The 72,089-nt window shown below is 45.8% G+C and overlaps 1 protein-coding gene and 1 long non-coding RNA gene across 4 annotated transcripts; one reads left to right on the top strand and one right to left on the bottom strand.

Annotated features, from left to right (window-relative positions):
• The first annotated feature begins 28,689 nt into the window (after window positions 1-28,689).
• LOC309642477 (neuropeptide Y receptor type 4-2) lies at window positions 28,690-49,910 on the top strand. 3 transcript variants are annotated; one of them, XM_082424071.1, is made up of 2 exons: window positions 28,690-33,503; window positions 38,655-49,910. In XM_082424071.1, the coding sequence occupies exon 2, from the start codon at window positions 38,695-38,697 to the stop codon at window positions 39,826-39,828; it is 1,134 nt and encodes a 377-aa protein (XP_082280197.1). In that variant the 5' UTR covers window positions 28,690-33,503; window positions 38,655-38,694; the 3' UTR covers window positions 39,829-49,910. The 3 variants fall into 3 exon arrangements, with proteins under 3 accessions (XP_082280197.1, XP_082280196.1, XP_082280198.1); XM_082424070.1 differs by lacking the exon at window positions 28,690-33,503 and adding an exon at window positions 33,514-33,765; XM_082424072.1 differs by lacking the exon at window positions 28,690-33,503 and adding an exon at window positions 33,776-34,007.
• A 6,133-nt stretch (window positions 49,911-56,043) lies between these two features.
• LOC309642483 lies at window positions 56,044-68,138 on the bottom strand. Its single transcript, XR_014253225.1, has 2 exons — window positions 66,749-68,138; window positions 56,044-61,309 (listed from the first exon to the last, which is right to left on the bottom strand). It is a non-coding gene; the product is annotated as an uncharacterized lncRNA (long non-coding RNA).
• Window positions 68,139-72,089: the final 3,951 nt, after the last annotated feature.

Raw genomic sequence — 72,089 nt, 5'->3', positions numbered from 1 at the left:
TAGATTTCTCCCAGTATGAAAGTTCAAGACAAGTAAGGCAGACTTTACAAAATGTCTTCAAAACTAAATGATGATACAATCTACATTCAATTAGTTTATGCATACCCTACTGTAGACAGGGTTTGTTAGGGTTTGCAGAGCCCAGCAACTGCATTAAACAAACTTATCTGCAGAGGTTCAAGTCCTCTTCCTAAGAATATGTTCATAAATCAACGTTCTTTCACTAATCACCCAATTTTACTCACTATGGCGTTCCTTACATTAACTGAATGGAAAATCCTAGGCTGTATACAAATCCAGAAAGGGCCAAGTAGAGACAATTTGAAACATTTACCAACCATCATGCTAATTGGACTTGCCCTATCATCATTGCGAATCCTTTACGTGATACATGAAATCAATAACTCTTCCCTAACAGTGAAAACTACGGGTCAGCAATGATACCGAAGCTACTAATACACAGATTATGAAGATTTAAATTTTGACTCCCCTATAATCCCCACATCAGATCAGGGTTACTGATCACTCAGCAGAACATGGAGCAGCGCCCCTTCCAGGTTGTCCGTCCTCACATGAACACAACAAGATACACAGAAGAAAAGGGACCACAGGTTAATCATGGCAAAACCCTCAATTCAGATGTTGGAAATCTCAGAGGGGACAAGACACACTGCAGGCAACAAGCAGATATGGCGTCTCCCCCTACATGTGATCCTGACCCATGCAGATGGGGTGAGACCACACAATCCCCAGACCCTGCACCTGGGGTCACACATCCACACTCACCAGGGGGACCCCACCTCCCCAGATCCTGTACCTGGGGTCACACATCCACCTTGGTCAGGACACCGTGGCTGTGCTGCGTGGGCTCCCAACGTGTGGACAAGCCGGGTCCCTGGGACCTCCTAGGACTGTAGAAAGCAGTGTAGGTTCCACCTCCACTCCTGGCACTTGTCCCAGAAGAGTCAGTCCCTTCCTGTTTCACTTTGGTTCTGTGTTATTTTAATTGTTCTTAAAGCTTTCAGGCCAAAGTTGAATACAGTACCTTGGTTCTGGCAGGCTCGGCCCTTTCCTTGCTCACCGAGGTGTGGAGAAAACTCACGCAGCAGCAGGGCTGAAAGAGGAGCGGCACGACCGGACTCTGCTGAGTGGGGATGGCCGACCGGAAGGCGAGCACAGTAGCAACCTCACCTGCTGCCCATCAGCCTTAAGCCCAGATCCACGTGCCCAGCAATCAATTCACCAGGTACACCTGCCTCCCTCCACGCCCTCTGCGTGCTGGTGAATTGGAATAATTACCAGGTAGCCCACCTGAGGAGTCTCCACCAGCCCCAGGGAAGGTGAACCTCAGAGGGGTAAGGACTAAGGCCCCTACGACAGCACTGACCCTGGGAGGGCCAGGTAACCACGCTCGGAGCAGAGCGCTGTTACCCAGACAAGCCCACCTCAGCTCCAGACCCCAGACATCTGAGCACTGGCATTCAGACAGAAGCACAGAGCTTCCCAGTACTGAGGCCAGCCTGGGTCTCTACCCTGGTCTCCACATCGCCCCTGAAGCTCCAGGACTGAGGCCAGGTCTCTACCCAGGTACCCACATCCCCTTGGACTATTGCTATAAAACTCCTCATCAAATCCCCCCGGGTTGGGGGACACACAGTTTTTCGGGGCAGGAGCCCGATGTGTCCCCCTTTGCCTGGCAAAGCAATAAAGCTATTCTTTTCTATTTCACCCTAAACTCTGTCTCCGAAATTAGATCCGGCACCGGTGCACAGAGGCCAAGCTTTCAGCATCAGGCCCTTGATGACTTGTCTAAAAATAGGGGGGATTCCTTACAAGGACTCTGTACGTCCCTGGACTCACTAGCAGATGTCGTTCTCGACAATAGGCTATCCCTTGACTACCTCCTGGCTGAGCAAGGGGCAGTGTATGCGCAGTTACGAAGAAAACCTGCTACAGTTTTGGCAGTAATTCTGGTCGGACTGAGGTAAACATTAAAGAGATATATGAGCAAGCTCAAAGGCTGCACAGATACAACACACAAGGTCCAGATCCACGCTGCACTGGAATATGGTCAAACAGAGCCTCTCCGGTTTAACCTGGTCTCTTCCACCTCTCGGCCCACTGACTGCTGTTCTCCTCCTGCTCATCTTGGGGCCTTGCCTCCTTAACTGCCTTGTCAACTTCGTTAGTGAATGGATTGAAGCCATCAAACTTCAGATGATACTAACACAAGGGTACGAGCAACTGGGACTGCAGCCTGGTGACCAGCAGACATATTTTAGGCTACTTAGGAACAGTTCTGCTCCTCTAATCCAGGGAAAAACTGCACCCATATTCAGCGAGAAGTGGCTTCAGAAGGCAGAACTTTGACCTTCAGCGCCCCTCAAGCATGAGGAACAGTAACAAGGAAAGGAGGGATTTTGCTGCCAGAGCTGTGCCAGGTCTTTACCCAAAACCCAGCAACCAGCCCCCGTTGAATAGGAATGAACGTGTATCTTTAAGTCACAGGATCTGGAGACAATAGGAGGAAGCTATACAGAGAGACAAAAACAAAAAAAAACAAAAAACAGATAGAACCAGCTGGAACCAAGGTGGCAACGAATCTGACCTCCAACAGACCCTCAGTCTCATCACACGCTGATTTTACCACATCAGCTACTGGATGACACACGTAGTGGTGGCCATGACTGGCAGATGGGGACCAAAAAAGGATAGAAAGGGGGTGGCACCCCATTTCCAGGAAAACCCTGCCCCTTCCCCAGTAGACTAATTCATCTCTCTCCCCGTCATCAGCCTCACTCCTCCTCCCTTTAGTCTTCACTCTTTAAAATCGAATCCCTCTCACCCTGTGGGTGAGAAGTTGATCTGTGAACTCAGGTCTCGCTTCTCCATTCCTTGGCCACAGAATAAAACTTGGGCTGCGTCGGTCTCAGCTTTGGTTTCCTTTTTTGGATGCACAAACCCGAACTAGCATCTATTGTACACCTTCTTTTTATTTTTGTCCTTATACTAATAACAAGCATTATTGAAAATAATCTCCTAAAAAGAAAAGTCTCTGCAGTATATTTATTACCCTGGTTTTGTAAATCGGAAAAGCACAACATATCTCCCTGAGACTCAAGAAAGAAGCTCCACTTCCACCTTCAGCTCCCAAAGCTGAAATTCTGCTTAAAGAATTCCCTGAACAATTTACTTATGGGAAATTAACACTATTGTTAAGTACTACGTTAAGTATTAAAATATGACATCATGAAAACTGACATTACTATGGACTTTGTACGTTGCATGCCCTTCTATATATATATAAGTAGAATACCTATGCTTTATCATTATACATAATCATATAATCATGTATTAATTATCTACTCCGTGTGTATAAGCATGTACATCAGCCGATTGATATTACAATTCAATCCACTTTAGATTCCAGGCCCTACAAAATATTCACAGGGGTAATTGGAGTGATTGATTTTATACAGAACATATGTTTATTAATTGTACATACCACATTATTTCCGACCATTTCCCGTCAACATGCTTATCATAACCGATAACCAGAAAGCCTCGATAAACCATCAACCCGCCCACAAACGGGCCTCTCTCCTCGTTCTGGGCCACGAACTATGGGGATTTCTATAAAGGAACTATATTAGGCATCTGGTTCTTACTTCAGGGCCATCTCACCTAAAATTGCCCACTCTTTCCCCTTCAATAAGACACCTCGATGGACTATCCAAGCAGCCTATGCTCACACATAACTGGTGTCGTGCATTTGGTATTTTTTAATTTTGTGGGATGCTGTGACTCAGCTATGGCCATCACAGGACTTAACACAGTCAAGCAACTTGCAGCTGAGCTTAAGTGGAATATTATTTACCAACATAATCAACCATAACGTGTTCCTGAGTCGACGATCACCAGGCATAGAGCATTTACACACATACATACCTATGCACGTGTTTATCAGGTAAACAGCTTCCTTAATCAAACCCTCCTACCTAACACTAAATCGCATGTTTTGTAGGCCATCGTGGCCCTGCCGAACCCCCCCAAACAAGGCGAAGCACATAACTACGTAAGAGTCAGGTAACTCATCTAACCAACAGCCTGCCCTTACTTCACCAATCCAAAGTTAGTATAACTACAAACTAGCCTCCTAATAATACCAATCAATTGCTTCCAGAAGGCTTATATAGAAAGACATCCCCCTAGATCTGCCATGTACCTGAAAGAAAATAAAAAGTGAAGTACATTTTAATAATCCCCAAAAGAAAAAATATTTAATATTTCAATACCCATTTAAACACAACCCAAATTGTGACAATGAATTACCAATATATCACACATAAGTAGTAGTTGAAGTGAGCCTCTGTAAATGTCTAGTTGATTTTGCCAACTTTATAAACACACAGCCTACTAATTTTTAACTAAAATTACACATGCAAGTATCTGCATCCCATTAAGAATGCCCTCTAAATCATAAAGGATTAAAAGGAGCAGGCATAGCTCATAATGCCTTGCTTAACTTCTGCCCCATGGGAAGTGAGTGATAAACATTAAGCCATAAAAGGAAGCTTGAGTAAGTTATATGAACTAATTAGGGTTGGTAAATTTCGTATCAGCCACCTTGGTCATAAGATGAACTCACATTAATAGAAACCCAGTGTAAAGGATGTTAAAGATTACCCCCAAATAAAGTTAAGTCCTAGCTAAGCTGTAACAAGCCACAGCTAAAATAAAAATAAGCTAGCAAAGTGACTAACATTTCTGATTACATGACAGCTAAGATCCACACTAGGATTAGATGTTCCACTATGCTTGGCCCTAAATCCAAATAATTGTAACAACAGAATCATTCACCGGAATACTACTAGCATCAGCCTGAAAGTCCAAGAACTTGGTGGTGCTTCACACCCTTCCAGAGGAGCCTATTCTGTAAGCGATAAACTCTGACAAACCTCACCAGCCATGTGTACCGCCCCCCTCAGGAGACCCTGGTAAAGAACAACTCTAAGCACAATTATCAGACATAACAATGTCAGGTCAAAGGGTAACCTATGGGAGGGGAACAAGCGGGCTCCATTTGCTACCTCAAGAACATAAAACAATTTATACGAAAGTTCTTATGAAATTAAAAAAACAGAGGAGGATTTCCTAGTAAATTAGTAGAGTGCTTCCTTGAATCAGGCCATGAAGCAGGGGCACATTGCCTATCACCCTCCTTAATATAGGTAACTTTTCATAACCTATGAACAAGTACCAAACATAAAAGAGGAGACAAGTTGTGATGAGGTGAACCGATTGGAAAGTGTGCTTGGATGAATCAAAGTGTAGCTTAAAGAAAAGCACGTAGTTTACACTCAGGACATTTCATACTGCATGAACACTCTGTACTAAAAGTAGCCCAAACTTCCCACCAAATTCAACTGGCATAAGTAAATTAAACATTCAGTCAACATCTAATGTATAGAAGATAGAAATCTAAATCTGGTGCTATAGATAAAGTATCATAAGGGAATGATGAAAGAAGCATGAAACGTACGAAAAAAAACTGACTACCACTTTTACCTTTTGAATAATGATTTAACTAGAAAACTTTGAGAAAGAGAACTTAAGTTGAATACCCTGAAACCAGATGAGCTTCTTATGAACACTTTACAAGTACAAACTCATCTAAATGGCAAACTAGTGAGAAGAGTGTGAGTAGAGGTTACAAGCCTAACAAGCCTGCTGACAGCTGGTTGTCCAGAAAGGAATTTTAGTTCAACTTATATATTACTTTAAAAAATCATAGCAATCAGAGGAGAAAAACAAATAAAAGGAATCCAAATCAGAAAAGAAGTAAAGCTGTCACTATTTGCAGATGACATGATACTATACATAGAGAATCCTAAAGATGCTACAAGAAAACTACTAGAGCTAATCAATGAATTTGGTAAAGTAGCAGGATACAAAATTAATGCACAGAAATCTCTTGCATTCCTATACACTAATGATGAAAAATCTGAAAGTGAAATTAAGAAAACACTCCCTAAGATGGCAGAGTAGAAGGACTTGCTCTCACTCCGTCTGGCGAGAACACCAGAATCACAACTAGCTGGTGGACAATCATCGACAGGAAGACACTGGAACTCACCAAAAAAGATACCCCACATCCAAAGACAAAGGAGAAGCCACAATGACACAGTAGGAGGGGCGCAATCAGAGTAAAATCAAATCCCATAACTGGTGGGTGGGTGACTCACAGACTGGTCAACACTTATACCACAGAAGTCCACCCACTGTAGTGAAGGTTCTGAGCCCCACGTCAGGCTTCCCAACCTGGGGGTCCGGCAATGGGAGAAGGAATTCATAGAGAATCAGACTTTGAAGCCTAGTGGGAATTGACTGCAGGACTTTGACAGGACTGGGGGAAACAGAGACCCCACTCTTGGAGGGCGCACACAAAGTAGTGTGTGCATCGGGACCCAGGGGAAGGAACAGTGACCCTGGGGGAGACTGAATCAGACCTACCTGCTAGTGTTGGAAGGTCTCCTGCAGAGGCGGGGGGGGGGGTGGCTCTGTTTCACTGTGGGGACAAGGACACTGGCAGCAGAAGTTCTGGGAAGTACTCCTCGGCGTGAGCCCTCCCAGAGTCTCTCATTAGCCCCACCAAAGAGCCCAGGTAGACTCCAGTGTTGGGTTGCCTCAGGCAAAACAACCAACAGGTAGGGAACCCAGCCCCACCCATCAACAGTCAAGTGGATTAAAGTTTTACTGAGCTCTGACCACCACAGCAACAGTCAGCTCTACCCACCACCAGAGCCTTCCATAAAGCCTCTTAGATAGCCGCATCCACCAGAGGGCCGACAGCAGAAGCAAGAAGAACTACAATCCTGCAGCCTGTGGAACAAAAACCACGTTCACAGAAAGATAGACAGGATGAAAAGGCAGAGGGCTATATACCAGATGAAGGAACAAGATAAAACCCCAGAAAAACAACTAAATGAAGTGGAGATAGGCAACCTTCCAGAAAAAGGATTCAGAATAATGATAGTGAAGATGATCCAGGACCTTGGAAAAACAATGGAGACAAAGATCGAGAAGATGCAAGAAATGTTTAACAAAGACCTAGAAGAATTAAAGAACAAACAAACAGAGATGACCAATACAATAACTGAAATGAAAACTACACTAGAAGGAATCAATAGCAGAATAACTGAGGCAGAAGAACGGATAAGTGACCTGGAAGACAGAATGGTGGAATTCACTGGAACAGACTAAAGAAAAAAGAATGAAAAGAAATGAAGACAGCCTAAGAGACCTCTGGGACAACATTAAACGCAACAACATTCGCATTACAGGGGTCCCAGAAGGAGAAGAGAGAGAGAAAGGATCAGCGAAAATATTTGAAGAGATTATAGTCGAAAACTTCTGTAACATGGGAAAGGAAATAGCCACCCAAGTCCAGGAAACGCAGCGAGTCCCATACAGGATAAACCCAAGGAGAAACACGCCGAGACATATAGTAATCAAATTGGCAAAAATTAAAGACAAAGAAAAATTATTGAAAGCAGCAAGGGAAAAACGACAAATAACATACAAGGGGACTCCCATAAGGTTAACAGCTGATTTCTCAGCAGAAACTCTACAAGCCAGAAGGGAGTGGCATGATATACTTAAAGTGATGAAAGGGAAGAACCTACAACCAAGATTACTCTACCCAGCAACGATCTCATTCAGGTTCGATGGAGAAATCAAAAGCTTTACAGACAAGCAAAAGCTAAGAGAATTCAGCACCACCAAACCAGCTCTACAACAAATGATAGAGGAACTTCTCTAAGTGGGAAACACAAGAGAAGAAAAGGACCTATAGAAACAAACCCAAAACAATTAAGAAAATGGTAATATGAACATACATATCAATAATTACCTAAAAGTGAATGGATTAAATGCTCTAACCAAAAGACACAGGCTTGCTGAATAGATACAAAAACAAAACCCATATATATGCTGTCCACAAGAGACCCACTTCAGACCTAGGGACACATACAGACTGAAAGTGAGGGGATGGAAAAAGATATTCCATGCAAATGGAAATCAAAAGAAAGCTGAAGTAGCAATACTTACATCAGATAAAATAGACTTTAAAATAAAGAATGTTACAAGAGACAAGGAAGGACACTACATAATGATCAAGGGATCAATCCAAGAAGATGTAACAGTTATACATGCACCCAATATAGGAACACCTCAATACAACTGCTAACAGCTATAAAAGGAGAAATCGACAGTAACACAATAACAGTGGGGGACTTTTAACACCTCACTTACACCAATGGACAGATCATCTAAACAGAAAATTAATAAGGAAACACAAGCTTTAAATGACACAATAGACCAGATAGATTTAACTGATATTTACAGGACATTCCATCCAAAAACAGCTGATTACAATTTCTTCTCAAGTACTCATAGAACATTCTCCAGGATAGATCACATCTTGGGTCACAAATCAAGCCTCAGTAAATTTAAGAAAATTGAAATCATATCAAGCATCTTTTCTGACCACAATGCTATGAGATTACAAATCAATTACAGGGAAAAAACAAGAAAAAACCCAAACACATGGAGGCTAAACAATACGTTACTAAATGACCAAGAGATCACTGAAGAAATCAAAGAGGAAATCAAAAGATACCTGGAGACAAATGACAATGAAAACACGATGATCCAAAACCTATGGGATGCAGCAAAAGCAGTTCTAAGAGGGAAGTTTATAGCTATACAAGCCTACCTTAAGAAATAAGAAAAATCTCAAATAAACAATCTAAACGTACACCTAAAGGAACTAGAGAAAGAACAAACAAAACCCAAAGTTAGTAGAAGGAAAGAAATCATAAAGATCAGAGCAGAAATAAATGAAATAGAAACAAAGAATACAATAGCAAAGATCAATAAAACTAAAAGTTGGTTCTTTGAGAAGATAAACAAAATTGATAAACCATTAGTCAGACTCATCAAGAAAAAGAGGGAGAGGACTCAAATCAATAAAATTAGAAATGAAAAAGGAGAAGTTATAACAGACACCGCAGAAATACAAAGCATCCTAAGAGACTACTACAAGCAACTCTATGCCAATAAAATGGACAACCTGGAAGAAATGGACAAATTCTTAGAAAGGTATAACGTTCCAAGACTGAACCAGGAAGAAATAGAAAATATGAACAGACAAATCGCAAGTAATGAAATTGAAACTGTGATCTAAAATCTTCCAACAAACAAAAGTCCAGGACTGGATGGCTTCACATGTAAATTCTATCAAACATTTAGAGAAGAGCTAACACCCATCCTTCTCAAACTCTTTCAAAAAAATTGCAGAGGAAAGAACACTCCCAAACTCATTCTATGAGGCCACCACCACCCTGATACCAAAACCAGACAAAGATACTACAAATAAAGAAAATTACAGACAAATATCACTGAGGAATATAGATGCAAAAATCCTCAACAAAATACTAGCAAACAGAATCCAACAACACATTAAAAGGATCATACACCATGACCAATTGGGATTTATCCCAGGGATGCAAGGATTCTTCAATATACGCATATCAATCAATGTGATACACCATATTAACACATTAAAGAATAAAAACCATATGATCCTCTCAATAGATGCAGAAAAAGCTTTTGACAAAATTCAACACCCATTTATGATAAAAACGCTCCAGAAAGTGGGCATAGAGGGAGCCTACCTCAACATAATAAAGGACATATATGACAAACCCATAGCAAACATCATTCTCAATGGTGAAAAACTGAAAGCATTTCCTCTAAGATCAGGAACAAGACAAGGAAGTCCACTCTCACCACTATTATTCAACATAGGTTTGGAAGTCCTAGCCATGGCAATCAGAGAAGAAAAAGAAATAAAAGGAATACAAATTGGAAAAGAGGAAGTAAAACTGTCACTGTTTGCAGATGACATGATACTATACATAGAGAATCCTAGAGATGTCACCAGAAAACTACTAGAGCTAATCAATGAATTTGGTAAAGTTGCAGGATACAAAATTAATGCACAGAAATCTCTTGCATTCCTATACACTAATGATGATAAATCTGAAAGAGAAATTAAGGAAACACTCCCATTTACCACTGCAACAGAAAGAATAAAATACCTAGGAATAAACCTACCAAGGGAGACAAAAGACCTGTATGCAGAAAACTATAAGACACTGATGAAAGAAATTAAAAATGATACCAACAGATGGAGAGATATACCATGTTCTTGGATTGGAAGAATCAATACTGTGAAAATGACTATACTACCCAAAGCAATCTACACATTCAATGCAATCCCTATCAAATTACCAATGGCATGTTTTACTGAACTAGAACAAAAAATCTTAAAATTTGTATGGAGACACAAAAGACCCCGAGTAGCCAAAGCGGTCTTGAGGGAAAAAAACAGAGCTGGAGGAATCAGACTCCCTGACTTGAGACTATACTACAAAGCTAGAGTAATCAAGACAACATGGTACTGGCACACAAACAGAAATATAGATCAATGGAACAGGATACAAAGCCCAGAGATAAACCTATGCACCTATGGTCAACTAATCTATGACAAAGGAGGCAAGGATATACAGTGGAGGAAAGACAGTCTCTTCAAGAAGTGGTGCTGGGAAAACTGGACAGCTACATGTAAAAGAATGAAATTAGAACACTCCCTAACACCATACACAAAAAGCAACTCAAAATGGATTAGAGACCTAAATGTAAGACCGGACACTATAAAACTCTTAGAGGAAAACATAAGAAGAACACTCTTTGACATAAATCACAGCAAGATCTTTTGTGATCCACCTCCTAGAGGAATAGAAATAAAAACAAAAATAAACAAATGGGACCTAATGAAACTTAAAAGCCTTTGCAAAGCAAAGGAAACTACAAACAAGAGGAAAAGACAACCCTCAGAATGGGAGAAAATATTTGCAAATGAATCATCAGACAAAGGATTAATCTCCAAAATATATAAACAGCTCATTCAGCTCAATATTAAAGAAACAAACAACCCAATCCAAAAATGGGCAGAAGACCTAAATAGACATTTCTCTAAAGAGGACATACAGATAGCCAAGAAGCACATGAAAAGCTGCTCAGCATCACTAATTATTAGAGAAATGCAAATCAAAACCACAATGAGGTATCACCTCACACCAGTTAGAATGGGCATCATCAGAAAATCTACAAACAACAAATGCTGGAGAGGGTGTGGAGAAAAGGGAACCCTCTTGCACTGTTGGTGGGAATGTAAACCGATAACAGCCACTATGGAGAACAGTATGGAGGTTCCTTAAAAAACTAAAACTAGAATTACCATATGACCCAGCAATCCCACTACTGGGCACATACCCAGAGAAAACCGTAATTCAAAAAGACACATGCACTCTAATGTTCATTGCAGCACTATTTACAATAGCCAGGTCATGGAAGCAACCTAAATGTCCATCGACAGACGAATGCATAAAGAAGATGTGGTACATATATACAATGGAATATTACTCAGCCATAAAAAGGAACAAAATTGGGTCATTTCTAGAGACGTGAATGAATCTAGAGACTGTCATACAGAGTGAAGTAAGTCAGAAAGAGAAAAACAAATATCACATATTAACGCATATATGTGGAACCTAGAAAAATGGTATGGATGAACCGGTTTGCAGGGCATAAATTGAGACACAGATATAGAGAACAAACGTATGGACACCAAGGGGGGAAAGCAGCAGTGGGTGGTGGTGGTGGTGGTGGTGGTGGTGGTGGTGTGATGGGAGATTGGGATTGACATGTATAAACTGATGTGTATAAAATGGATGACTAATAAGAACCTGCTGTATAAAAACATAAAATTTAAAAATTCAAAAAAAGAATAAACACAATGTACTATAGTTATTTTCACATAAGTACTCCATTAGTGGCAAAAGTATTCTCAGCTGTGATTTAAGAGGTTTAATTATTAGCACATGGGATTTTCTGTGAAGTTAGAGCCCCTCTGGGTGGAATTTTTAGCCCCTTTAATCTTCCCCCATTGTCCTGTTGTCGTGGTACCCTTTCAGCAGGGGGGAGGTGACACATATAAAGCACGGAACCCTGTGATAGGCACATAGTAGGTGCTTTAGAAATGTTGGTTGACCAGGACTTTCCCATCTTTGGGGAGAGGACTGCCCTTGTGGAGGGGATGGAGGCTTTGGCTTACCACAGCTCCAAGACCACCCATGATTCCATTTCTCATGTACATCCATTAATACACTGATTTTCTGATTTTTATTTTTAAAAATATCACTTCTCCTTGACACTCTCTCCTTCTGACCACACAACCTGAAGTCTTCCTCCCAGGCAGTCCTAGTGTCATACACCTGGAAGACAGGGGCCATGTATATTAATACTACTCAACTCTGCCTTCGTAACACAAAAGCAGCTGTAGGCAATATATCAATTCATGGGTGTGGCTGTGTCCCAATAAAGCTTTATTTATAAAGACCGGTGGCAGGCCAGATTGGGTTCCCTGGCCACAGTTTGCCAACCTCTGCTCGAGGTGGTGTTAGGCATGAAGGGCAGAACCTGAGCCCCAGCTCACTGACATGAGCTGTGAAAGCCACCAAGAGGTGATGCTCCTGGATAAACAGAAGTTCGTAGCCAAGATGGCAATGGTGCGAAATCCTTCCTCCCGTCCTACCCTTGAGCGTCACTGAGTTTGGAAGAGGATTAAACTGAAAAGACTGGCACCACACAGTAAGAGGAGGGACTTACCCAGAGCACGGAAGCTTCATTCTACGAGATGCGTGTGTCTGGGCATTATGAGCTTGATAAACTCATATAAAATTCCGCAAATCAGACTGGTCTCTCCTCTGCATTTTCCCAGACTGCATTTCCAAAGGGACACAACCAAAAAGGTGGCCTCGAGAACAGTAGCATATTTAAGAATGCATGTCTATTCTATCGATATTTCTTCAGGCAATTACATGTAGTTATGCCTGTGTAACCAAGAGCTTGCTTTTTTTTTTTTTTTTTTTGAAAAAGAGTGAATGAAACTCAGGACTTCTCAGAAGTCTGAGATATGGAAGAAACTAACATGACTGGAGGGCTTAGCTCCTGTTGGGAAACAAGAAGCCTCTGTCCCATCCATGCTAGACGGTGCGGGGAGGGATGGCGATCCATCCTCAGACATAACAACTGATCCCTTGCTGGATGCACAAGACACAAGACCAACTTCCTTCTTCATGACTGAAAAATGTCCAGCTTCCCAGATTACAGCATAATCCCTCCAGGGCAGGGACGGTATGACACCCTTTCCCTGTGTCCCTATAGCTTAAAGTAATAATCATTGCTAACATTTAAGGAGCAATTATTCTGTACCAGGCACTACCAAAGTGCTTTAAGGCCCTTCTCATTTAACAACCTCACAACTCATGCCTTGGGACCCTTTATCATTATTATTCCATATCGATAGATACTAGAACTGGGGATAAAGAGGTTGAGTAACTTGGCCCAAATCATGCAGCTACAAGTGTGGAGTCCAGATTTGGACCCAGGGATCCCAGCTCCAGAGACAGTGCTCTTAACTTCTATCTATACTGCTTCTAATAATGCAACCAATACAGGTGATCAGTAAACTTTTGGGGTGGATGACAGTAGTGACTTGGAGAGATGGGGAACAAAGGAGGAGGTCTGGGTTGAAGCTAAGCCAAACTGGGCACGATTGCCAGTGAGCTCACTCTGCGCATTCTCCTGGGTGGGGAACACAGGACTGTCTTGAGGGCTCTGCACCGGAGCCCGGCTCTAAGAGGGCGGCTGCTACTGGAGGAGCTGCAAGAAGGCGCGTCTGCAGCTCTTAAAGGCCTTTCTTCAACCGCCTGAGCTGGGAGGCGCTGGAGATGTGCCTACAGCTGGGATCAGTGCTCTCTCTGACCCTCCCAGAGCCTTCCCTAAGGGGCCAGGGTACAGAAGATAGCCCCAGGGCAGCCCCCATCCCACCACCCCCCAATCTCCTCAAGATCCTGACTCTGGGAATGCAGGGGCCAGGCCTTCCTAATTGCTCAGTGATTGAGGTGAAGACGAGGGGCAGCTGACAAGGGAGGAGAGGGAAGGGCACTATCAAGCTGGGGCTAGACATGATAGCTTTGTTCATTAGACCACTTGGTTTTTCCTTTCTCAATACCGAGATTAGTTTGATTTTTCTTTCCTTTTTCTTTCTTTGTTTCTTAAAATGTTTTTGATTCAGAAGCTATTTTAATCTCTATTTTTCTTCTCTAACACTGGCGTTTGGGAGTAGGAAATGTAGTCCAATTACAGTTTTGATTGCATCCCATGGTATACGGGGAAGACTGCACTTCTACTGTCTTTTGATATACTGTGTACTTGGCTGCTTCTTTCACAAAACAGCTATTTAATAGTTTTTGAGCAATTGGATAGCTTTTAATTAGCTCAGCATTCTACACCTCCAAAGTCCTTATATCATGTTATGAGAATGTCATGGGCAATTAAGTCTGATTGCTTTTTTTATGAGAATATTTTTCAAACAGACCCTATATATCTTTGTAAAAGACCTCTGTACTCTTGAAATATATTTTATCCTCCACTTTTAAAATTTTTCTTAAAAATTCTGTTAAATCACTCCCAATGAAGTGTGGCACAAAGCTGTTTCATTTATTCTGCTGATCAAACATTTCATTTACTTATCATTGCTTTCTTTGTCTAACATACTTTGATAACAGGGTGCAAAGATTCTGTACATGTAATTATTTCCAAGAGTCAGAGAACCTGTACTCAGATCCTGGTTTATCTTTAAGCTGCTGCATCACTTTGGCCCAAATCACTTGACATCTCTGGACCTAGGTTCGCCTTTATTAATAACATGTAGAGTTGAATTAAAACTTTCAAAACTGTCTTTTTGTCCTAGAATATCATTCTAGGACAGCTTTCAGTGAGGCTTTACCACCAGGACCATCTTTCCCCTTCCTTTCTGCTCCAAGGTAACCCTTTTAACCAGATTTCACCTGATGAAGGAAGGGAAGGAAAGATCAAATAGACCCTGAGAATCACTACACTACCCTTGGAAGGAAAAGGAATTCCTTGTTCTGCCTACAAACACACACACACACACACACACACACACACACACACACACACACACGATGCCTGAATGTGAACTTTTTAATAATCAATTGTAATGTACCCATGAGAAAATTTTTATTCTGAGCAACCAGCAAGTATTTGGTAAAGGGATTTTTTCTTTTACTTAAGGGCAAATATCAAGAGGCCACAAGCCTAGGGGGACCCTGGCCACCTTATATCTCCCTAGCCTTGGAACGGATACAATGGAACAATCGCAGAGAAATGCCAGCCTCAGAGGGAATAAACTTAGAATCTTCAACTTCCACAGCCTGGCTGTCACCACAGTATATCGGTCAGATTTCACTCAAGTCACTGCCAGGAAAGACCCAGACACCTGGCTAGGATCAAGGTTCTGCAGGCATCTGAAAATCAACTATTCCTTCATGGATTGAGGATGTCAGAACCAAATAATATGGATTGGCTTCAGCATATAACACACATCTACTATGAAAACATCCAAGAACAACTGTTAAATGTACATACAGTGTGCAAGAAAAATGAGCATTCCCTGGATTGGACTCAATCACACTGGGCCAGCCAAGCCAGGAATTCCAACTGAAATCCTTGACTTCAGGCCCTCTGAGATCTCCAGCATGTCAGACCATGCTCTGGCTCACCCAGAGCTGATAAAAATTACAGTTGGAATTTCAACCACCAAGCTGGGAATAACATTTCAACACCCTCTCTTCAGTTTAGATGTCCCCTCCAAGAAGCTCTTGATGTGCAGCAAAAAGTGACCAGTCTGCTGATCAAGGCAGGGACTGAGAGAAACGGGGTGCTTCCGCTGAGCCCATCAACAGGTGAATTTAAAATGTGGGGAAAGACACAGAACTGAAGAGGAAGTGGCGGCAAAGGAGCCCTGGGAAAGAAAGAGGTTCCCTGGACTGGAACTTGCCCTTGGAAAATGTAGGCGACAAACAAAAACAACAACAAAAAAGACCAAAACTGCTGAGCTTTTACCCACGTCATTCCCCTTTCCTGGACTGAAATTTTCCCTCTTTTCCAAATATGAAAATCCTATTTGGAACCCCAGTTTACGCTCCTTCTCTATAAGGCTTTCCCAAACCCATCCACCCCACAATAACTGCTCCATTCTCTAAACTCAGCCGGTGTCTCCTTTCACTCTAACAATAATGCTCATGCTGTCTTCTGGCATCTCACATCTTTGTTTTGTGACATCATGTAATTATTCCACTATTATTCAGCTTTTCACATACTCATACCTCGATTTCTAAACTTGATTTTAACCTTCCTTCCTGAAAGTGAACTCCATGATCATTTTAGCTTTTTTCTCTAAGGCAGCTGTTCCATATATGCTAATTGATAAAGGAAAGAAAGAGGAGGGGAAGGTAACACAGTACTAAAGTGTTCCCTGGTAGCACAAGGGTGGACCTGTCCTGACAGAAAGGGCAACAAAATTCCATGTACCAACAGCACCCAGAAGACCCCTAAACATGTCTGTTGAATGGAAGGAAGGGAGGGACGGAGGAAAAATTAGAGGAAATGATAAAGGGAAGAAAGTGAGGAGGGGAAAGAAAAAGAGGGAAGGATGGAGGGAGAAAAGGAGGAGGAGAGAAGAATAGAAGAATGGAAGAAAGGATGGAAAGAAAGATGGATGGAAAGACGGACAAAGGGGTAGAAGGAAGAAGGAGGGAGAGTGGAAAAAAGGGGAAAAAAAGGATGGAGGACGTCTTATCCTTGACCTTCTGGGTCTTCCATGTTTATACTTGTTCCCTTTCTATTTCCAAAATCTCTCTGGGACCTTATGATACCGAGCAGGACCCCCTGGGGCTCCTGGGCACAAAAGCCTTTCTGTGTCCACTGATAAATGGAATATTTATAAATGTAATGGAATATTTATAAATGGAATATTTCCTGCCGTATTAGTAAACAAAGGATGATGTCATAGACAAAGCGCTAAATTCCTTGAGATACCTGGTTTTCTTTAGTTAACAATAATCTTTTGACGTTCTGACTACCTGCCCTTTGTTATAAAACTTCTATATAACCTGGCTCCCCTCCTTGCCTCCTCGAAGCAGTTTCTCAGAGTTCACTGAAACGCTGTCTGCTGGGCTGCAGTCCTCATTTTGCCCCAAATAAAACTTAACTCCCAACTCTCATGGTGTGCATTTTTTTTACGTCGAGAGTTATGGCGACCACGAATAAGGGACCCAGAGTGGACTTCTCTCTCTCCTTCGCCTGAACTCTAAGAGGAAACGGAGCCTTGGCACCAGTAGCGGCCCACTGTGCCCATCTGCCTCCTCGGAGAGTCCAGACAAATTTGGGTAAGTCTCTCCTGGCTCTTGGATCTCCCGTGTTGGTTGATGAATCTGAGTTTTATTTGGTGGCATACAGCAGGTACCTGCCCCCGCCCAGTTGAAAGATACTAGGGCGGGGGGGGGGGGGGGGAACCTGGTTGAAAGATACCAGGGTTTGCTCAGTTGTAGGAGACTGAGTGGTCTTGGCTGAGTGGTTACGTAAGAGGCTTATCTGATGCTTTTCCTCAATGGCTGCCTTAATAGAATTTGTCAGGGTAAAAGTAAAGATATTACATGAGAGTGCTGCTCTGAAAAAAAGGGACAAGACTCCTCCCGGCTGGTTACGGCTTTCTCAGTCGACTGAGAAACTTATGGGAGTGGTGGATGCAGAGTCCTTGTACCATGCAGTGGTCCCATAGGAGAAACCTATTACAGGGAGGGGTGAACCATCCTGGTGCTTATGTATACACCCTGGACCTTGGCAGAACTTAGAGCCTTGGCTAAGGAATTTTCCAATCTGAGTCGGGATCCATTGGGATTTGCTAAGAAATTTGAGTTAACCATCCAGACCTATGAGCCTCTATATCAATCAGTATTTACTTAACTGGAAGTTAAAGGAAATCACACCCTAAAAATGAGGAGGCTCTTTTACTGCATACGCAGTTAAGTTAAATTAAGGTTAAAAAGCTGGCTGGTTAAAAATATCTTTTCAGAATTCTGACTTTAAACAAAGGCCTTCTAGGGGAAAACCTGCATTTCTCTTCCTGTGTCTTTGAGATGTAAATGTTCTTCTACCTGATCTTCCTAGGACTTTCCCTGTATGTCTGTGTTTTGAAAACTTGACCTCTCCCATACTGTTTTTGAGAGTAAACTTTCTGGATTTTACTTAGGTTACATCCTCCCCTACTCTCTTATGGGGAAGCCTCTTGCGTCTTAATGGTTTGAATCACTATAAATACATATACTTTATTAATGGCCAAATGATGGATCCTTTTAAAATTTGAGAAACTAACAAATTGGTCAATCTAGAGTGCTCTCATTATAAACAGCTGTTTTATTGGTACCTATAAAAACAAAAATCACATTAAAGGTGGAAAAAAGAAATATATCTAATGATTACCTAAGAACTTCTTTAGTTTAAAACAAGTAAGAAAAACTGGTGTGGGAAGCTTCATTTGTGGTCTTTGCCTTCCCTCAGTGGGTCTCACAGATGCTAATAGAATCATTAGAATAATTAATGTTAACAGTAAAAATCCTATAAGGAAAGTCTAGATACTATTTCCAACAAGGTAGAAATTTTAAAGGAATTATCTCAAATGAATAAAGAAATGTTTAGATGGTTATTTAAAATGGGATAAATAAAAATGGACACTGATGTGATTTAAACACAAGGTTAAATGGGCCAAAAGGGACCCCCTACTGGTCCCCAACATTAAAAGCCAAACATGTCTGTTCTCTACCTCAGCTTTAAAATATATTTAACGGGTTAAAAAAAATTTTTTTTACACTGAGATACATGACCAGCAATTACTTGGGACAACAGTTAGGCCAAAGGGTCTAAGTTCTTGCCTCAACCTCACCCTGGGGATCCCAGAAGCCTTTTACATAAAAAAAGATTAAATGGACAGGGAACAAAAATAAAAACTTCTAGAACTTCTCCTGTAAGCTTGTTGATTGGCTCTTAATGAAAAGTAAAGTTAAAGGTATAAAGTTGATGGAATTGAGATGAAAGTATATAAAATTGGTATATTTAAATGGGCTTTATATAAGATGGCTACATCTCTTTTGTTTAATTATATTGTGGAATAGTCATGTTTCACTGGGAAATACTTCCCCTACATGGCATAATAAGACAACGCATATAAATCTGCCCCTCAGGAAATATTAATTGAACATACTAAGAGACACCAACAGGGTTACCTGAACCATACAAGTAGGTAAAACTGGGAACTAACATTCAAGGGCTAAGAAAAATAAAAGTAGTGATTTTGCTCTGGGTTTAACCTGTAAACTCAGAAAGAAGGTCTTTGCTGAATGCCTTATACAAACCTTTGAAGGCATGATAAATTAAAGTTCTAGAACATAGAACTCGTAAAATAATTTTCAGTTTAATTAGAAATCTTGTCATTGATAAAATCTTTTAGTATCATTTAGGTTACAGACGTGTTCTTTGGGAAACTAAAAGCAACTGTCTTTCTCTTGCAAATCTCTACAAACCAGAAATGTAAATACAGGCCACAAGGACCTGAGACTGAGCCTAATTAGCTCAATCAGACAAGACCTGAAATAAAGGAAAAAAAAAAATGACAAAGTGGCAGTTATAAAATTCAAACCACTGCGAATGCTCCCTCAGCCAAACTTTACAAATAGTAAAGCCTTAGTCATATAAGCAGGCAACTTTAATGTATTCCAACTGTCCTTTGTAAACTAGTAAGTTTATATTGTAATACCTAATTCATAACTAAGTTTTTTTTCTTTTAAATGAAGCCATGAGACCTCTAGTTTTGCCTGTTTATGTCCGTGTACACATTATACATATGAGATTATCTCTACCTCTGGAAAGTATTATCAAAATTGAACTTATAAATAAAGAGCTCTATTTAATTTTTAAAAAAGCGCTTACAAATAAAGAAACCGGCCAAAATGACTTTCAGGTTCACGTGAACCGGGAAATATTCAATATTAAGTTGATATCTGGTATTAAAGTTTGTTTGTGGATCTAATTAATATAGACATGCCGTTAGAGTCATCAACATTGAGCGTAATACTTTATTGTACCTAGGTTTAATAGAAGTCAAATAAGACCTTATCATATCTGTTGCAAGAAAAATAGTTTGATAACACTTTAAATGTAAATAAAAGCTTTGGGGTAAACTCTTTAAAAATATATTTTAGATATGTCTACTTAAAATTATCCCTTCAGATATTTGATAACTTAGTTATAGAGTTGTGCTAGTTTAAGTTATGGAAGTTTACTGAATAGCTAATTTCCAAAAAAAAAAAAAAAAAGATACTGAGACATCAATTACTAAGTAGAGAAACTAAAGGTATTTAGGACTATTAATGAAAATGTTTGCTGTCACCCTGAGATGTCCTCTATAAGAAATGTTTTTAGAAATTATCACTGGTATTTATGCTCACCAATCTACAGAATGCTAATGTAAAAGACAGTTCATAACTGCTTACTTCTTCACTTTCACTAGAAATTAAGGTTTTTAAGAGTTGAGGATTCTAATTTAAACATGTAATTAAAACTGATAGGAGGGCTTCCCTGGTGGCACAGTGGTTAAGAATCCGCCTGCCAATGCAGGGGACACGGGTTCGAGCCCTGGTCCAGGAAGATCCCACATGCCGCGGAGCAGCTAAGCCCGTGCGCCACAACTACTGAGCCTGCGTTCTAGAGCCCGCAAGCCACAACTACTGAGCCCACGTGCCACAACTACTGAGCCCGCGTGCCTAGAGCCCGTGCTCCACAACAAGAGAAGCCACCGCAATGAGAAGCCTGCGCACTGCAACAAGAGTAGCCCCCGCTCGCCATTAGAGAAAGCTCGCGTGCAGCAACAAAGATCCAATGCAGCCAAAAATAAAATAAAATAAATAAATAAAATTTAAAAAAAAAACTGATAGGAATAATACAGAAATATTTCAGTGTACAGTAGGAAAGTAGAATGTGTGTTTCCAGTAAAGAAGATATGAGGAATGGAATTAAATTTTATTGAGGGAAAAGGAAGAAAGTATATCTTAGGGCTGGTTGGTTTATTTGGACAGAAAAAATAAGGGACAGGCTGATATGAATACAGATAATGAAAGGCTGTGGGAAAGAAACCCTGAGGAAAAAAAGTTTTATGCATGGTCAGGATTAACTAAATTTAGATTGAAGTTAACTAAGTAAATAGATTTTGTTAAGTAAACTGGTACAAGACTGGAATTTGAACAAAGTTTCTTAGAGTGCCCCTTTTTGTTAACAGATTGTGTGAGTTTCTATGCCCTTAACTAATCTTTTTGTGACTTTGGTTAAATGAATAAGTATTGTTTCATAATGACCTGTTGTGTTTTAAAACCTTTTTGATATTTTTAACAAACTTCCCAAATATTAAAATCCAACTAAAGCTCTTTTTTAGCCTCCAGCTGACTCTGGGATGCTTTGAAGGAACATCTCTGAGACATCTTAGAGAGGAATTTTTATTTTTTTTTAAATCTTTATTGGAGTATAATTGCTTTACAATGGTGTGTTAGTTTCTGCTTTATAACAAAGTGAATCAGCTATATATATACATATATCCCCATATCTCCTCCCTCTTGCGTCTCCCTCCCACCCTCCCTATCCCACCCCTCTAGGTGGTCACAAAGCACAAAGCACCGCTGATCTCCCTGTGCTATGTGGCTGCTTCCCACTAGCTATTTTACATTTGGTAGTATACATAAGTCCATGCCAGTCTCTCACTTCGTCCCAGCTTACCCTTCCCCCTCACGTGTCCTCAAGTCCGTTCTCTACATCTGCATCTTTATTCCTGTCCTGCCCTTAAGGTTCTTCAGAACCTTTAGAGAGGAATGTTAAACTAAGTTTATTTGGTATGTTTAATTACTTCAGAAACATTGTCAAGTGATTGGAGACGAACCTTAGGTTACAGTGTATGGATAAATGTCATTAATATAGATACTCCAAAATTTATATGGAATTCCTAACATCTGATATGCCCTGATACCATGTTATCAGTCATAATTCTAATTATTCTAAAATGTTATATGTCACGGAAATATCCAAGTTTCCTACTAATTGCATTGCACTCAAATCTTTAACCATGTTATTTTAAGTTTTGTCCTGATGCTTTTACAGATGAAGATTTTCAAGAAGACTCATAAAAAGAACTTTTTTTTTTAACAGACATAAGTTTCTGATGGCCTTTAGATAATACCACTGAACTATGTAACAAATGATGGAAAACCTGATTACTTCATCCAGATCAACAGGAATCAATTACATGGGACTGAATGAACTGATGAATATGATTTATAACTTTATGACATTGGGAAATATACTAGCTTTAATCTTGGTTTTTCAGAAAAACCTTTTCTCTTATGCTATGACCTACGAGTTGATAAAGTACACCCTTGTAAACAAAGATAAAACATTTATCTTTTTCGCTCTACCTGATCCTGCCAGAATTTGGCTTTTCCAGCTGGCTCTCCTATGGACTTGATGGTTTATTGCAACTGGATTACAACTAGTTATACTAAGCATTGTTTTAATTTGTTCTTTGTTTCCAAATTGTTTATGATTGTGTCTCCCTGCTGCACTATGACTTTGTCAATATTACTAGCTGCATTACTTATATCCTATTTTATAAGATCGTTGTCTCTTACAGTACTCAATGACAGTAACCAGTCTATTAGCCTACTGAATTCTGAGGTCTCTATGATGAGAAAAGCAGTGTTACAAAACTGCACGGCTCTTGACATCCTTACAGCGTCTCAGGGAGGCACCTATGCCATCATTCAAACTGAATGCTGTGTTTTCATACCTGATGAATCCTCTAACACAACATGTTTAATGAACCATATGAAAAATCAGATTTCTGCCTTAAGTGACCCATTCCCAAACCCTGATGACCTCTTAGAAAACTGGTTTGGCGTGGGACGCTCTTGGCTTAAATATTTACTCATAACTCTATTAATATTATTAGCTATATTATTTGTATTTTGCCTGTTTTACACGATTATTGTTTTCTATATTACCAAATATGTGACTGAGCCTCCAACAAAAATAATGATGACTAGGCGGCTTGAAAGAGTTGATCAAATATATAGTTCTGTATGCGATCAGTGATTGTAATAGTGCAACTTTAGATATGGGAAGATTCAACAAGGGAAAACGTTTCCAGGATCATAATAGATTAGTAAGACAAAGGATCCAGAAAATCTTTAATCTGATGATTAAACAGGGCCTAATCTGAAAATTAACACCTGGAGTGGCATATCAACAAGAATTTTCACCTGATCTGGGATGAACCTCCCAGCGCTGTGGGACAAAATTTGGTCATGAAATGTCTCCCAAACATTGGTCTAATTTCCGACCAAGAGGAGGGACTGATAAATGGAATATTTATAAATGGAATGGAATATTTATAAATGGAATATTTCCTGCCAGATCAGTAAAGAAAGGATGTCATAGTCATCAACGATTGCAGCCCTCCAACGTGAGCCAGTGAGCCCTGAGGGAACTCAGGGCTGAAAAGAATACCTGCCATCTAGCAGCCAACAGACTGCAGCCACTGCCTATGGTGAACCCTGAGGAAACTCAGGATCTGAAAACACAGGATACTAGCGCCAGATGGCTGAGGTGCATATCAAAGGAATGATTTCAGTGAGCCCAGACTCTTGCATCTTCCCATACATAGAAAAGCACTAAATTCCTTAACTTGTGATACCTGGTATTCTTTAATTAACAATAATCTTTTGGGGCTTCCCTGGTGGCGCAGTGGTTGAGAATCTGCCTGCCAATGTAGGGGACACGGGTTCGAGCCCTGGTCTGGGAAGATCCCACATGCCGGGGAGCAAGTGGGCCCGTGAGCCACAACTACTGAGCCTGCGCGTCTGGAGCCTGTTCTCCGCAACAACAGAGGCCGCGATGGTGAGAGGCCCGCGCACCGCGATGAAGAGTGGCCCCCGCTCGCTGCAACTAGAGAAAGCCCTCACACAGAAACGAAGACCCAACACAGCAAAAATAAATAAATAAATAAATTTATAAAGTTCCTACCAAAATTCTTTAAAAAAAAAAAAAAACAACAAAAAAACACAATAATCTTCTGATGTTCTGACTACCTGCCCTTTGTTATAAAACTTCTACATAACCTGGCTCCGCTCCTCGACTCCTCGGAGCAGTTTCTCAGAGTTCACTGAAACGCTGTTTACTGGGCTGCAGTCCTCATTTTGCCCCAAATAAAACTTAACTCGCAACGCTTATGTTGTGCTTTGTTTTTTGTTTTTTTTTTTTAAGTCAACACCACCATTTCTTGATTACAGATAACAGGCTTCATTCAGCCTCCATTACTTTCCCCGAGTTCCAACCAGCAGGTTCAAACAGTTGCTAATTAGGGAAAGGAAGGGGATGCGGAGACTAGGGAGGAACTGCCAAAAGAAACAATAGTGCAGCCTTGGGGGAGGGTGCTGGTTCCCCCTCAAGGGGCACGCAAAACAATAACACTGAGCTGTTTTGCAGATACTGAAACCCCAACCAGGTGGGAGAAGTTAAATGTATGCTGCCCACAAGCACGTAGACCTCAGGCCACCAGGTGGAACCAGAAGGTTGATGATGCTGACTCCCACTTACCTCACCACCAACCCAATCAGAAAAATGTCCACAAGCTGATCACGTCCTCTTCGAACCATTACTATAAAACTCTTCACTACCCCCTCCCTGTTGGGACGCACAGTTTTGAGGGCATTAGGCGGCTCTGGCCCCCTTTGCCTGGCAAAGCAATAAAGCTATTCTTTTGTACTTCACCCAAAACTTTGTCTCCAACATTTAATTCGGTGTCGGGGTACAGAGGCCGGATTCAGCTTCACTTCCAGGGCACCCAGCACCTAGTTCCAGGCTGCCTGATTCACCTTCATAAAGATGTGCGTGAACCACCTCCAAGACCAGTTTGCTTCACTGGTCAGCACCCACCATCTCCTTCGAGTGCCCCTGGTCCAGGGACGCTGGCTCCCACAAAGCTACGCCTCATGACCCAGGGCTTGGAGCTCTGGGGGACGTCTGGGCAAAAGCCTGGCCACTCCTGGTGCAGCGGGAGGCCATCACCTCTTACTTGTGACAAGGCAGCACATGACGCAGCCCACTGGCTTCCTGGGCAGCCCATTAGGGAATCAGGGATCCTGGGCTCCGAGGGGTCGGGGCGGGACACGCACTGGCGCGCATGCAATGCCTCCCTCATTGCCAACCACCGACCCCCCTGCAGCCCTCGCCCCTCCTGCACCCCCTCCTCCATGCACCCCCAAGGACCTGGTAGGCGGGAGCAAGGGGTGGGGGGAACTAGAGCCTTAAAGCCCACCCACGTCCTTCAAGGGGAGGGAGGAACACATCTTCCTAACAGTACTTCTCTCAGGGATCAGCCTGAAAGCAAGGACCCTGTGGGGCCCTCCTGGACACAAAAGCCTTTCTGTGTCCCCCGTTTCTGGTTTGTAGGAAATAGGCGTCATTCAGCCTCCAAGACCTTGCCTGAGTTCCAAACAGCAGGTTCAAACCTTTGCAAATCAGGGAAGGGAGGGGGGGATGCGCAAACAAGGGAGAGGCAATCCAGAAACAATGTGCAGCCTTGGGGCAGGGTCCAGGTTCCTCCTCAAGGAAAATACAAACCAAGATCTTTGGCTCTTCAAGGGACCTACGAGCCAATGGATGAGTTTCGAGCCCGTGGATGAGTTGTAAACCCGAGAGCCCAAGACTCAATTAAATACTGGAACCTACTGTAAGAGTGGGGGGATGGTTAGGAGGCTGAGTCCCACTGCACCGGCTCCAGCCCTGGGACACCGCACATCCCCTCGCTCAGGAGGTGGGGCGCTCCGACTGCAGCTGGGACGCTGAGACTCTGCGCCTCCTCCTCCTCATTCCCCTCAGGAGGCGCAGCTTGGACCTCTCCCCACTCCCGCCGGCCCCGGTGAACCGGGTGGAAGGCAGGAGCTAAACGGCGCACAAAAGTTCCCCCGGACCAAGACGCTGCCCCCAGCTAGCTCTTCCTAAACAGCAGGGGCGGCTCCGAGCGAACGCGAACACGTGGGACTCAAAAGTTGGTCTCCCGCAGCAGCCCGGGGACGCGGTACTGGGTCCGCCCCTACTTACCAGGCGCGGGGCCCCGAGGGCGGACTGGGCTTCGGCTGGCGGGGTCCAGCCCGAGTGCGGCGGCGGTGCGGCCGTGGGCGAGGTCGAGGGTCGCGCCGCCCTCCCCTCTGGCTCCGGGGCAGCGCAGCGGCGGCAGAGAGAAGAGACGCCAAGCCGGGAGTTCGGGCTCCGCGGGGACCCGGGCTCCACTCCAGGCGTCGGGGGCGGGTCCGCTCGGCCCTGAGTCTCTAGGGGAGGGGGGCGGAGGCGGCGGAGAGTATGGGGAGCTGGAGGGAGGAAGCGGGGCCCGAGCGGGCGGCGGGGCACCAAGCCTCCGCAAAGACTTTCCACCTTCTGAAGATCCGCTGGCCACGCAGCGCACGCGTCGCCCACGCGCTGCCTGCTCCTATGCCTTGGCGCGAGCGCCCCCTGGGGGCCGGGAGGAGGGCGGGCCGGGAGCGGAGTGCACCGCCCGGCCCCTCCGTGCCCCGCCCCGCCGGCTGTCCCGAAGGGGGCGGTCCGGACTGGGGAAGGTCCGCCTTGGCAGCAGCCCTGGCTCCTGGCTAGGCCCCATCGCTCACCTCCAGCTCCTGGGGACACGTCTCCTCTCCACATCGGGGTAAAGCGGGGATATCTGGAAGCGGGTAGGAGTGATGCTTCTTTTCGCACGCATTCCAGGAAACTTCTTGGATGGATGTTCAACTGCCACAAAAAACGGTGAGGATATCGCTCACCTCTGCATCCTCAAGGTCTACAAGAGCGCCTGGCCTATGGTAGGAGCCTGGTAATTATTTTTTAGTAAATAAGTGCATGAATAAATGAATGGACCATGAGGCTTTTTTTCATCCCATAATGTCTTCTGGAATACATCCACTTCACAAGAAGAAGATAAAGAAATGCTTGGAGAGCACCAATGTTTAAAAATAAATATAAACAGGCTGTCTTATGTACGGGGTAACCACTGCCACATGTTCTGAAGCACTTTAGAAAGGAAATGTGGCTTTCCTGTTCCAAACTTATTAAAAGTTGAATTCAGACAAATGAGCGCTGGAGGTGTATACTGTGCCTTACGTCTGATCCTTTCTGCAACAACAGATAAACTAGACAGCTACAGTAATCAAAGAGGATTATTCCACATCCAGAAACGGAGCCAGCTGTCAGGTGGAGGAACACACAAGCCAAAGGAGGCCTGTTGGCATTTTTGAGAGTGTCTGCTTCCAGCATAAGGTTCACTTTATTTATTTACATTTTGATTATTTTTTAAAATTTTAATTTAAAAAATCCATTATTTATGAAACCGTTCTCTTTGGTCAGATATATACTGCTGTTGAAAACAGTTAAAACATGTAATGGTTATCTACAAAAAAATCATTTCTGATTGTTGTATTCCCTCAATAGCATATGCATCTACACAGGTGCAAGGATATTATATTCCCCAAATATTTTATATTCAGAATTAAATTTTAAAGGACCATGTTTTCCATAGTTTTGGTCTGGTGAACAGGTTATTAAAAAAAACCCATTAAAAGGGGCACAAGTCATCAGAATAGGCACCCAATATCACAATAGGCACCAACCATCAGAATAGGTGCCAACTGTCAGAACAAGGCATCAGCCATCAGAACAAGCACCAGTGACCAGAAGAGGCATCAACCATCAGAATGCGTGACATACTGTGGATTCCCCATTGAACTTTCACTTCACTTATTCATTTATTTATATTGGAAAGGACTCAGAGCTTTCTGTTTGATTCAGTGGGTTATTATGCATTACTCTCATTGTTTATTTTAATCCTCACATTGTCCCAGGTTTGACCAGTGAGGACCTCTTCAAACTGGATTCTGGGTCTTTTTAACACGCTCCATCATTCTTAGAGCACTTTGTTACTTCGTAGGCCCCAAAGCTCTTACAGGCTCATCTCGTATCTTCCCTGGCCCTTGCATTCTTTTAGTGGAGAAGGGCTTTGAGAAGTCACATATGGGTGCTAGCTGTGCTCATTGCTACTGGGGTGCTCACTGCTCCCAGGCTGTCTCAGTGGACAGAACAAAAAGTGCGTGTGTGTGTGTGTGTGTGTGTGTGTCTCACTATTACATTAATATTTATCTCTATATATTGAAAACCATTAATTTACATAATACCTCTAACTCTAATTCAAAGCCACAGGGCTCATTCTGGTTTTCTCCCCTTCTGTATTTGTAACTGCCTTCTGAATCAGTGAGAAAACTGGCTCCCATCATTCTTAATATATTTGCTTTGCTTGGTTGATCCCCCTGCATGGAGCCAACTTCCCATAGTAGGACACCCTCCCACCAGCACCTCATTCTGCTTGGGCTTTGGCATTCCACCTTGGCGGTTCCCTTTTCTTGTGTGGACACCCTCTTCATTGTATTTGGGCTCTGACACTGTGCGTTGGGCTACTAAATCCCTGCTCCCCTGTATGGTTACTCTCTTTGTTCTGTTCTGGCTCTGACATCCCATGCCAGACCCTCCCCACCATGGGGTGCTCTGCTCTCACAGTGCTGGGCTGCTCCAGTAGCTGCCCTACCCTGTGCAGATGTACTCCTCCCTACTCAGCTCCAACACCCACCTGGTCTGCCCCTTATGGGGACATCCTCTCATTCCACTTGGGCTCCAACTCCCTGCTCTTAGCCTCTGAGACTCCCTAACCCTGGCCCATCCTCATGAATGCTGAGTCTCTGGTGATGGTGCCATGCCTCTAGACTATAGCAGCTAATCAGGTAGCCCTTCCTCCACAGTCCCCTGGTTCTGTGACTCGATTGTCTCCCCTGATTCCATGAGCTGTAGGGTGGTAACTTCTTTTGCTAGTCTTTGACTGCCTCACCATATCCTGTATTTTCCCTTAACTCTGCCCACACCTCTCTGTTACCTTCCCATTAAGATCTCTTCATGTGACTATCTGGGGGTGAACTCTCCTGCTTAGAGTACGACTGATATGCTACCTTTCATTTTCTTGGTTCTCCCTTCCTGGAAATTTTATTAATTGGATAATGGATCATTTGCATTGATCATCTGTGCCTCTTATTTTTGCATAGGGTTTCCATCTTTTTGTGTTTTTGCTCTACATTATGAGACATTTCTTTACCTTCCCAATATTCCCATCCCTCCCAATAAAATATTTTTCAGTTTCAGCAATCATACGTTTAATTTTCAAGGGTTCTTTTTTGCTTTCTTGGTCTCATGTTTTCATAGCAATCTGCTCTTATTTGCTGGATTCAGCAACTTTGTTAATCTCCCTAAGGATTAATGGAAGTTTCTGGTCTCTTAACGTTCTTTTCTATTTCCTGAGGTACTTCAGCTTCTTTTGAGGCCAATTATTTTGTTTATTTATCTTGACGTTTTTTTCTTTTGTGCTGTTGACTTTCTGAATGTATGGGACTCTTTGGTTCTCTGTTCATAAGAATGGGAAAATAAATGGATTTTCCTGGATAGCTGATGAGGCTTTCCTCTGCTATGTGTCTTCCAGGGAAAAAGCAAGACAGCTACCCGGGAGCTCTCTGTATGGGCGACATACTTGTCAGCTTCCCTTTAGAATGAGCAGGTGGAAGGTCAGGGATATTTCACAGAGGGCTGTGTCTCCAAGAATGAGTAGGAGTTTTCCAAGTGCAAAATGAGCTCAATGAGTCCAGGTTGTAGAAGCAACATCTACACAAGCCTGGATGTGTAAAACACAATGATATTCCCTAAAAATGAAGAGTTTATGTGGAGAAGGAGTCTGGGGGAGGCACCTTAGGAAACCTTAAGGAGAAATAGTGTCAGACTGATTTTATTTATTTATTTATTTAATCATTTAGAATTTGTTTTCAAATTTTTACTAGGATATAATTTATATATAGCCCAGTGCAGATATCTTAATTGATGAAGTTATGTGTATTTATACACTCAAGTGACAAGCACCCAGATGGCGATATAAAACATTTCCATCACCCCAGAAAGAGTGTCAGGCTGACTTTACAGGCTCCCATGGCTGAGCACGTAGAGCCTGTTAGGACCCTGTTGGACTAATTCAGGAGAGAGGTGTGGATCGTGCCGTGTGGCTGGAGAGGTTTTCAACTAGAATTGGTAGGGACTGCTCATTAGCTGTGGGTAGGGAGCTCAGGGAGGTGGACAGGCACATAGGACACACGAATGATAACAGCAGCCACAGATCTCCAGGATGTGTTTCCTGCCAGGGACTGTACTAGGAGCTATTTGCATCTCATCTCATTTTTTCTCAAGCAAGATTTTATTACTGGCTCCATTTTACAAAAGAGAATCTGAGTCTTAGCGAGTTGGCTCCCATGCCCGGCTCCTGACCACTCACCACACTGGTTCTCAGGATGCTCAAAGTAACAGCAAATTGCCAGCAAGGAAGTGGATTGGGTCCATCTTTGCTTCCTGACCCTCAGCTTTCTCCATCAGACCAAGGACAGCATTGATTGACTTTGCAGTGGACTGAGAGTTCAAACTTTGAGCTGTCGAGGGCCAAACACACCTGTTTGACTCCAAGGTGATTCACGTGGAACATTCCTAAGGGGGCAAGAAGTGAGGTCTGTCACTAAGCTATTAAGGAAGGACAATGTCTAGGAGGTTGGACAAAGCCAGATACTTTTATGGTGCAGGGAAAACCCTATTGAGCCCCTTCCCCAGAGACTGCAGAATGCAGCCTGGCCACTGGCAGGACCTCCCAGACTGGGGTCCTGGCCCCAGATGCTAGCGAGTGGGGAAGTACAGCTCCCGGTTTCTTGCTCATGGGCTTTGCTTTCTTGGGGAGCTCCAGATATTCTTGCTCTGCTCTGTTCAGGGCTCAGCTGCCACCAGGGGTTGCTGTTTCCTTCCCCGGCTGAGCAAAGGGTCTGATAGTTAGCTCCTGCTGTGTTGGTTTAACTAGGAATGTCTGCTATCAGGCACTCCTTCCCCTTCTCGGGGGCTCTCCGGTGCTGAAGAAGGAGTTCGGACTTTGGGTTCAAACCCCAACCCAACCATCTACAATTTGGATGACTGAGACAAGTCATTCCACTTCTTCGAGCCTCAGTTTTCTCACCTGTGAAATGGGATGATCATACTTCACAAGGTGGGAGTGAGGATGGAATAAGGGAAAGTGCTGCTGCCTGGCACGGAAGCTGGTCACTATTTTCACTGCTCCCTCAGCTGCTCTCTGATCCATGGGGGCTCAGGCTCAGGCCTGGGAGCCCTGGGCAGTTGCTCAAAGGGCTCACCTGTAAGACCTCAGCCCTTGGCCCCAAACAGCTTCCCCACGAGGAGGAGGTGTCACTGTCTGAGTTCTTGCCCACACAGAGAACAGGTGTCTATAGGTGAATGGTTTCTGGACAGGAAAGACTCTTCACTTTATTATTTTTTTATTTTTTACTTTTTTGGCCGCGTTGCGTGGCTTGTGGGATCCTAGTTCCCTGACCAGGGATTGAACCCCTGCCCCCTGCAGTGAAAACACAGAGTCCTAACCACTGGACCACCAGGGAAGTCCCAAATACTCTTCACTTTAGACTCCTGGAAGCCATCATTATGATTAAGTTCCGTCAAATGCATTCCTTCTTTCCTTTGTCGAATGCTGTCACTGTATATGGACCCATGCTGGGCTCTGAGGGCAGAGACAAGGAATAGTGCCCTAGACATGGGGAGTATGTTGTGTAAACATACAAGCAGGCTTTGCCACCTGCCTCTGCAGCAGAGCACAGAAGGCTGCAGGAATGCGTCACGGCACAGGGGACCTCGGAGCTGGGCTGCGAAGGAGGAGCAGCATTTTCCCAGGCAATCAAGGCAGGGACGAGAGTGGTCCTGAAAGAAGACATGGCAGCTGCAAACCTGGAGGGGCCAGTGAGCAGAGGCGTGGGTGTTTGGCAGACTGGATCTGAGTGTTTCTTAGCTGAGTGACTTTGGGTAAGTTGCTCAATGCTTGAGTCTCACTTGGCTTCATCAGTAAAACAGAAATAAAAATGCCCACCTCTCAGGGCTGTTGTGATGTTCCAATAGGGTAATGTCTGCAGAGCCCACATGGGCCATAAATGACAGCTGTCATTCTAGAAAGGGCCACTGCCCACAACTCTGGAAACATTTCCATAGTCGGCACCATGGATGGTGCCTCTGGGGTTACTTGGTGTGTGTGGGGGAGTGGCTGGGAGGTCTGGGCTGTGTCCTGTGGGTCATGGGGAGCCATGGAAGGCTTTTTTTCCCCCCCAGCTTTATTGAGATATAGTTGACATATAACATTATGTACACTTAAGGTGTACAATGAGTTGATTTGATACATTTATATATGGCAAAAGGATTACCGCCATAGCATTAGCTTATACCTCCATCCCGTCACATAATTACCATTTCTTTTTTTCGTGGTGAGGACATTTAAGATCTACTGTCTTAGCAACTTTCAAGTATATAATACAGTATCATTAGCTATAATCACCAAGCTGTACATTAGATCCCCAGAACTTGTTAATCTTATAACAGGAAGTTTGGACCCTTTGACCAATTATCTCCCCATTTCCTCAACCCCCTGGCCCCTGGTAACCGCTGCTTTACTCCACTTCTGTGAGTTGGAGCCATGGAAGGTTTTAGAGAAGAGTTGTGCATGTCGGATACTTAGGAAGTGCCCCAGAAGCAAAGCCTACTCTCAGGAGGTCCTCCAAGTACACACGTGATTTTTCCATGTGGCCTTCTGGAGGAAATTTTAAGTTAGTGTATTCAAAATTGGAGCAGCCTTTGTAATAAACACTGTCCCGTTTCAGGCAAGTCCTGTTTCACGTGGACTCCAATGGAGAAGTGCTTTCTCATTTGATTCTTGTTGCAACAATCTTGGAGGCCTTTCCAGGATCTACCAGGGCCTCCCTGACTGTTCCCACATGCACCTCTGAAAGCCCTGACATTCTCCAGCCACACCGCCCTTCTGTGATCTCCAGTGAGCAAATGCCTCCAGTCTCACGGCCTTTGCCCTTACTGTGCCCTCTGCCTGGCCCACATATCTAAAGCTGAACCATTTCCCCACAGCATCTCACTCCCTGCAATAACTTATTAACTTATTTACTTTTTTCTTGTCCCTGATGGGCCTTCTCCCCCCAGGGCTGGGAACTCCGGGATAACACAAGGATGGGAACTCTGTTTTGCTCAGCTCTGTGTCTAGCAGGAGAGCCAGGTTCATAGGAGGCCTGTAGTTAATATTTGTGAACGAGTTTATGAAAGGCAGGTCTTCTTATGCGCATTTCATGGATGAGGACACTGGGGCTCAGAGAGAACACCAACAGGGCAGTTCCAGCCCGCTGGTGTGTAGGGTCGAGGTGGGCGTGGGGGAGGCCGGCGTGCGGGGCTGCAGCTCCTGGCGCACGGCGGACGGGAGGGCTCGCGGCCGCAGCTCCGGAGCAGGCGCCTGGGTCGCCGGCGGCCGGCCGGAGCGTCCTCATGGGCGGTGCAGGCGGCAGACTGGGCGGGCACTGGCGGCGGCGGCGCGGGAGGGAGCCGAGCGGGCGGGGAGACGGGCAGGGCGGCTCCGCTCCGCACGCAGAGAGCGCCGGGCCGCCGGAGCAGGTGAGACCGGCGCGGGCCCTGCGATTTGCCCCGTGGATCCCAGGGGCGGAAGGGACCCGGGCCCGAGGGGTCCCCGGGAAGCCGCGCGCTGCCTCTGCCGGGGCCTGGGGAGGGGTCGCCAGGAGGGCTTCGCAGGGGCTCAGAGCCGCGCAACCGGGGCGGTGCGGGGAACCCTGCTCCTCGAGCGGACTTGGGCTCCTTCAGTCTCACCTGTCCTCACCTGTGTGCTGCCGGGAGAGGAGGTAAGGGGTGCGTGGAAAATGTGGGCGCTGCGGGCTTTAGGAGACAGAAGCTGTTTGCTGAAATTTCAGGAAACAAAGCAGACATCCTTCTCTCCATTCTTACCTCGTGGGAGAATTGATATTATTTGTATTATCCATTAGTTTTCCCCTGAGTGCTGGGAAGGCAGGCTGCAGTGGAGGCCTCCCCCCTTCCCCCCCGGGTTGCAGGTGTTCCCACCTTGTCACGAGAGCTGCTTGGGAACTAAACCCGGAGACACTATTTCACTGACTTTTCACAATAGTCTGCCTTCCCGCTCCCATAATCACCACCCCCTGGAGTGTGCCTGGAGGACCTGAGGTCTCCTGGTCCTCACTGGGCATCTCTGAAGAATGCAGTGGGAAGTGAGGGACAGTCTTGGTGTGAGGGCCCTCGGGGGAACTCCAAATCACCCAGAAGGGTCTGAAGTGGTCGTAGTGGCCCCAGCTCAGCAGCCCTGGGGAGTGGATGCGATCACCTTGAGGTGATCCAGGTGAAGAGTTGCATTGCTGGAGGCTGCAAGGGACAGACACTCGCTTGTGATAGCCCTTCAAGCCCACGTCTCTCCCCTGGGAGCTGTGCTCTTGTGTCTGCCCCGGCGAGGGGCCTCTGGGGTTCCGAACTGTGTCGGGAAGGAGGCAGCTCTATCTAGGAGTGTCATTCCATTAGGGACTCCAAACCCGCATCTGCTTGGGAAGGATGAGGGGCTGGAGAGGCTGGGCTGTCCGCAGAGCTGCCCCGGGAGGAGGGGGGTCTGAGCCAGCATGCTGGGACACGAGGCCAGGGGACGCTGGGCAGCTGCCACCCCACCTGGGGCATCTTCTCACTTGGCCGAGCCACATCCCGGCACCCCCAGGTGCTCACCCAGTCACGCTTTGTTGGGGACCTTGGATGTCCATCTCCAACCCTGCCTCTACTGCTCCGCCTACCCCACATTAGTTCACCTCCTGCTTCAAGACAGGCCCCGCTCCTCTTTCCTCCTTTTCAAAATCTCTCTGTCTGGCAGGGCCTGGTGCAGGGGGCTTCAGAATCAGACTGACCAGGGTTCCAGTTCAGCTTTGCCACTTACTGACTGTGGGGACGTTGGCTAGGTCCCTTCATCTAACTGGGCCTCAGTGTTCTCCTCTTTGAAATGGGGCTGATATTAGATCCAACCATATGAATTTGCTGTCTTTGCAGGTTGAAAGTGGTTGGATACTGGCAATTTCATATGGTTCAGTCTAGTAATGCCTTCCTCCCAGGGCTGCGGTGTGCATTAATGCTCAGGGAGATGTCTTGTGCCCAAAGCTCAGTGAAGGCTAAAGTCCCTTCTGCCCTCTGTCTCCCAGCAAAGTGTGCGCTCTCCAGGGTGAGGCAAGACACCCCCCCTCCTTGGGCTCTCTGCAAGACTGGGCTCCCGCCTTCCCTCCTCTGCCTGTCTTTCCAAATTCCCCTTCCTGCTCCTCTGGGTATGGCAGGCTCAGTTGCTTCCATTCTCTCCCCAACCCCCGCCCAGGTACAGCCCCTGAGGCTGCTTGGGCCTCCCATGTGTCTGCGGGACCAAACTCAGACCAGAGTCACCTCTGCATGCGTGCTGCCACTGCCTTCTCCCTACTGCCCCTGTGCACTTTCTGCAAAAGGAATCCAGCTTTCGTGCTGACCTGGGGCTCAGGGGTTTGAATTATTACTGCCTTGCCCCTGGAGAATGCTTCTGGAAATCCTCAGTTCCTGTGTACAGAGGGCCTTTCTGGGGTAGGGGCTTATGGGGTGGTCCCCTCCCTGGTGTTCCCTTCCAGCATCTGCAGCTCTGGAGAAAGATGCAAGGGCCAGCTGGCAGTTCTGCTCCTTTCTTGGTCCCCCCAAAGATCTCCTTCCCATGTTGATGCTCTCCCAGCCCCAGCACTTCCCTCCTCTGCCCCAGTCCCAGAAGCTGCTGGGAAGGGCTGATTTGGGTTCAGGCATCTGTGTGGTCTAATCAGCAGGGACTGGTGTGGGGTTTCCTGGCTCACTGGTGACCATCCCTTGTGTTAGCTCTTTATGGATTCTCTGAGAAGAGGGCTGCAAGCCAGGCAGATCCCCAGTGCTGCCTTCGGCCCTCCCCCTCCTCCTGTCTTGGCCCTTTCCCTCAATCTATTCTCTACATCCAAGTGACCTTTCTGGAATGAACTTGGGCTTGCTGGCAGCCTTTCAGCAGCTCACCCAGCATTCCTGGTCTGGCCCACCTCTCCAGCCCATCTTTTGCCACTCCCTTCCACCTACTCTAGGCTCTAGTTATTCTGAACTGCTTACTGTTCTCTGAGGAGGCTTTCTTCTTTCCTGCCTCCTTGCCTTTGTACCCTGTTCCCTGTACCTTGAATTCCTTCCTCCACCTTGTCTATTTGGATAGTTAACTCCTCTTCATCCTTTGAGCCCTGGATCCATGTCCCCTCTTCTCTCATCTCCCTGCTTCCTTCCTTGATCTCCCAGCTCACAGGCATTCCATTCATACTGGTTTTGGCGATGGCAGTGTGGCATTGAGGTTCATCTGTGTTCTTGGTGGCTAGTTCCTCTGGTCTGGGAGGGACATGGCTGTATAAGTCATCTTTGCAGACCTTGTTTCTAGCGTGGGACTTGCTACATGCTTATTGAGTGAATGAATGAACGAAGCAGGGAGGATTTTCTGGAGCCCTCCCCATCTAGTAATGGCACTCTGATCATGCTGAGCTTGGCCAGTTTGGAACCAATGGTGTTGTTTCCCATTGTTGACCCAGCCCTGGCTGTTGATCAACCAGAGTCTTGGGTTTCCATCTTATTTGCTGCTTCTGAGCACAGTGTATCTGCCACAGTTTCATGCAACTATGGCTGTTTTTTCACTCAAATACTGGACCTTATATTTCGGCCTGGTATATTTCATTTTGTCACATTCAATTCCAAATGACTCTTTTTTTTTTTTAATTTTATTTATTTATTTATGGTTGTGTTGGGTCTTCGTTTCTGTGCGAGGGCTTTCTCTAGTTGCGGCAAGTAGGGGCCACTCCTCATCGCGGTGCGCGGGCCTCTCACTGTTGCGGCCTCTCTTGTTGCGGAGCACAGACTCCACACGCGCAGGCTCAGTAATTATGGCTCACGGGCCCAGCTGCTCCGCGGCATGTGGGATCTTCCCAGACCAAGGCTCGAACCCGTGTCCCCTGCATTGGTAGGCAGACTCTCAACCACTGCGCCACCAGGGAAGCCCCAAATGACTCTTTTTGCCCGAAGACTGTGGTTCCAGAAAAATCCTCTTGCCTCTGGGATTGGGTAGCTGAAATAACCAGATTATAAACTGTCATTCGAATTCATGACGATCTTGTACGTGGCAAAATGTGACTCATCTTTATAAGCCAAATTAAATGTACAGTGAGTGACATTTTTGATGGCTGACAAATAGGTTTTATTGACCTCTGGTTAATTTTGGCTATACCCTATAAAAACTGTCTCTAACTTAGCACTTGAACATAAAGAACATATATAATGTTCACAGTTCACAAATAGACACGACCATTATAAGGCCTTAAAGAATATCTGAAATAGGGTATTCCTCTATGAACAGTACTTATTAAAAAGGGGGTCCAAGGACCATGTGCATCGGAGACATATGGGTCAGTTGTTAAAATACAGATTCCTGGGCCCCATCCTGGACTCACTTAACTGCATCTCCTGGTGAGGGATTCCGGAATCTGTGCTTTCAATCTGCTCCTAGAATGATTCTGATGTCTCCTGAAGGTTGAGAACTGCTTGTGGGATTAGTGATGACTAGAGAAGTCATGAGGAAGGTGAGCCCCAATGGTGTGTGATGATACGGTGGCGCTCCATGTCAAAATATCTGTCATTGACGTTACCACCTGGAGGCTCTGGAGTCCAAATTCCAATTAAGTCTTGGCAGAGGGTCCCTTGTGTTGAGGCACCAGAGGAAAACGGCCAGGCTGGGCCGGGACATGGAGGTATGGCCCAGGCTGGTGTCTGGGAGCTGCAAGCTGTGACTTGAGCATAAGCATGGAGGGGACCCATAGGGAAGGCAGTGGGCATCCCTTGACCTTGGCCTGGTGTGTGTGTACACATAGGGGTCAGGAGGAGAGAGCTGGTGTGCTGATGCCCCAGTCTTTGCATACCTGGCTGTCTTCAACTCTGCCATGTGTCACCTGAGAAACAAGGCTGGCAGGGCAAGTAGGGGCTGAGACCAGGAGGGCACACTGTGTGTCAAGCCCCGAGGTTTTTGTTCTGTCCTAAAGGGGGTGCCATGGAAGGACCTGAGCACATGGCAGAATGTGTTGCTGTCTCTATTTGCATAAAATGTGATAAGGGGATTTCTACCCGTGTTCCCTAAATAATTCTGTCCCTGAACTCTGCAAACAACAGTCCAACTTCTTTATCATCAAAATAGCCTCAAACTCTGAGGTCAGAGGGAATTTGTGGAACAGGTTCTGACGTCAGACAGACCTGGGTTTGTATCTGGGCCCCATTACTTATTAGCTGTGTGACTATGGGCAAGTTGCTTTACATCTCTGAGCTTCAGGTCCTCTAGGTCTCAGCCTTGGGAAGGAAGTAGCCATGAACCTCTCTACCTGGTCCCCACTCTTCCCTGGATTCCACACAGGAGGCACTATCCTTCAGTGCCGTTTGTCTTTGCTTTGCAGATGTCATCATTGAATCTCCTGGAATCTTTTCACATCCACCATGAACATCTCTCACTTCCTGGCCTTGCTGTTCCCAGAATCCCCACAGGGTCAAAACAGGAGCAAGTCAAGTTCTCTGTACACTTCATACAACTTCTCTGACTACTGCCAGGATTCCATAGACCCAATGGTCTTCATTGTCACCTCCTACAGCGTTGAGACCATTGTGGGAGTCCTGGGCAACCTCTGCCTGATATGTGTGACCATTAGGCAAAAGGAGAAGGCCAATGTGACCAACCTGCTTATTGCCAACCTGGCCTTCTCTGACTTCCTCATGTGCCTCATCTGCCAGCCACTCACGGCTATCTACACCATCATGGACTACTGGATCTTTGGCGAGGTCCTTTGCAAGATATCGGCCTTTATCCAGTGTATGTCGGTGACAGTCTCCATCCTCTCGCTTGTACTTGTGGCTCTGGAGAGGCATCAGCTCATCATTAATCCAACAGGCTGGAAACCCAGTGTCTCCCAGGCCTACCTGGGGATTGTGGTCGTCTGGCTCATTGCGGGCTTCCTTTCCCTGCCCTTCCTGGCTAACAGCATCCTAGAGAATGTCTTTCATAAGAACCACTCCAAGGCTCTGGAGTTTCTGGTGGATAAGGTGGTCTGTACTGAGTCCTGGCCACTGGACCATCACCGCATCATCTACACCACCTTTCTGCTGCTCTTCCAGTACTGCATCCCACTGGCCTTCATCTTGGTCTGCTACGTTCGCATCTACCAGCGTCTGCGGAAGCGGGGGCGGGTATTCCGCAAGGGCACCTGCAGCTTTCGGGCTTGGCAGATGAAGCGGATCAATGTGATCCTTGTGGTAATGGTGGCTGCCTTTGCTGTGCTTTGGCTGCCCCTGCATGTGTTCAACAGCCTGGAGGACTGGTACCATGAGGCCATCCCCATCTGTCATGGCAACCTCATCTTCTTGGTGTGCCACCTGCTTGCCATGGCCTCTACCTGTGTCAACCCTTTCATCTATGGCTTTCTCAACACCAACTTCAAGAAGGAGGTCAAGGCCTTGGTGCTGACTTGCCAGCAGAGCGTCCCTGTGGAGGAGTCCGAGCATCTGCCTCTGTCCACAGTGCACACGGAAGTCTCCAAAGGGTCTCTGAGGCTCAGTGGCAGGTCCAACCCCATCTAGCCAGGTTTAGGGCTTCTCTCTGCCATGTTCATTACCAGCCTCCCTCACTTAGCTAAGTGGGCACGTTGCAAGCTGGGGGTGGCACTGGCTTTGTGGGGCCCAGATAGGGTAGCAAGAGCCTGTTTTTGCATCCATTTGCCTTGTGAAGCCGAGCATTCTGATGGTTCAGCTATTGTTCCTGGGAGAACTCTGAGTCTGGATTCTGCAGGTCACACACAGTATGTTGTGTATCCTGAGCAGATGCCAGAGCCGGAGATGGTCTGATTGATGGTCTGTAGTTCATTCTGGTAGCTCAGCCACAGATGCCCAGCACGGGAGCCCAGGGATTTCACTTCCACCGGTGAGGCTGCAAGGCCATGGTGGGGTGAGGGGAAGAACACGTGGAGTCAGAGTTCTGGACCTTGGTAAACCCCTAACCTCTGTGGGAGACGATGTTTGTGGATGGGCTTTGTAAGTGGTAAAGAGTTCTATGGAGGCAAGACAGTGGGATTACTGTATATCGTTAGCACATCCAGCTGCAGAGAAGGGACCCTGGCAGCCTGTTCGCACTCCTCTGCAGTAGGAAAATCAGCCCCGAGCAGCAGGAATTCCAGGGTTCACATCCTACTCCACCCTTTTTCTCTTTCTTTGCATCTGCCACCTTGAATGGAAATAAGCCTGCAAGTATCTCTCCTTGATAAGACTGTGGGCCCCTTGAGGGTGACATCTGTATTGTCAAAGAGCTTGGGTCCCCTATGCCTGGGACAGTCCCTGGCACAGGGAGAGAGCTCCAGAAAGATTGACCATGGTGACAAGAAAGGTAGCAGGTGCCCCTGCTGAGTGCTCAGCTGAGGACAGCACCCTGTGCCACAGTCCAGTGTAGGAAGGGCTCAGGCTGCTGCAGCCACACTCTCTCGCCTGCCCTTCCTTGCCTCCCAGGACCTCTCTTGACAAGGCAGCTGGCCAAGGACTCTGCGACCCTCCCCAGTCCACCCACTGCAGAGACTTTCAGTACTTAAGGCCATGACTCCAGCCTCCTTCGTTCCACGCTGCCCCTGAGCTGACTTGCCCCAGGTGATGTGTCACCGTTCTTCCGAAGCCTCCCCAGGACTTTGGGCTTCCCAGCAGCTTTCAGTAATGGCTGGGCCAGGGAGGGAGTTCTTAAAGTCTGGGGCACGGGCTGGAAGGAGCAGAGTGTCCCCCTTCCTCCAGCCAGCCTGGGAAACGGAGAAAGGGCTACGATGAGTGTGAATATCTCACCCATGGAGGTCAAGGTTCAGGCTTCTGGATCCAAGGCTTCATCTGTGTGTGGACCAGACAGCTTGTCCTTGCAGAAAGGGAAATGTCAAGATTGCTTGTGGGCCACCTTGGATGGGATGTCCAGGCCTGGTTGTACCTGCTCAGACCTGCAGAGTGGCTAGTGGCTGGACCCACCGTGGCCTCCCGGGGCAGGGTATTCAAGTCCCCAGACCCTTCGAGGGGCCTCACTGTGAGGCCCCTAGGGTTGGCTCTACACAGGGCATCTGGCAAAGGGCCAGGTAGCAGGAGCTTGAACAGCCACATTTGATCATCTCTCTGGCCTGGCCTCTGACCAGGAACCCGTACAGCTGACACCAAAGACAACGGCTCTTTGAGTCACCAGCTCCCTTCCTGGAACTGTTTGTTTTGCCCCAACTTTTGGTCACATCTCTCATTCCGTTCCTTTGCTCACCTTTATCCTGGTTTTTTGGACAGATTGTTGAGCCATTCTCTTGGTTGCAGCCTGTGCTTGTCCTCTGGTGCCACCTGCTGCTGGCTGCTCCAGGTAACCACCTGCCAGTAAAGCCCAGACCCTGGGACCCATTCCAGAAAGATGTCATTGCTCAAGCTCCGCAAGGAACTGGGGGCCTCAGGCCCCTCCAGATCCCATACAATTGCCTTGAGTTTGTGTGTCATCACTCATCTCAGTGGTGCCAAGATGCTTGGGGACAAGGATGCTTTAGGGTGCTAGCATGCTTGAGGACTGGGGGACCAGGCTGAGCATCTGGTGAAGGTGCTTGGCATTGGGAATTCGGGTAGCGGATGGAAGCCTCGCTGAGTATCTTCTGTGCTCCCCTCACCTTGCTGGGTTGGCGCAACTTGCCTGGATGGCTGTCTCCTGCTCCTGGTTCCTAATGACCCTTGGGGTTTCCCATTTATCCAGCACCTTTGGCACTTGAATCTCAAAGTGTACTCAGAAGACCAGCAGCCTTAGCATCACTTGGAGCTTGTTTGGCATGTAGAATCTCTCTTCCCACCCCAGACCTATTGAATCAGAATCTGCGTTTTATCAAGATCTCCGAGTTAATGGTGCAAACATTTGAGAAGCTCTCCTCTAGGAAACAGATTGCCCTGGAGCCTGGAGCCAGTCGGTGAGCCCCTTTAGACACCCACCGTGGGATCTACAGTAGAGCCATAGGAATCCTAGTTCTAGAGATATGGCTGTAAAATGGTATTGCTGAAAAGGTAGATTCAGTTTTGATTGCATATCTGGCTGCATGTGGACATATTTCTTGTGGCCTTTTCCTTCCTTCAATAAATATTTGTGAAATGAACAGTTTGCATGGTTATATTCTTGGCGGACATGCTCCTCTGTATTCTGCTCTGTTTCACTTAAAACTGTATCATCAACAGTTTTCCATCTCGCTGGATATTATTTTTGCCAGCTGGTTAAGAATCTAGAAAATGCTCCAGTGAAAGCTGGTACCTCTGAACAGCATCTCTCTTTAGCTCTTGGAGGGGCCTTCTCTCACCCAGAAAATAGACCTGCCCCTGATAGTAGTGGGAGGAACCCATCTTCATAGGAGCACCATGGCTGGAATTGGAGACTCACACCGACAAAGACTGCCTGGGGACACTCAGAGGGTGCAAAACCTTATTGAGTCCTGTCGATGAGAATGTAAATCCTGCCTAACTTTAGCCTTTCCTTATTATTTTTATTTCTTATTTTTTGGCTGTGCTACGTGGCTTGTGGGATCTTAGTTCCCCGACCAGGGGTTGAACCCGGCCCATGGTAGTGAAAGCCCTGAGTCCTAACCACTGGACCGCCAGAGAACTCCCAAGCCCTCCCTTTTTAAAGAAATGACCTTGACTTGTTTTTTCCATCATAAAAGTAATCATATTCATTTAAAAAAATATGCAAAATAAAAATAAAATGAAAAAGGAAATCATATTTCACCACCCAAAGATGATTACTGTTTACATTTTAGGGAGTTATTTCTTTAGTTTTTATATACACAGTGTTAGGGTGTTTTTTTATTTGTTTGTTTGTTTTTTTAAAACATGGTTGAGATCATACTGTGAGCATATGCAGATTTACATGTAAATTTAAGGATTATTTTATCTTTTTTTGCTTAACTTTATAAGAATTTTTATTCATTCATTCAACAAATATCAGTTACATGGTAGGTGCTGGGGGTAAGTGATAAATAAAATAGACACCATCCCTGTTCTCAGGGAGTTTATAATCCAGTCAGTGGGTCCATCCTGCATCCTTAATCATTATCTATTGTGGCATATTTAGATGTTCCTAGACCTATTATAAATAATTCTGTGACAAATGTCTATGCAGAGAACTTTCTTCTGTATTTGGAATTATTTCTTGAGGAGAGATTTCCAGAAGTGGAATTAGTGGGTCAAAGGGCATGGACATCTTTCAAGGCTCTTGATGTGTATTGCTAAACTGATTTCCCAAGAGGCTGGAATGATTTCCACTCCCTGAATAGTGCCTGCTTCCCTGTACCCTGGACACTGTTGAAAAATTACCATTAATGAAAAGACCCCCATGTTCACTCGATCTTGTTTTCCTCTCATTCACTCACGAGCATCGCTCCAACATCACCAGTTTTCTGAGCTCCCCTTCACACGAAACTCCTCCAGAGGCTTGTGGAATCTCGAAGTCTCTGCTTCTCCTCCTCCCATGCTCTTTTGTCCATCCAAGTAGCTCTTGCCAAGATCACTGGTGACCTCCGTGTTGCCAAATCCCATGGCCAATTCTCAGTCTTGTCTTATGTGGCAATCAGCATCATGCAGCAGTTGGTCAGTTTTTTCTCTTTGGAACTCCTTCTGCATGTGACTACTTCAGGATGCCATACTTGTCATTCTCTCCTGACTCACCGGGCACTCCTTCTCAGGCTCCTTTCCTGGGCTCTCATCTCCCTGACCTTGGAACATTGGCCTGTCCCCAGGAAGCCATGGAGCCCATCTGCTCTCATTCCCTAGGTGGGCTCATCCAGGCTCCTGGCTTTCAGTACCACCAAATGTTTCAATGTCCAGTGCTCCCAAACGGGGATCTCTAGTCTGGACTTCCCCCTGCTCTCCAGATTTGTTTATCCAGCCATTACTTTGTGTTTACTGGACATCCAATCAGCGTGTTCAAAAGCAGACTCCTGATTTGCCTACTCACCTCTTCTTCCTTAATCTCCCCCTTTCAGTAAATGGCAACTCCCTCATTTCATTTCGTTGCATCCCAGTCTTGGGAGCAACCTTCTGTTTACACCCCACATCCAATCCATTAACAAGTTCTGAAAGTTCTGCCTTCAAAATGTATTGAGAATGACCATTTCTCACCTCCCCCATCTCTGCCACCTGGTCTAAGCCAACATCACATCCGCCAATGTTATTGCACTGGCCTTCTCTCTGGTCTCACTTAGAGCGATCCTTTGAAGCCTAAGTCAGGTCCCTCCACACCTCTGTTTAAAACCCTTCGTTAGCTTTCTGCCACTCAGAGTAGAATTCACAGTCCATGGCCTGCCCAAGACATCTGCCTGTCTCCGACGTCACTTCTTACCACCTTACTCTCGCCCACCCCCTGCACCAGTGCTGGCCTCTCTGCTGTCTCTTTAACACTCTAAGATTGCTCCTACCTCAGCCCTCTGTGCTCCCACTCGGGCTGCTTGGAATGCTACCCCTGATATCAATGGTTTCGCTCCTTTGCTCCCTTTACCTTAAGTGAGTTTTTATCAGAAGATTGCTTCCTCAACCATGTTATAAAAATATAAGCCCCCTCACTCTGCATTCCTACTTTATGCCATAGGACCTAGCACCCTATGACATGCTTACACACATTCACTGCTTCACTGTGGAGTGTCTCATTTCCTCATTAGAATATAAACCCCATGAATGCAGGGACCTTGTATGTTTCGTTCACTATCTAGCTCTCAAAAGAGTGTGCATATGGGAGGTGCAGAAGAAATATCTGTAGAGTAATACATTTAAACACTTTTATATTTGATCAGTGAGCATTGATAACTTCAGCCTCTTGTTTGTGGAGTCCAGTCTGGCTTTGTAGGATTTTGGTCCCAGGTTTGATAGCTACTGTGAGCCAACTGTGGACCTTGAGCGGCTCCCTTTGCATATTGCTTTCCGATTCCTCACCTGTAATAATGCTGACTGCTATGTATTTAGTGTCCCAAACACTCTGCTAGACACTACATACATTGCCTCTCCTCAACCCTGGGATTGGGTAGATGAAGAAGCTGAAGCTTAGAGAGGTGAAAAACTTTATCCAAGTTTTCAGAAAGAGCCAGGTTTAAAACCCAATCTGATGGATCCCAAAGCCCATGACTTGGACTGTTGCAGCATGAAAGAAGGCTGACCAGATGGCCTCTAAGCTGCCTTCCAGCTTTCAGCTAGAGAGTTTGAACTTTAGAACAATGGAGAAGTATTGCAGGGCTTTCAGCAGGGGAATGGCGTGGTCAGGTTATATTGAGAGAGAGCACTGTGGCTGAGTTGGCCTGGGTTCCCCTAAAAGCAGAAGCTGAGGCAGAGGCTTAAGGGCTTTTTCTTTATTAGAGAATCCAATCCCAGGAAACAGATTGAGGGACCTGGGGAATGAAACAGGGAAAAAGAGAGAGCCAATTCCAAGGTATTTTATGAGCTGATTGTTTCTAAGAGGCAGATGATCACTTGATTTTTGGTATAACTATCTCAGGACAGTCTGTCTGGAAGGAGAAAGAAGTAAGAATTTATTCATTGGCTCCTTTTTTCCTTTCGTCAAAGGTTCCCCCCATGGAGTTGTGCACTCATAGACACTGAACACACTTTCCCATGAACAGAACAGCTCCAGGAAGAGGTGAAGAGAAGTGTTGTGAGGGTACGAGGTGGGGCGGCATCAGGTCACACCTGTGGGAAGTTGGTTGGAGGCTTGCAGGGCTGGATGATGCAGCGGCCACTGGACCAAGAAGCAGGTGAAAACCAGAGGATCTCAAGTAGGGCAAAAGAGGCCTCTGATGCAGGCAGAGCTAAGTTGGGATGGGAGGTGTTATGGATTGAATTGTGTCCCCCCCCATTCATAAGTAGAAGTCCTAACCCCTGTACCTCAGAATGTGACTTTATTTGGAAGTAGGGGCATTGAAGATGTTCTTAGTTAAGATGAGCTCATAGTGGAGTACGGAGGGTCCCTAATCCAATATGACTGTGTCTTTACAAAAAGAGGAAATTTGGACACAGAGACACTCACACACAGGAAGAATGCCATGTGAGGATGAGGGCAGAGATCTGGGTGATGCTTCTACAAGCCAAGGAAGACCAAAGATTGCTGGCAAACCACCAGAAGTTACTAGAAAGCCATGGACAGATTCTTCCTCACAGCCCTCAAAAGGAACCAAACCTGCTGGCCCTTTGATTTTGGACTTCCAGCCTCCAGAACTGTGAGACAATACATCTCCGTTGCTTAAGCCACCCAGTTTGTAATACTTTGTTATGGGAGCCCTAGCAGACTAATACAGGAGGTGAGATTGAAGAGAGGGAGACCCGTCCCTGTGAGCTATTGAGTCAGCAGGTGTTCAGTAGTTGGAGATAGACCACAATTCAAACTTGTTATGATGAAATAGGGAATTTATAGACTCATGTCATGGGGCTGTCCAAAGGAAGTTCTTTGACTGTAGGCTGGATTCAGGGGTTAAAACAATGACATCAGAGCTCTCCTTTCCTAGCCCCTTAGTCTCTACCACTCTCTCTAATCCCTTGATCCTGCTGGTCTCTTCATGGCTTTACACTCTACATGTGATAGTAAGAGGCCCCACAGCTCCTGTCTTACCTTGGTCCTTGTGAGCCCAAGGAGAAAGAGCATAGCTTTCTCGCCATGCCCAGTAAGAACTCCGGGGAGGATTCTGATAGTTCAGCCCTTAACTGATGACTGTAGCCAAGTGGCTGGAACACTTTCTGTATCCAGGCCTGGATCCCTTGACCACTCCTAGATCAAGATGGTGGGGTCAGCCCCACTTGAATCACATGGATATGCAAGGTTATCATACCAGGGCATAGAGGTAGTCCCCAAAGAAAGTAATGCCAGGCAAGCAACCAAACCAGAAGTGGACTTGGAGAGGATAAATGGATTAGAAAGATACTTGGGTGTCAAATGGACAGGATGACTTGGGTGTGGGAGAGAGAAAGAAGATTCCCAGGTTCCAGACTTGGGAAAGTAGGTATATATCTGGTCCATTTAGTGAGATGGAGAGGGTTTTTATTTTTTTGGTTTATCTTTGGACATGCTGTGTTTGGGGCCCTCTTGGGTGTGCAGATGGATGGCCAGATGCTTGAGTTTGGAGCTCTAGAGAGCTTTGGCCAAGGCCTGACCAAGTCATGCTGAGGGGTGGGGCTGCGTTGTGGCTAGACTGGGGTGTGAGCTGATCTGGAGCTGGATGTGGGCCAAAGGAATTCCAGTTTCCCAGAGCTGAATCTGCTGATAAGACACTGAGGTCAGCAAACAAGGTGGGGTCCTGGGATACGGGGTGTGGTAATGCTCAGCAGGATGCCCTGGTGGACAGGGTAGAGTAAGCCAGGCACAGGAGCTATTTTCCCAGAGATGACACCAGGTAAGCTGCCCTTCATCTGTGACCTGTGGCCTCAGTTCTTTTGAGAATCAAGGACTGTTTCAAGGTCAAGCTTCTTGGCTAGAAGTTGGGAGTTGTTGCTGTGACTTACTGCTTTGTAGGGATACAATGATGCCTGAGAAAATCCTGAAAAGACCTGGAAGTTCTTCAGAGAAGAAATCTGTGATTCTTACACCCTGTTGAGAGATGGTCTGGTGGTGGAGGAGGGGGCACAGCTGTCATCTCTGTCTTAAAGCGGGTCATGCTCACTTGGACCGACATCTTTAGTGACAAGGCCCTTGGCCTGGCCTGGTCTGGTGGTGGGGCTTCTCCCCAGAGTACCTCTTCAAGGCTCTGATACATCTCACAACGGCTGAAGATATACAGACAGATAAGACTGGGGCTTCTGGGTCCTGAGAAGACCCTGGGAAAGGATTCGCAGAGCGTATTCAGGTGCCTTCTTAACCGCCAGCAGCCAGGCCCTTCCTACCTCGGGCAGCTGGGAAGGCATCTGCAGGGTGAACTTGCCAGTGAACCATCGAGCAGGAGGGTGCTTGTGAAGGAGGCTGTATAATCATGGCCCTTGAGGTTTCTAGTTGTTTAAATGTCACCCTTTATTTGAAACTGATTCTTGTCAGACTTTGAAAAGAGTTTGTCGGTGCAATTGGGTACCAGCACGAAGCTCTCTTAAAATACGTTTCCTTTCATTCATGAAGCTGTTAATGGGCATTCGATTAGTCATTCAGTCGACTGCCAAGGAAACCATACTGAAAATGGGTCATGCATTCAGAACAAAGAACTTCCACTCACTGAGATAGCCATATCTCCCTTAAAGATAGTGGGCTTTGTGATGGCCAGCAGCCTGTTGCCACCTTGTAAATGTCATTTGCAGCCCCTTCTGGGTTTGGTAACTTTAAGGTGTGGGGGTGGATCTACAAAGGATTTCTTAAAGAGAGAGACCTCCTTTTCCTACCTTTACTTTTACAGAGCCACATACCTGGAGCTCATGGGAGACCTGTGCCGTACCTGGGCAGGTGTGAGCACCAGCCTTTTCCCCAGACCCCTGGGCACTGTCAGGGTGCGCTGTCAGTTGACAGTGAGGCCTCAGTCACATCCTGGCAGAGGGAATACTGAGGTTCTCATTGGTATATTCAACTATTCAGAGGAAATGGCCAGCACCACATTTTGTCCAGTGTGTAGCTTTAAAACAGTTAAAGATAACATGATTTATATAAGAGAGTGGGTGTTTCAGCATCTGTGAGATCTGAGATCTACAGCTATGGGTAGGGCAGAAGGGCTTGGAGCCTGAGCTCTGGGGAAGGGTATATGCAGCTGATGCCCTTCATCCTTATTCATTGGCACCTTCTCTGCAGATGGCATGACTGAGCCACCTCCAGACAGGCAGGTATGAAAACAACTACGCAGTGCAATGACAAGGGTAATTGTAGAGTCAGGGTGTGGAGAAGGAGCCAGACATTCTCCATGAGGGCATTTGGGGTAACGTGTCTGCAAGTTCACGGGGCCGGCAGGATGGGAAAAGGCTCACTTTGCTGTGAGCAATGGTGAGAGGTAGCAGATCCAGTGCATTTGGGGATGGGGCTGCTGAGGGTAAGCCTGGATGGAGAGGTGAGATCCGGTGGAGGAGGCCTCGCATCCCAGGCTAAGCAGTTTGACTATATCGTGCCGATGAGGGAAGACACTAACAGGTCTTAGCAGAGGGTTCCACGGTTAAGTTTGAGGTTAGGAAAGCTGCCTTTGACTGCAGTGAGAAGAAGGGGTTAGGGTAGTGAGAACTAATGCATTCAGCTGATTCCTGGTTTAGCTGTTCTCTGCAGGCTGGCCTCACAGAGAGGCTGGCCTCCTGCAGAGCTCCAAGGAAGCTGGCTCCAGCTGAATCCTGAAGACGACCAATCTTGGTAGATCACTGCCATGTCATAGGCTGGAACCCCAAACCCTGGCCATGCCAGAGTGGGGCTGCGGCTCCCCAACTCTGAATACTGAGCTGGAAGAGCCGGGCAGATGACCAGAGTTCTGCCAAACCACACTGTGATCAAATCCCGAGTCCTGATCCAATCAGGAGAGGAGCTGCTGCTTCTCTAACCATAAAAGCCCAAGGCCTGGGGTCCCTCTGCTGGAGTCTGACACTAGCCCAGCTAGATCCCATGCACGGCCCGGGAACAGGTCCATGCGCTGTTCTGGAGCTTACCTCTGAGGGTTTCCCCCACTGAACCCTGCTCCAGCAGGCAGCGTGTGGGCCTCCAGGTACTTTTCCCTTGTTTGCTCAAGGAGTTTGCGGCCCTAAGGCCATTTCCACAGCCTTTTGGTTCAGCTTGCCAGAGGGAGGCTGCTCTCATTTACAAGCACAGAGTCCTGACGAATGCGGGGACTTGGAGGATGAGGGGGGTGTGCAGGGCACCTTGATGACGGGGCATGTACTGCTGTGCCCACCCACCTCCTCCTCAGCCCCCCTCCGCTGTCCAAGTCTCTTTCCCACAGCGCGTTACCCAGGTTTGCCCCCCAGCCTAGAAATTATGAGGGCTCTGTGTCTAGTTCCGAGCCCCACAGGGTGTGGTTTGTTGTCCAGAAGGGGTGACTGGACCTCATAGAAGCCTTGTCATCTCATGGTAGCCGTCTTCTCACTGTTCAGTGGATTCCGTGTCACCCGCTCACTGAGAAAGGTCTGGAAAGTTGTTAACTCTGAGTCTCATTTCCGTATTAGTCAAATGGGGGGTGGAGGTTGGACTAGAATATATTCAGGATTCTGTGCTCATTTAGGAGAGTCCATGATTTCTTTATCTTTGTAGGAAATAGAGTAATTCTGTAGCCCTCCCACCTTTCCATAGAAGGAAGCAGAGGCGCAGCCACTGGGGAGAAGAGTCTGGAGGCTCCTTAAAAAACTAAAAATAGAGTTACCATATGATCCAGCAATCCCACTCCTGGGCATATATCTGGAAAAGATGAAAACTCTCATTCAAAAAGATACGTGCACCTTAATGTTCACAGCAGCACTGTTTACAATAGCCAAGACATGGAAGCAACCGAAGTGTCCATTGACAGATGAATGGGTAAAGAAGATGTGGTATATATATATACAATGGAATACTACTCAGCCATAAAAAGAATGAAATAATGCCATTTGCAGCAACATGGATGGACCTATCATACTAAGTGAAGTAAGCCAGACAAATATATGACATCGCTTCTATGTGTAATCCAAAAAATAGTACAAATGAACTTATTTACAAAACAGAAATAGACTCACAGGCATAGAAAACAAACTTACGTTTACCAAAGGGGAAGTGGGGGAGAGTTAAATTAGGAGTTTTGGATTAACAGATACACACTAATATATATAAAATAGATAAATGACAAAGACCTACTGTATAGCACAGGGAACTATATTCAGTATCTTGTAATAACCTATAATGGAAAAGAATCTGAAAAAGAATATATATATAAATATACATATAATATATATAAATATTTTATATATAGAGAGAGAAAATCTTACTTTGCTATATACCTGAGACTAACACAACATTGTACATCAACTATACTTCAATTAAAAAAAAAGAGTATGAAGCAGAGGCCCTCACTGGCAGAGCCAGTATCAGGACCAGTGGGTAGAATTCCCACTACATGGCGGGAGTTGCCTGACTTGTGAAATTCATACCCTCATTTTCATGAGGGCTGTGCTGATTTTTCTGGCCTGGCCTACTCAGGTCAGAGCTTGATTCTATGGCTGGGCTGGTTAATTTAGTCATTTTGTAAACCTTAGCCGTGTCAGAGCTGTGCAATTGGCTATTAAAAGGCAGACAATAGCCTCATCCATCTGAATTACAGCTGTGTACCGACAAGGCACGTGGTGCTAGATAACGCGCCATAAATGTCCAAAATGCTGAGAAAAAATGTGGGACGATCGGGGTCAGAGGCCCACGTCACACTGTTGCCAGCTTGCCATGTGGCTCCAGAACTCGGGCCTGTGTCCAGCGCTGAGTTCCCGACACTCCGCTGACTCAGGATGTCAACGTTTGAGCCTTGCCAGGCAGCTTCTCCACAGGGCCCTGAGCCTTCTCCTCCCTCCCGCCTCGCCTGAACTGGCCTGTAGCTCAGCACTAGGGAGTGTCAAAATATCTGAGCCTGTGGAGGGTGACAAATCCAAAGCCTGTGAGGGTGACTCCTTTTGGGAAAGTTTATCCCGCAATTAATGACATCACAATTCTCTAGTCTCCCAGCTTGGCATTGTCAAAGTCATCCTCGTAGTCTCTACCTCTACAGGCTGTGGCATCACAACCTACAAACTTGGTGAAGCCCCATGTAGGAAAAACCCTTCCTGTGACTTTGCCAACCCCCTTTTTGGATCTTTTTCCCTTTCAAAGCCAAGCTCTTCTGAGAATATTCTACACTCATGGCCACCACTTTCTCACCTTCTCTTTGCTTCTCAGTTGTGGGTGTTTTGATACCCACTGCTGCTGAAATTGCTGTCCATAAAGTCACAGCAATGGGGTGGCGCACTCATCACCATATGGCTTGGGTCTACATCCCACCTGAACTTTGTAGCATTTCGTTTTGACATTGTGTCCCTGAATTCCCCTCTTCTGTTGGCTTCCGTGACATGAACTCCAGCCTCGTTCTCTTAACACTGGCTCCTCCTTCTCAGCTCCTCTCTCCCTCACATGCCAGGCTTTTCCTGGTTCCGCTTTGGTGCTTGTGTCCCACCCAACACACTTCCCATGAGCAATTGCATTCTGTTCCTGTGGCTTCAGCTGCCACTTGCAAGTTGACAGTTCCCAAATGGACATCTTCTCTAGACTTTATCTACTTGCCACTGGACATTGTCTCCTGAGTGTTCCACACACACCTGAAGTGCAAGTCCAAAGCAAAATGGGAACCCTTCTCTTGGATTCCCACTGGATTTTCCATCACAGTTACTCCTATCAGCAACCACTTGTTTGCCTAATTCACAGCATCTGATTCATCCCTGTGCCTTTGGACTGTTGCAAGAATTTCCTCATTCGTATCTCTGCTTCCAGTCTTTCTGTCTTGTGGTCCCTTCTCTACTCCAGTCATAGATTTGAACTTGACCCTCCTATTTGGCAGTTCCTACCATCTACAAGATACAGTCCCAGTGCTTTTACACGACCCTTGGGCCATTCATGGTCCACCACTAGCTGGCCCTCCCATCCTCTGTTCTAACCCCATCTGCATCCCCCATCCTGTTGCAGTCACCAGACTCCTTATTTTCTGTTCCTCAAACATGCCATACTTTGCCCAGATTGATGCCTATTGAATTCCTGTGCACTTTCCAAGTTTACCTTCTTTGAAAACTTTCCCTGGCTCCCTTGTCTCATTGTCTGCATGCCCAGAGCACTTTGTAATGTCTCTCTTGGGCACTTAGGGAGTGTTAGAACTGGAAAAAAGAAAGGGCGTCTCTCTCTTTCCTCACGTCTGTAGCCCCTCAAGCAAGTGAATTGGGCCTTCATCTTCTGAGCCGCCAGCACAGCACCTGGCCTTGAGTAAGTGCCCCATGAAAGGACAGTATGCTGGTGTCCACCGAGAAGAAAAGACAAATCAACTTGGAAGCTTAGAGGGGAGCTGGGCTTCAGGGAGGAGACCAGGAAGAGCTGGGTCGGCAAATTCTTCTCTGCAGTGCAGCTAATAGAGGCTACAGCATCTCTAGCAACAGTGCGTGCAGAGTGACTCTCCACATGGAACATTTAAACTCTGGGGTCTAAGGGAATGTAGCCTGTCTATTTTTTGTATTTGAGAAAGCAGGGCAGTATAATATAAATTAAGAGAGAGACCAAGGCAGAGTACTGTCCTCTGTAAATTCCCTGGGCCTGATGGAGGCAAGCTTTCTATCTTGGGCTCAGTACTTTATCACCTAGTCATACTTCCTCCTCTCTTCCCCAGGCAGAACTATTGACACAGAAAACTACGTTTGTATATATTAACACAGAAACCAATGAACAAATGCTGTGTTCCTGTGCAAATAGGCAAACTTCCTTATGCAGACAGGGATCAGCGACATTTGGCTCAGAAACATTTGGTTTTTAGAAATATTTAACAGACACAGGTCCAGATGACGTGCCGGCTGCTGCACCCTCCTCTGACGACAGCCCCGTGCCTGGACACCCCTGCTTTCCTCAGTCTCCCTGCTGTGCTCTGAGCATTTCTGTGGTCACTGTCCTTAGCTTCCTGGAAGCTAACATGTTCTTTAGTGAGTGTGTGTCAGATCCGTGCACTGTCACTTAACAGTGAGAGGGAATGGGTTATGCATGTGTTGTCAATGAATGAGGGTCATTCAATCAACATCATCAGCCACCTAGGCACATGCCAGGCTCTGGAGCCATGGAAGGCGCGGCTATAAATGTGCATGAGGCAACCTGGAGGAGCTCAGTGCTTATAAGGGAGACCTGTATTTGATGGTAAGATTATATACAAAAAGGCCTTTCTCTGTGCTGTATCATGTAGTGAAATATAGGGAACAAGCAAATGTCCTACAATCAGAGAAAGCTAAATAACATGCTATGACAGGCTCCTGGGCTGCTATTTTAATAGTATTGGGATTGCTCATGATCTGCTAAATACTTTGAAATCAGGATGTTGAACCATAGAGTATATGCTCCACTATTTGTAAGTGCACTTACCCAATCGTGGAAAAACAATAAACCAATATCCCTGGAAGGAAATACACCACTGATTATGGAATTATAGTGATTTTTTTTGTTCTTTTTATATTTTTCACATTTCCCAAGTTTTCTGTAATAAGCAGACATTGCATTTATAATCAGAAAAAGCTATTTTAAAAATCTCTTCATGCCTAGGTGGAAAAGACTGTCCACGGAGGTCCTTAGGGGTCCCCTGGGTTCTGCTCTCCTGTCAAGGAAACCTGGTTCTAAGAATTCCTGTAGAAGAGCTACCTAAAAGCAAAATGAAGGGGAAACAGAATGTGCACATTCCTAAGCTTCTGATACATCTTGCAAAACCACTTTCCAGCAAGGCTGTGCTGACTGACCTTCTCCTCCAACATCGCGTGAGAGGTGCAAAGGGTTGGAGCAGACACCTGGGTCCTGAGGGGATGGACGTTCTGACTGGTGACATTTAGTGGCAAGGCTACTTCCCTCCCACAAGACACTTGCTGATCTAGTCACCAGGGCTCCCGCTCAAATCCCATCTTATCTCCAAACACCCAGGCCTGGTTCAGAGATCAGAAATCCATGCATTTTGACAGAAGACCTCCAAGTACTGTCTTCCAGAGCAAATAAGTCCTACCATTGCTATGGGCTTTCCTGTGTCTCGGTTGGGAATGTTGGAGTCTGTCTGAACAGCTTGTTATCTCCAGAGTGATGATGTGACATTTGTAGGAGGCTGGCTCTGTTGGCTGTCTGTCACTAGGACAGTGCTAAGAACTGAGGATGCAGGAAGCAAAGGGGTGCAGCAAAGAGAGCCCAGAGTGGGAAGCTGAGTGGCCTGGAGACCCTGGGCAGGTGACTGCCCCTTCCTGGGCCGCAGGTTCCTCACCTATGACATGTATTCTGAGGTCCTTCCTGCCTGAACATCCAGCCATTTTGCATGCTCTGGTACAAAGAGATGCTGTGTGAATTCTCAGGGCGCCCCCAGTGCCCAGATAAACTCCTCTGTGGGTTTGCTTGGTGTCATTCAAGTGTTCCAAGTTTTCATTGGCTTTGGACTTCAGATCATAGATTGTTTGAGCTCACAGTGTTAGGGTTGGGATCTGACTACGTCAAGGCTCTCAAATTACGGATGAGGAAACTGAGACCCAGAAGGATGGAGAGACTTGCCTGAAGTCCCAGGGCATTTGCAGGCCAGCTGAGAGGACACCTGAAGCCCTCTCATCTGTGTGTGGAGCCCCTCACATCACCCTGCTTCCTCTCAACGTTGTATCTGAGCACTCCTCCTCGGGAGGAGCAGAGCCAGCTGGGACTCGAGCCCTGGGTTCCAAGTGTGATTTCCTTACACACGTGATGACCAGGATGCTGTCCTATGAGGCCGAGGCATGCACAGTGGGGCAAAGTGCTTCCTAATACTGAGCACCTGTGCGGAGGTTGAGCAATCAAAAGCCACAGAGGAGAAACCCCAGGACTTTGTCAGAAAGGAGAGAAGGGGACTCTCCTCTCCCAGGCCCTGCCAGACTCTTAGCAGAAGGTGGAGAGTGGGAAGAGAGGGAGGGGCAGGGATGGTCTGCCCCAGCCCTCCCGTGTCGGTTGTGAGCCTGGGCACTGAGGCCTTTGGCCCTGCCACCACGAAGCTCCCAGGATGTCATGGTAGAGGGGCGTGGGGCTAAGAGTGGGGTTTTGGCAGTGGATTTCTCTCCATCATTTTCTAGCAAGTCGAGCTGCCTGAGTTAGAAGGCAGATCCCCCAGCCTTGCTGTCTGTTCTTGAGAATGTGAATTCCACCTTGAATCACACAATGGGCCGTGGGATGCAGCCTGGTGTATTACACAAATTTCTCAAAAAATTACCGAAGCCCATTCAAGAAAAAATAGACAACTGAATAGCTCTATTACTGTTAATGACATTAAAATTAAAAACTTCTCACAAAGAAGCTCCCAGGTCTGAATGACTTCACTGGTGAATTCAATCAAATATTTAAGGAAGTAATAACATCAATCCTACAGTTGATTTTTGTATATGGTATGAGGTAGATTCCAACTTTAGTCTTTTTGCATGTGACTATCCAGTTTCCCAGCACCATTTGTTGAAGAGATTGTTCTTTCCCTTTTGAATGGACTTGGCAGCCTTATCAAAAATTAGTTCATCATAGATATATAAGCGTATTTGTGGATTCTCAATTCTATTGTCTTTCTTTATGCTAGTACCACACTGTTTGGGTTAGCTTTGTAGTGAGTTTTGAAATCAGGAAGTGTGACTCAGACACATATTCTATTATTCCTGCCCATATCATGTGCTGGTGACCTGCTAGCCTCCAGGGCCCCCCTTGAACTTCTGGTCCTGAGCCTAAGATAGGCACAAGCCTAGGAGGCCTGCTTTTTCTTTCTTCCCTCAGACTCCTCTCTGGGGTGTGTGTGTGGGTTGTGGGGGGGGGAGGGGGGAGAATATATTATGAAACTTGGATACTTTTGAAAGTGAAAGGGGATTTGTATCCATTTTACAGGGCTTATATAACAAATTACCACAAACTTGGTGGCTTGAAACAATAGATATTTATTCTCTCATAGTTCTGGAGACCAGACGTCTGGAAACAAAGTATTGGCAGAACTGTGTTTTCTCAGAAGGCTCTTGGGGAGGCTCCTTCCTTTACTTCTCTAGCTTCTGGTGGCTGCAGGCATTCTTGGCTTGTGGCCGCATGACTCCAATCTCTGCTGCTGTCTTCCCATGGTCTTCTCATCTGTGTGTCTTCTCTTCTGTCTCTTATAAGGGCACTTATCATTGGATTTAGGGCCCAGTGGATAATCCAGGATGATCTCATCTTGAGATCCTTAATTACATCTCCAAAGACCCTTTTTTCCAAACAAACTTATGATTACCAAAGGAGAAAGCGGAAGGGGGTGGGTAATAAATTGGGAATTTGGGATTAACAGATACACACTACTATATATAAAATAAACAACAAGGACCTACTGTATAGCACAGGGAACTATATTCAGTATCTTGTAATAACATATAATGGAAAAGAATCTGAAAAAGAATATATATATATGTAAAACTGAATCACTTTGCTCTATACCTGAAACATTGTAAATCAACTATACTTCAATAAAAGACAAAACAAAAACTCTTTTTCCAAATAAGTTCACATTTGCAGGCTACAGGGGTTAGGATGTGAGCACTTTTTTTTTTGGAGGGGGGTTGCATAATTCAACCCACTCTAGGATTTTACTAATAATTATACCAGGACAAAAGATATAATACCAGGACTCTCCCCAGCAAAGTAGGGCATATGGTCACCTAGATTGAAGACCCTGGAGTTTACCTTACATGAAAGGACTGCTCTTTTCTTCCATAGCATAGGGCAGAAGCACCCTCCCTCTCACTCCACCCTACCATGCTTCCTTGTGCTAGGCCAGAGTCTGGCCCATGTGGCCTTCCAAACCTGAGGATTCCTCTTACAGAGGTGGCATCTCAATCACTGTCTCTCCATATCTCTGAGAGGCAGGGGGGAAAAGAACTCTGATCCCTTGTGTGCCTCCCATCTAAAGCTTCCCGTGCTCCTATAATAGGCACACCAGGTGTCAGAGAATCCATGTGGTTCCTGACCTGTGCCAGATGTGTTCCCTTGTCTTTCCCTAGAAGTCGGGGATGGATCCAGCCCTCCTGATGTTTGCTTCTCCTCTCAGAACTCAAGGGAGGGGTGAGAGTGGGGGAGGGCTGGGAGATAAGTCCATCTGGAGGCAGAGCAGGGGATACAGGTTTCAGAGGGAAAGCAGAGAGAGGTTCTAGGTTTGGTCTTCTGCAGAAGGAGACAAGGGAGGCCGAGAGGGTAGATGGCCCGGGAGGTCTGGGAGGATGGGGAGAAACGAGAGGGGTGGAGTGAAATCTGGGCACCTGGGGGTAGGGGCTGAAAAAGGGGACCTAGGAAATTCCAGAGGCACATTTCTCTTTGTCACCTAGATGCTGGTTTTGTGGTCCCTTACATGGCATTGCAGGGACTTCTGGTACAGTTTTACCTCTATGATGTCCTGCTTTAAGAAACCAACATTCTGTGATTCTGTGGGGGTAATAATAGAGGAACGCCCCTTCTCAACCACAGGTGGTCAGATGACACATGCTGGACAATTAGAGCGTCTCATAACATTAGACGTGCTTATTAGCTCAGGGTCGGCATGTGACACAGCAGGGCCAACCAGAGCCCACTTTTCAGGAACTGAGGATGGATGTTGGGGAAGGAGTACTCTGTCTGTCTATGTGTACTGTGCGGGCTGTGTGAGCAGGGGCTTCTGTACAACATCCTGCTGTCTCACGGAGAGAATGTGTCTGAAGCTGAAGCCAAGTGGAGGCCTGCAGAGTCTAGAGGCGACTAGGGAGTGTCGAGGACCTTATTTGAACTCCTGGGCCCAGCCACACCTCAAAGTCCTGGTTGTGGGCTTTGAGGGTGGCAAGCCCATAAGTTTGCTTTGAGTAGTGTGTCTTTTGATGGCCACAGAATCTTTGACAGGGCTCCCCTGGAGAGGTAGGGTGGCCCCCAGGTGGTTGGCTAAGCCAGAGGCCTGTGGGCAAGAACTGGGTACCAAGGAGCACCATCAATGGGGCTGTGGGGTGTGGTGGAGCAGAGAGCAGAAATGGACCCTGAGGAACTGGAGGAGGAGATGCTTATTACCGCATGATCTCATTTCATACTCACTCAGCCTTAGAGGTGGGCACTGCTCCTATCCCAATGAGAAGACCAAGGCTGCAGAAGGTGAAGGCCGAGGCCACCCTGTAAGCAAGCAGCAGGACTGGAGTCCAGGCTCACTCCTCCCCGTGTCAATTTTCCTATTAACGAGGCAGTGATCTCTGTGCCCTCACAGCCTCCTCCACCCAGCTAGCTGCCTCCTGCATTATCCTGCTGCACAGACCTCATTACCACCAGAGCAGGGAGCATGGCTCCAGCCTCAATGCACACCTCGGCTGCTAATGATCACCCTAATTTGATTGGCTCCAAATGAATGTGACGCAAAATTACAAGATGCCAGAAGACACTGCCATAAATCGAATGAGTTGGCTTCAATTTATTATGTTTTGAATTCAATTAGATTTCTCCTCCAATCTGCTCTGAATATTAATCCAGCTGCTGGCTAGAGAGTGATACCTGGAAGAGGCTGTTATCATTGAATTCCAGCCTCAGCCATTCAGCTTGGGCTCAGGCCACAGCGCTGGACGGAACACCTCAGCCTGGGCGTGGGAAGGTCAAGGAAGTTCAAGGCCATCTGCCAAGCCTCCCGCCAGCCAGCGAGTCTGCATATTTCCTGTTGGGGAAGGGATTTAAAGCAACGTACCCGATTAAAATGGTTTTCAATTATTTTTAGTGCATAAACACTTCAAAAGGCTACATAGAAGGGAGTGTTGGAGTCATGGACTTTGTCATGTGACAGGCAGCAAGGGACATGGTGACCCGAGGTCTGGGCTCAGCCTGGCCACAAACTCTCTATGTGACCAGGGTAAATCTCCAACCTCTCCCAGCCTTGATTTCCCCATTTGCCAACTGAGGGAGTTGGACTCCAAGAACGATTTCGATAGCCTTAGATTCTGTGCTGCACACCCACGCACCCTGTCCCCCTCCCGCTGTCATTCTCTGGCCCATTTGCCCTGGGAACCTGACCTCTTCAGTCTGCCTCAGTGGCTCCCACATCTTGGTCCTAGTGCTGCCCCTTGGCTCATAGGGAAGCTGGGCAATGATGATTTACTTTCCTGGAGAAGGAGCAGCCACTAGGGAGAGATGGGGTCCCTGTCACTTCAGGTGGTTAAGACGGTCTGGAAAGCCCGGGACTGATAAAAAAGGGATGCCGATGACCTCAGGGACCTTCCCAAACTTGGACACCTAGGGGCTGTGACCTCTAAGTCAATAGAAAATTCGGGTATGAAGAAGCCAGGCCTGGATTTTGGGCAACTGGAGATGGGGATCTAGGCCAAGAGTCAGAGGACCAAGTCAGGCCCCAGGAAAGCAAAGGTGAATGGGATCCTGGCCAGCTGCTCTCAGGTGGCTTCCATTCATCTCCCAGGGCCAGAGCTGGCCGGAGCAGAGAGATGAGCGTGGTGTGGTCAGTGTTCCGGACAGACGCCGGAGACAGATGAGCCCTATGTCTGCGAAACAGATAAATGGGGGAGGGGCAGGTCTTCTTGTGAGAACTAAGGTACCTTGCTGTCTCCTGTAGAAAGGGGGTTGACAAGAGGTCCATCCATTCATTCCTTCATCTATTTGTAATTGCTTTCTTTTTTTGGCTGCATCAGATCTTCGTTGCTGTATACGGGCTTTCTCTAGTTGCGGTGAGCGGGGGCTACTCTTCGTTGCGGTGCGCAGGCTTCTCATTGCGGTGGCTTCTCTTGTTGTGGAGCATGGGCTCTAGGTGTGCGGGCTTCAGTAGTTGTGGCTCGCGGGCTTAGTTGCTCCGTGGCATGTGGGATCTTCCCAGACCAGGGCTCGAACCTGTGTCCCCTGCATTAGCAGGCAGATTCTTAACCACTAGTGGTGCCACCAGGGAAGCCCGGTTTGTTTTTAAAGCCTTGGGACATCTATCTTTTATTGAAACTTGTGACATAGCAGGTCAAACTCCTAGAGGTTCAGCCTAGCAGATAAGAAAGTAGGTAGTTTGCTTCTCAAAAAGCGTAACTTAAATGCTAATAAAGATGATTTCAAATCATCTTCATTGTATTTGACCCTAAAATTTCATCCCAAATGGAGTCACAATACTAGCTTAGGCCGTTCATCCAAATATCAATATTTAATGATCTTTCACTACCACAGTATATCTTGTCATCGACGTAATGCGTACAAATAGGAACAAATCAAGTAGGACAGAAGAGTTTATGATGAAAGAAAACAGTTGCCAACCTCACTTCTCCCCAGTCCTGGTCTCACTCTCCAGAAGCAGACTTCTTTTAAACATTTCCATTTTTAGTCCTTCTGGTGGATACCTCCATAACTCTAAATAGCATGCATGTGTAGTCTTATTTCTTGATCCATTATCTGTAGAAAATTTATTGACCCCTACAGTGGAAAAAAGAAATTGCTTCATAGATATGCCTCTCCTTCCTCCCTTCATTTTCCCAAGTTTAATGGTTTCCCATAATTTCTTTTAGTTCCACTGTTATTTACTTTTATAACTACACTGTGTAATTATACCTTGATCCTGCATTTCATCAACCTCAGTCAAGGTAATGGACCGTGGCAGCCAGTTTTGGTCTGTTCCCATACTCCCCACCCCTCTTTCTTTTGGGAAGGTATCTTCCTTTCTCGCCTGGGGCTAGGCTGGAGCGTGCTCCTGGCCGGCCAGTCAGTGCACTCCATCTCTTTAGCCATGGCAACTGCCTCACTACTGGGCATGTTCCCTAACCCAGGCCATTAAGCATCTTCCCCAGGCCTTTTACTACTAAGACTTCTTTCTTTTTCTCTGGGACTACCTCTAGCAGGTAAATGGAACATTTACTCTTGTAGGGTCCTTCTGGGCCACGATGTGGAGAGATCCTGCCTGAGAAACACAACCCAGAGGCCAACAGTTGTGAGAGGGGGAGCTAACAAGAGAGAGAGAGAGACTGAGGTCTGATGATGGGAAAGACTGCTGGATCCATCTCACCTGAAGCCTAGTTTGCCTCTTGACCTTCATGGCTACATGAGCCTAAACATTTCATCATTAGCTCTAACCCAGTGTATTAGCTTTCTGACTAAAACAGGGCTAATCACGGCATACTGAACACCCCATCGCATATAAGATGAGTATTAGCAACTATAATTCCTGTATTATTTGCCTACCACTGCTGTAACAAATTACCACAAATTTTGTGGCTTAAAATTTCACAAATTCTACAGTTCTGGAGGTCAGAAGTCTGAAATGGGTCTCACTGGGCTAAAGTATTCACAGGGCTGTGTACCTCCTTCTGGAGGCTCTAGTGGAGAATCTGTTTTCTTGCCCTTTCTAGCTTCTTATGACTGCCTGCCTTCCTTGGCTTGGTACCTCTCCATCCGTCTCCATCACTAGCAATGGTGGGTCTAGTCCTTCTCACATGACGTCACTCTGACCTCCTCTGCTGCCTCCATCTTCCCCGTTTAAAGATTGCTGGGATTCCACTGGGTAATCCAGGATGCTCTTTTTCTACCTGAATTTCCCTTTGCCACTGTGATGTTCTTTCTGACACTGCTTCCGACACCCAATATGTGGTATCTTTTCCAACACCAATCAATTCTCCAGTTCTCCAAGATCAACACCAAATCTCTGATTCTGTGACACAACTCAGTGCCCTACGATTCAATTCAATTCTGACACTAACTACCCAAAGTAAGCACAGACCCCACAGTTTTAAGGGTTCCGTACCTCAGGCTGACCTCAGTTCAGTTGCTAGTCACAAGTATTGCGTCTCCGTCTCCAGGGTACCCACACTTCTGTCCAGATGCTACAAATTTGAAGTTGTTTGAAGTTACCAACTATAATTTTGGATTTCCGTGCTTCTCCTTTCAGCCCCATCAGTTTTTTCTTCACCTATTTTGAGGCTCTGTTGTTCGGTGTGTACACATAGAGTATTGTTATGTCTTCCTCCTGAATTGATCCTTTTATCATTTTATAATGTCCCTCTTTGCTTCTAGTAATTTTCCTTGTTCTGAAGTTCCCTTTATCAGATATTGATATATATACACACCTAATTTTTATTTTTTTCTTCTTTTTTTTTAAAAAAATACTTATTTATTTATTTATTGACTGCATCGGGTCTTAGTTGTGGTGTAGGGGCTTCTCTCTAGTTGTGGTGAGTGGGCTCAGCAGTTGCAGTGCATGGGCTTAGTTGCCCTGTGGAATGTGGGATCTTAGTTCCCTGACCAGGGATCGAACCAGTGTCCCCTGCATTGCAAGATGGATTCTTAATCACTAGACCACCAGGGAAGTCCCTCCTAATTTTTTTTTTTTTTTTTAAACAAGGCTTGTCAACTTAGCCTATTTTTTTTTTTAAATTAATTTATGTATTTATTTTTGGCTGTGTTGGGTCTCCGTTTCTGTGCGAGGGCCTTCCCCAGTTGTGGCAAGTGGGGGCCACTCTTCATCGCGGTGCGCGGGCCTCCCACCATCGCGGCCTCTCTCGCTGCGGAGCACAGGCTCCAGACGCGCAGGCTCAGCAGGTGTGGCTCACGGGCCCAGCTGCTCCGCGGCATGTGGGATCCTCCCAGACCAGGGCCCGAACCCGTGTCCCCTGCATCGGCAGGCAGACTCTCAACCACTGCACCACCAGGGAAGCCCCCCCTAATTTTTAAATTCATGTTTGCATTGTTTTTTCCCATCATTTTATGTTCAATCTACCTTTGTCATTGAATTTGAAGTGAGATTTTTGTAAATAGCATATAGTTGGGTCTTTCTTTTTTTCTTTTCATTTAACATCCATTTTACTAATTTCTGTCATGCTTGGTGCATTTAGACCATTTAATTTAAGGCAATTATTGAGACGTTAGGGATTAAATCTGCCGTTTTATTATTTGTTTTATGTTTGTTTTCTGTGGTTCTTATGTTTCTCTTTTCTTGCCTTCTTATGGGTTACTTGAACACTTTTTAGGATTCTATATTGGTTTGTTTATTAGGTTTAAGAGTGTATCTCTTTGTATAGTGGTTTCTCTGGACATTACAATACATATATGTCTTATCAAAGTCTACTAGTATCAATATTTTACCATTCTGAATGAAGTGTTGAAACGTTACCTGTTTGCAGCCTCTGTCATGCCTGCTAAGTGTGTGAAGAGAACCTCTCCCACCTCCTCTGGAATCCTCATATACACTTGGCACTGCAGAAATGTGTTGGACTCCTTCATTCATTAATGGCCCTCCCTTCTCTTTGCTTCTGCCCTATGGGCTTTATTCATTTTAAATTTACAAGATTAAATTTCAGGCTATCTTCAGAAGAATAGGAAGTGAAGGAATAAAAGAATGGAAAGCTCGAAGGGCCCTTTAAGAGGCATGCAGTGGGAGGATCCTGGACTTTGGTTCTGGGCAGATCCGATGCCCCATGAATTGGCACTGCTCAGTCACCCATCGCGTGGCCTGGGTAAGTGCGTGATCACACCAAGCTCCAGTGTTGTCTTGGCAGCTCACATTGTTGCTGGGAAGATGAGTGAGAGGGAGTGTGTGAGGAGTCTGGTTTGGTGCCTGGCACAGAGAGATGCCCTATTCATGGCTCACTATCTTTACACCTGCACCATAGTCAAAAGCTGAATGCTGGGAAGATGCAGCACATCCCTGTGGGGTGACCACGGGCCTCTTTCACTTGTGATTCCTGAAACAGTCTGACTAAACCGCCTTTGGTGCCAAGGAATGTCCCAGGAAAGGAGGTGTGTCGCCCTTGGAGGGGACTGCTTCCTGATGGCTGAGCCAAGTAAGGGAGGGGGTCGGGGCCATTTTAAGAAAGTCACTGCTGGACTTCCCTGGTGGCGCAGTGGTTAAGAATCTGCCTGCCAATGCAGGGGACACGGGTTCGAGCCCTGGTCCGGGAAGATCCCACGTGCCGCGGAGCAACCAAGCCCGTGTGCCACAACTACTGAGCCTGCACTCTAGAGCCCACGAGCCACAACTACTGAAGCCCGTGCGCCTAGAGCCTATGCTCCGCAACAAGAGAAGCCACCGCAATGAGAAGCCCGCGCACCACAACGAAGAGTAGCCCCCGCTCGCCGCAACTAGAGAAAGCCCACGCGCAGCGACGAAGACCCAATGCAGCCAAAAATAAATGAATAAATAAATAAATTAAAAAAAAAAAAAGAAAGTCACTGCCCACTACACTCTATCCCTTGGAGACTCCACCTGCCCCATTTCAAACAGTAAAACCACCACATCCACCTTCATTACATGCAGTTTATATATAATGACATGAGTTATATATAACTACTATAAAACAACAAGTTCCCTAGTTGACATAATGTTACATATTGTAGGCCTGGGATTAAAATACCTACATATTTTGTCAAAAGATGTTTTTCGTAGCATTTGAGAAGTTTGGAGCTCCTAATGGTTTCTCATGTCACAAACATTTTTACAGGCCCTGGAAAAACTCAGAGGACCTGCATTCTGGGCTTGCAACAGATGAAACAGCCCTGCTAGTGTTCTCAGGAGGATGGTGGGGACCGGGCTCGCTGGGAGAGGGTCAGCCAGATGCCCACCACGCAGGAGGCAGGGCATCATGCCACAAGGATCGGTTTGCTGAGCACATCAACAACAGGACTGAGCCACAAACCCACAGTGAGTGGCCTGTGAGCAGGGCATAGCAGGCTACAGCATCTGGGGTATCAGCGGGGTGAAATCCTGGCTTTGTTGCCTTCTGGCTGTGTGACTTTGGTCGCGTTACTTGCCCATCCTGATCCTCAAATGCTCTAAGGTCTTTTTACCTTTAGAACCTTTAGAACCAGAACAGCCACGAGGCTCTGGTTTGTTGGTTGCTGCCCCTTATTTAACTCCTTTTCTCAAATATAGGCGATTGGGTTGGCTTAAAATGGGACATTTCTGGGCACTCTCCTCACCCTGACTTGGAGGCTGTGAGGAAACCCACTGTGCGGAAGGAATGGGGGAAACTTGCGGCTGGAACTGTGTTTTATTGGCAAAGGGAAGGGGAGATCATGTGCTTGAGTTATAAAGAATGAGGATCACACACCTTTTCTTAGATTGAAGACATTCCTGAGCTCTTTATCTGCCCTGTTGCAACTTCTAAATTGCTAAAGCCTTATGCCTCCAGGTTGGCCTGACGTGTGGTCTCCATGCTGGTGGGGGTGAATGAGCCTGAAATGTTCCTCGGCTGAATGGAAAAGCGAGGCCACCTGGGACCTGCCCAGCATCTCACTTTGGGGACTGACAAGCGTGGGCATCGTCAGTGAGCACTTCCTGAGACCCAGCGGGGCAGCAGGGGAGGCATGGGAGCTTCTGCCTGCTTGGTACTGGGCTGACCCAGTCGGGGCTTGGGAGGGCCGTGCCCAAGAGAGCTGCACCCTGGCCGGGAACACGCCCAGCCTGCCAGCACTCGGCCCAGGGGAGAGGCCAGGCTGGCACAGGAGGGCAAGGTTATGGGGCGGTCATGGCCTGGGGGCCCTTCCTAGCAGGTGAGTCCAAGCCAGGGGTTATTTCTCTCCTGAAAGTGAGGTCCAAATATGGGGTTACTATTGTTATTGCCGTTTTATTATTGCTAGTGTTGGAAATACACATTGAACAATGTTGTGGGCATCGGAGATTAAACATGAATGAGGCAAATTCCTCTCTTATGAGGCTCACATTCCAGAGGGGGAGACAGATACCCTTCCCCCTAATAAACAGACAATGGCTACAAAATGTAGTAACTTCCCTGAAGAGAAAACCAAGGGACAGAGAGAAAATAATGGTGATGGGGTGGGTTAGACTTTAGGAAGGGAAATGAGGAGTGGTCCCTGCACAGGAGTGAGGGGGAGGAAGCTGAGGCTCAGAGAAGTAAAGTTACTTACCCCAAGGTCACTTCCTGGTAATGGCAGGGCTAGCGGGCTGTCCCTCTCCACTTTGTCTTGCTCATCATGTCGACCTGTTGGGACCAGGGTCTGAGCTGGGGCAGAAACTATGGCACTGCGGGTGTGTGGCCCTAGTGGAGAAGGTTAAGGGGCCCCATGCAGGCCGAAGCCTGAGCCTTCTGTGCTCAGCCTTCAGAGGAATAACTCAGTCCTGCATCCTGTCCCACTCCCAAGTCTCCAGGCTTTTCCTGGCTCTCCTCTGGTGGGCTCAGAAGTTAAGACCTGCACTTCACAAAATAATGACTGAGAAGTCAGATTTTAAAGGAGAACTTGGAGAACACCACCCTTATTTTATGAAGGAGAAACAGGTCCAGAGAGGGTGGGTGATTTGCCTAAGGTCACACAGCTGACCTGGAGTAGTCTCCCAACAGGTCCCTCAGTGCTCTTTCCCCTTGTGTGGTTATATTCCCTTCTAGGAAACTTACAAGGACCCAAAGGAATGCATCACTAATGGTGTGATTTTGTGGAAGGTGGGGGTGAGCTATAGGAGGCATGGACACAGCCTACTAATGGCATAATATGAAATTAGCCATAATATGAAATTAGCCATTATGATGTCTGAGTTCTGGGCCTTGCACATTGTTGGCACTCTACCAAAGTTTGCTAATTGACTGCATGAATGCTGAGGTGTGGGGATGTCTTCCTACTTTCTCATCCTCAGAGGACACTCTTTATATACTCAGGGTGGGGGAGGTGTACGGGGAGTCAACTTTCACCTATTCATGCTGATTATATGCTCCTGCATGCACACGTGCACACACACACACACACACACACACACACACACACACACACACATCCCGGACTTCTCAAGCTTTTGAAGCCAGCAAGGAACATAGCCAGGCCTAAGATAATATTTGTTGGCCTCTGTTTTCTTGTGCTTTAACAGAAAAAAACTATCCTCCAAGCCCACAGCTGTGGAGATCTTCCTGGGCAGTGCTCAGTCTTTAATCACGTTCTGGAGGACAGGATGATCTGTGACTCAGGAATCTGCTTGGTTGATAACTCAATTCTGCCACTGGGCCACATTTATAAGCAGTGATAGTGCACCCCATGGAAACCCAGAATCCAATTAGGGCTAAGGGCTGCGTCATTTCTCATCCCTCACTCTGCCTTCCATAGCCCCTGACCATCCATCTTCCTTGGCTGAAGGCTCCCTGTGGTCTGCAGGGCAAACTTCTGAACCTCCCACTGGCTGCTCATCAGGCTGCTCTCCTGACGCTCACAGCAGCCACAGGTATTGGAGTCAAATCTTGAGGGGACAGGCTTTTTTTGGTCTCTGGGACTGGGGCACACAGGACAATTCCGGGCTTTCAGTGAGTGGAAGCATTTCATTACCTCTATCCGTTCTAGTCTTGGAGGTCCTGGGTATTTTCAAAAGCTCACCCAGCCTGAGAGCCGTTTGCGTGAAGCTGCGTGGATTGCTTCTTGGCAACAAATGTTGAAGCAGAGACTGCTAGAAAATCAGATGTTAGGATTTTAGCAATACAGAAAGCAGACCCCAAAGAGTTTTAATCAGCTTCATTTATACAAAAATGTGCAATGTGCCATTAGATAATGCAAATGTGCCATTAGATAATGCAAATGTGCCATTAGATAAGGGCTACATGGCTTTGCATCAGGCCATAAGATCAAAAGTTTATGAATTTTTCTGAGATTCATATTCACTTCTCAATTCTAGGACTATTAAGGTCCTGCCCACCCCCCACCTCCACCCCCCCGGAAATATCTGAAGGACTACATTTGTCCCAAGGGCTCAGCCTCCTCATTTTATGAACTATTTAGATAAGGAACAGCAAATATCTTTCAACTTGCCTGTCCGCTCCAATAGATTGGTGGTGGCTGCTCTAAAAGTGGGTCTAGAAGGATTCTGAGTCCTAATTGGGCACAGAGGGGAAGAATGCCACGTTCAATTAGCAAAGCCCTTTCTGCCTGCTGGAGGGTGAGAGGTGGCACATGCGTCACATGATTTGCTATCTTCCCACTGAACCACTCTAAATTCTGAAAGGGGTTTTTAAATAAGATAAATAGATCCAGCCCTCAAGTTCTTCTCAGGATAACAGGGCTGAAGAGCGGCAAGTACTCCCAGTCAACAGACGATGCCTTTGTTGAGGCAGATGTAAGCATCAGCGTGCCATACTAGCCAAGCACATGGACTTGGACAAAGCCTGCTTCTGACACTTAACTGCTGGGTGGCAGTGGGCTAGTCATCTCAATGCTCTGAGCCACAGTATCTGTAAAAAGAAGATAATACCTATCTCACAGGGTAGTTGTGGTCACTAAATGACATCAGATTTTGAAACATTAGATGCTTACCTTATAATTATCATTGGTGTAGAAACACAGGCAGGTCTCTAAACTTTGCCTTGGGTACAGAGAAGATTCCACAGAGAGGCCCTGTTCTGAATTGCAAGTGGTGCACGGCAGCCTTCAGTAGAAGAAGACAGAGGCCATTCAGCACAGAGGAGGACATTCTGCCCCTTTGGTTAGGGAAATCTGAACTAGGGGTTAGAAAAAAAATTAGGGTCAACATTCAAAACAACTTTCCTGAAATAAAGGAAGACTTGAATGTACTGACTGAAAGGAGAGTTGATACAGAGTGGTCAACACTGAGACAGATCCTAATAAATGAATGTTTGACTTTAAAGAAAAAAAATTCTAAGGGTATCCAGTGAAAAACCATCCCTTTAAAAGCCAAGTTAAAAAAATCCCCAAAACAAACAAATGAAAAATCACATAAAAATTCAAACCAAGAGGACTTCCAGAATGGCAAAATAAGACCTCTGAAAATATGCTCCTCCATTAAAGCAATGAAGATGCTGGCAAAAATTGTTGAAATCAACTTCTTCAGAGCTCTTGGAAAAAACCAAAGGTTTTCAACAATCTGAGTGTCATTTATTGAAGTGAAATGGCTGAATCATAATAAGAATAGCAAATTTTATGGTGTTTTAACTTGCCTTATTCCCATCCGCCTCTCAAGCTCCATTGTAGACTTGAAAACCAAAGGCCTCACAACCCTGGTAGCCGTGGAAACCAGCAGCCTGGCAGCCCCTGAAGAGGACAGAATGGTTTGGAACTTTCCAAAAAACCCCATCCCCAAAGAATTGTCACTATTTGATCTGACAGCTCCCTGTAAAAGCTCCCTTCTTAGGGATTACTTTTATTTGACATGGCTCAGAGCTTACTCTGTGCAAACAGCCCTAATCTGAGGACATTTGTCAAAAACAATCAGCGGCCTGGGGTGGCAATACCAGCTGGGGATAACAAGAAACTGATCAAAACGCTTAAAAGGAAAAACTGGGGAATGAGGTATTCATAGGGGCTTGGAAAAGCTGTGGCATATTCCCAGAATTCTAGAAGGCCGCATGAATGTGCTGTGTTGTACGCATGCCCAAGACCTGCATAGGGCTTAACCTCCAACTGACCTTGAGGCACAGAGAAAGCAGGAAGTAAAGACGGAGGCAGAGTTGTAAGTGCAAGACTAGTATACTGAAAACCGTAAAACACCATTAAAAGAAATTAAAGAAGACATAAATAAATAGAAAGACTGCCTATGTTCATGGATTTGGATGGGTTAATATTGTTAAGACGGCAATACTTCCCAGCTGGTCTACAGATTCAGTGCAATCCCAATAAAAATCTCACCTGCCTTTTTCTTAGAAATTTGCAAGCTAATGCTAAAATTCATATGGGAATGCAAGGGACCCAGAATAGCCAATATAATCTTGAAACAGAAAAACAACGTTGCACACTTGCTTTTGCTAATTTCAAAACTTACTACAAAGCTATAATAATCAAGACAGTGTGGTACTGGAAATGGAATAGAATGAGGATCCAGAAACAAAACCCTCACATGTATGGTTAATTGATTTTTGCCAAGACAATTCAATGGGGAAAAAATGTCTTCAATAAATAATGCTGGGACAACTGGATGTCCACATGCAAAAGAATGAAGTTGGACCATTACCTCACACTATATACAAAAATTAACTCAAAATGGATCAAAATTCTAAATGTAAGAGCTATTAGAAGAAATTATAGGAGTAAATTTTCATGGCCTTGAACTTGGCAAAGGATTCTTACATATGACACCTAATGCAAGAGCAAGAAAACAAAAGCTAAGTAGACTGGATATCATCAAAATTAAAAACTTTTGCTTTTCAAAGGACCTTGTCAAGAAAGTCAAAAGATAATCCACAGAATAGGAGACAATATTTGCAAATCATAAATATGATAAGGGACTTGCATATAGAATATATAAACAATTTTACAACTCAACAGGAAATGACAAATAACCTAATGAAAACATAGGCAGAGGATTTGAATAAACATTTATCTAAAGAAGATATACACATGGCCAAAAAGCGCATGAAAAAATGTTCAACATCATTAATCAGTAGGTAAATGCAAATCAAAACCACAATAAGATACCACTATACACTGGCTAGGATGGCTTTAATAAAAGAGACAGATAATAATAAGTGTTTATGATGATGTGGAGAAACTGGAAACCTTATACATTGCTGGTGGGAATATAAAATGGTTCAGTCATTTTGGAAAACAGTTTGGCAGTTCCTAAAAAAGTGAAATGAAGAATTACCATATGACCAAGTAATTCCACTCCTAGGTATATATCCAAGAATTTGAAAATATATGCCCTCACAAAATCTCTTATCGGTATATCCATAACAGTATTACTCATAATAGACAGAAAGTAGAAACAATCCAAATGTCCATCAACTGATGAATGGATAAACAACTGTGGTATTCCATTCCGGTAGTGGGAGAGAGAATTAACCAGGGAAACATGGCTAATTCACTAAGCTCACTAAAAGGAAGAAAGGACATGGGCTGACAATTCATAAGAAAACAAGTACAAAAGGCTTTTTATATGCAAAAAGCATCATGTGTTCAAAACCACTCGTAGTAGGAAGACAAATTGAAATGTCAATTTATTACTTTACTCACCAGATTAGCAATGATCAAATTTTGAAAATTTACTGTGTTAGTGAGAGGGTTAGGAAACTGGTACTTTGCTTCTTTATTGATGAGAATGTCAGTTTGGGGGCATTTTGGCAAAATTTATCCCAGGTACCATTCCACATGCCCTTTGATCCATGCACTATATTTTAGGAGTCTATCCTATGACTGTACTGTATGAAGTCATACGAGGATGTTTATTGCAGCATATTTTCAATAACAAACAACCCCAAACATCCTAAATGTCCATTGAGCAGTGACTTGCATTTATCATATTACCCAACCACTGCATTCCTGGAAA

Source organism: Balaenoptera physalus (assembly GCF_965194825.1).
Source record: "Balaenoptera physalus genome assembly, chromosome: 14".
Classification (NCBI taxonomy): domain Eukaryota; kingdom Metazoa; phylum Chordata; class Mammalia; order Artiodactyla; family Balaenopteridae; genus Balaenoptera; species Balaenoptera physalus.
Note: the sequence above shows the minus strand (reverse complement) of the source record. Positions and strands in the feature narration are given on the sequence as shown.

Coding starts and splice junctions, on each gene's coding strand:
- LOC309642477 (XM_082424071.1), top strand. CDS start 38,695: ATGAACATCTCTCACTTCCTGGCCTTGCTGTTCCCAGAATCCCCACAG.